This window comes from Hydra viridissima, unplaced genomic scaffold (assembly GCF_058129835.1).
Source record: "Hydra viridissima isolate aposymbiotic clone 2 unplaced genomic scaffold, HvirCarnegie_v1 scaffold_5, whole genome shotgun sequence".
NCBI lineage: Eukaryota > Metazoa > Cnidaria > Hydrozoa > Anthoathecata > Hydridae > Hydra > Hydra viridissima.
The window spans coordinates 980490-1052578 of record NW_028324304.1 but is presented as its reverse complement, the minus strand read 5'-3'; the positions used below and the strand labels follow the sequence as shown (position 1 = coordinate 1052578).

Genomic DNA, 72089 nt, shown 5'->3' with positions numbered 1-72089 from the left:
ATTCTTTTTCAAACTCGTTTTTAGCTTTTGCTCTTAATGCAGTGTTGAGGTCAATGTACTTTTTCATAAAAGGTTCTTCTTCAAAGGTAACACCTCGATGAATTTTAGTAGTGATCAATCCAAGTCGTTCATAGAGTTTTAGACTTTCATGGTGAATAGCATATTTTTCCTTGTTGTTTAAATTAGGAACTAACTTTTCCACTTTATTAATTTTTAGTCTTTCAGGAGCTAAAGGATAGTCGTTGTGTAAATCGTGTAGACTTTCAGGATAATTCAAGTCCACTTCGAGAATACAAGGCATGGATTTCCAATTTAAAAGTTCATCTTCAGTCATCCATCTGAATCCTCTAAAAGGAAGAGGCTTACACATAGCCCATCCATATAAATTATTAGCGTCTAAATACTGAATGAATTTCGAAGGTTGTGAAGGATCATAATCACTCATGTATTTGTTGTTAGCAGTTCCATGTCGTTTGCTGATCATGCAAATTCCACCGCGTATCCCTTTTTCTATCATATTAAGCATATCAATATCAGACAGAAGCTCTAACCGAATTCCAGTTAGTTTTAACATACCATCCCAACCCAAACCAGGTGAGGTGTAATACCAAGCAGGATCAAGCTTGTAATAGGTACGACACACGTCTCTGAAATTTTCAAAGATATCAGCAAGTATCAGCACGTCTGACTTGTTGTACAGTTCTTGGTAATCTTTAAACGTTTTACATCCAAATACATTCCAAACGTTTTGCGCATGCGCATAGTCTTCACAGCTTATTTCCTCATCATTCAGTTTGGAATAGAATGCTTCAATAGGAGGCAATTGCGTTTCTGTTAATTTTTCAATCGAGTCCATCCATTCGTAAGGGAAAATACCTTTTTTTCTTAATAAATCAAACTTTTCTCCAGAGTAATATTGAGCAACGTTTTTGCATTGGTCATCAGTCAGATTTTTAGCTAGATCTTCTAACTTGAAACCCATGAACCTGTAGCTGTCAATAAACCTCAATTTTTTCCATACTTCACGAAGTTTACCTTTCTTATCAGTAAATTCTCTTACTTTGATGCTTTTTGTGAAGCTGATATATTTTTCTTCATTGTTGGGTATACATTTTAATTTTCCACCTAATTTCCTGATGAACAAATGACTATCATAACCAGACAAGTTATGTAAAATGATGGGAATAAATTTTGGAATTTGATAATCCAAGTTGCATTTGTTATGAGCAGCACCACGGTACTTTCCGGTCAAATGACAGTGATCCCACACTTTGTCACCGTTAAGATCTTTTTCACAAATATGACATAGAGTTGCATCCTTAAAATTCATTTCATCCTTATCCGTTATGACTTTCTTTTTTACTATATCAATCTTGTCAAGAATCTTTATAAGGTCAGCTTCAAGCATGGATATAAACTTTTGAGCTACGTCATCCTCTTCGCTTTCAGCTGTGTACATGACTGGTTTTCCCTTGTAAAGGCTATCGTCAAAGCATTTGATGTAATAGCAGAAGGAGCTTGGAACGTGCTTTTGATATTGTTTGGTGTACGACTCTTTCGAATTCGGTGTGCAAGTGTTAAGAGGTTTGATGAAACTTTCAAAGTCTGCATATACAACGTATGGAACTCTCATAGACTTGTTATAGTTTTTAAACTGAACGGTCGTTCCTTCTTTAGGAAGTTCGATTCTTACTGCATCGTTGTCATAACAATAAGGTTGATGCTGTTGAAGCTTTTCTTCCTGGTCATAGCCTTGCAAGCAATTTCTGCAATAATACATTTTGTGCTGATGTTTTGATGTTTGTGAAGATAATAACCGACTCAAACTTTTAATAAGACAGTAATGGTCAGTGTCTTCGTTTGAAATAAGCAACAAATCAACACAGTGCTTTCGATCTGTAAAATCAGATATTTGCAAAGGATAAAGTTTTTCATTTTCATATCCAAAGACGTTAATGCTAATATCTGGATTGTTCTTTTCAAACTTTTCGATTTTATTAAGCTTGACAGGAAACTCTATTCCATCCCAATTCAGCTCTTCCGATTTTAAAATAAGATCATTGTCGATTCTTTCGTTGTCTCTATTTTTCAGATTCAACACTCGAGTGACTGACCATTTAAAGCATTGATTGTCGTCGTTTTTCATGTTGATGATTGCCTTTTTGTCTTTCAGCTCTTTAGACAGCTCCATGTAGGAACCACCGCTGATAGGCTCATAATCAGTAAAGTTAATGTCCATTCTTAAAATCTTAGATAGGATACTATTAGATCCTAAAGCATTGTATTTAACACTATTTTCCAATACTTTTTCTTCCATTTCAGCTATTAACTCTCTTACATCTGTAGCTGCTATAATAATCTCTGATCTTGATGAAAAGCTTGCTTCCCGAGTCACTTCTTCACCAGTCATCATGCTTACAGATTTCATTTCACACGCTAAAACAATTCTTACCTTTGTATTCCTTTCTCCTTCCATGGTTTGAATAGCAGACTCTCTCACCAAATTAAAAAAGGATGCAATGTCTTGGTATCGAGAAGAAGGTCTATAAGAAAATTGTCTCAAAGAGCTCTCCGCTGAATGTTCAGTCATTTTAAACTTTACTGTAAATGGTTTTGACACAGGCTGTTTATACTCTGTTTTTAATACAAGTGATTTGATAGACTTTATTTTTTCATCGATTTGTTCTGCCGTTTTGCTTACATTCTTCTTGACCACTTCAGGAACGTAGGGTTCTACCCATTCTTTGATATCATTAAACTTGGTTTTAACATAAGACGTCACACTTTTTGTAACTGTCGTTAGAGTTGAAAATAAACTAGGTCTTGGTGGAATGACTGGTCTAGGTGTCATGACAGGTGTTAAATCTGAAACAGGCTCATCAAGAATCTGTCTTTGCAAATGAATTGGTTTAGGAGTAATAGGAGGTTTTACTACAGCAGGACGAGGAGCTGGAACAGGTCTTTTAACCGCAGGACGAGGAGCTGGAACAGGTCTTTTAACCGCAGGACGAGGAGCTGGAACAGGTCTTTTAACCGCAGGACGAGGAGCTGGAACAGGTCTTTTAACCGCAGGACGAGGAGCTGGAACAGGTCTTTCAGGACTAACAACAAACCTTACTTTTGCAGGCTTTATTGAAACTTTTACAGCTGGCTTAACAAACCTCACCACGGTAGGTCTTTCAGACAACGGTCTTGCCTCAGTCGTACGTCTACGAAGAGAAGCAGGAGCAGAGACGGATCTAGGAGAATGCAAGATCGTTATAAGCTCTCTCTTTCTCATTTTAGAGTATCCTTTTATTTTTTGCTCTTTAGCAATTTCTTTTAATTCTCTCACCGTTTTGTTTTCCATTTTATTAATACAAGGTTTTTATTTATATCATGTAACGATTTTTTTTAAATTCAATATAAAGAATTTAAAAACTTCTTGTTCCAGAAATCTCATACTTGCATCCATCGACTACTTTTCCATTTCTACTTTCAAAGAAATTCCATCCATGTCCTGTCTTTTTCAGCGACTCGTAAGCAGACTTGTATTCTACCACCTCACCAGTATCAACATTAGTTATTTTTACATTTAAAGGATTATTTCTAATTAAACCAAGCCTCATATATTTAGGATCAAGAGGCTTCTTTTCTTTTTTCTCAAATTTTCTAGTTCTTCCAACAGGTCTCACCTCTTTTGAGTTTTCTAGAATCGCATCTTTACTAATCAAGTTGTTTTCAATCGCAAGCATCATGAGCGTAATTAAACTGTCTGACGTTTTCGAAACACCGTTTTCTTTTAGCAAATTTTTCAAAATCTTTCTTGTATATATCATCTTTTCTATATACAAGATTTTATTTAAATCAAATTCAATTTTTTTCATTTCGATATACAAAGTATTCTAAAGTTTTCATACACAACGTCATTGGAAGCGAGTGAATGATTTAGAATCGCGCTTTTTAGATTTCCAGAAATCTTTTTCTTCTCCTCGAAATCACAATCCAAACCAAGCACATACTTGTCAATCATTCTTAGCTTTTCTTTTTTAGGCAAGTCTTTCCAAGTACTGAGATGCTTTTTGATTTTCTTTTCCCTTCGTGAATATTCTGTCTCACCACTCCATACAAGTCGGTAAAGCTTGTCTCTCTCTTTATCACTGTACTCTTTTGGAATATTAAAATTTCCGTTTTCAGTAACGCAAACAGATTTGTCAAATACACCTGTTTTTCCAAAAGCAAGAAGCTCAAGATGTCTTTTTTTATTTACGTCAGTCTCTTTGATGCTGCATTCTAGAAAAAACGGAAAAAACTGTTTCATTTTATTCTTCTTTAAAATTCTTAAACTTTTTTCGGTCTACCCACAGGTCGATCTTCCTTCACGTCTTTAATCAATATGCTTTTATCAATCAAGTCGTTTTCAATCGCAAGCAGCAATAATGACATTTTATTGTTTGACGTTTTAGAAATTCCGTTTTCTTTCAGTAATTTTTTCAAATCCTTTTTCGTATATCTCATTTTTATTTTAAAAAATATTATTTTGAAAACATTTCAATAAACAATATTCATTCTGCTTCCATCTGATTTAAGCCTAAGCAATTTATCGGAAATGAGTACAGCAAAGGCTTGAGTGTTTGCAGGAACGTTTGCATTGAATGTAGCTTTTATTTGCACATCTATCACTGAAGTTTTTAACCTCTCAGCCTGCTTGCTTACATCAAAAACAAAAAGAGGACAAATGTATCTATAATTTAAGGCTAGTAAATTGGGTTGAGTTACAATGTCGCTTGTTCCATAAAGTCTATTGTCAAACTTAGAGGCATCTCTATAAGCTCTTGAGTATTTGTTGTTATTAAAGTCTAAATTGTAATCAACAGCAGGATACCTTTCACTGTTTAAAGTAACATACATGTTTTTTAAGTCGCAGTGATCAAAGACTGAAGGATTTAATTCTTGACTTCCAGATTTATTGGTTTGGAATCCAACAACGACATACCTTGGTCTTTCACTAGCAGATCTTGCGCTTAACCTCCAACTAAAGTTATTGGATACAGGAACGGCGATGGTATCACATTGTCTAGATCTGAACGAAAATGGAACATCTACTTTTGATTCAATGATTTTGTAAAGATTGTTACTACTCGCGACAGAGGGTGTGACATGAGGCATAAACAAAGACAACTTAGTCAGATCCACTTTTCCTGCAGCTGTTGCAGCTGTTCTAAAAATAGCATCACTATCACCCTTTCTCACAAGAGCAAGCGTATGCTTAAATCCATAGAGCACTTTATCGTAATCGTCGCAAAATCCAAAAATGTGTTTTAAAGGAATGCAGAACGAAAACGTTCCTTTTTCCTCAGGCTGTGCAATGATGTAACTTTGTCTTTGCTTAAATCCAGTGTTGTTAACAAGATCTGCTAAAGCTGTTACGTCTCTTTGCCACAGCTGGTTCATACCCTCTGAAAGTTGAAACTCCACTGGATATTTAAGGTATCCAATCATGGTGGTAGCTTGTCCAGGTTCGTAAATGGTTTCTACCTCTTGATTCGATAATTGATAGCTAATCTGACTGAACATGTGCATGATACCGTTGTTAACCAGAGTAACAACGTCTGCATCAGCGTAGGAAGTTCCATCCGCTTTTAAAAGTCTTCCTTCAACCAAAAGGTAAGCCTCAGATGGAAGCGTGAACAAATCTTGCTGCTCAATATTGATTCTTATTTCTCCATCCACGTTTAGATTCTTATTCACTGGTTCGTATTCATGAAACTCGAATCTCTCAATTTCTTCATCAACAATAATCTCTTCTGTAAAATTTAAAACATCGGAATTTGCCATTTTTATACATCAAAGAAAAAAATTTTAGATCCTCATACAATCAAAAGCCCATTTCCTTTTTTTACCAAGTCTTGTATTCTAATCGCATTGTTCTTCGACAATCCTGATCCAAACATAGAATATTCATCTATAACCGGTGCGCTTGAAGCTCTGTTAACGATGCTTGAAATAATTTCTTTGCTTTTAAGACTGAGATCATTCTTTGCAGCTTCATGTGGTTTTGGAGTTCCAGTCTTGGCATACAATTTCTCAATGGTCTTTTTACCTTTATCAATAGCCACATCTTTAGCAGTGGAAATGGCTGCAGAAGCTAGCTCTTTTCCTGCAGATTTAGTAGCCATGATTGCTTCTCTTCCTAGTTCAGTTTTTGCAATTTTATTAGCCAAAGTAGATGCCGCTCTTGAAGCGCTTGAAATTGCTGCTCTTCTCAAAAAATTCTTAAGCGTGTCAATTATCCCACTTCCACCCACAATATGCTTCTTAACATATCTATTTCTATAAACGATCATTTTTTATTTCCAAAGATTTTTTTTTATTTCATATCGATATACGCGATTATAGCCTTGTACTCGACTTTATTAATCCTATTTTGTCTCAACAGCTCATCGCAAATGGAAACAGCCACATTTCTTGACTCTTTATTTCCAGCATGCCATGCAGCGATGCTCAAGTTGAGCTTTTCCACAAGAGCATTTGGATCGCTCGGAAGTATAATCACACCATGACCTTTTTTGACTTTAGTTTCACTTTTAAATTTATCCCAAAAAGGCTTTATAATTTGTTTGTATTTTTCGCTTCTGGAGGATTTTGGCTTGTTTGAATTTGCATCAGAAAAAATAGTACCAGACTTGAAAATAATTTTTGAATAGTTTTCTAAATCTTCATTGTTAGCGTCGCTCCATTTGTCTGGAGAATCAGATTCTGTCATAAGCCTCCAAAGACCCTTTGTTCCTTTATACCTTTCTCCTCCAACAACGATATCATTTCCATCCACCTCCACCTCCATTTTTCCAAAGTACAATTTATCACTAATTTTACTAATTTCGAAATTTCTTCTAACGTCGTTTACGAATCGCTTATTATACCTATTTAAATAGACGGATGAAATGTCTCCTAAATGATTTGTCTCATCAAAACTGGGAGGTGCTTGTTCGATGCTTTTGATCATCTTTTCATTGCTCTCAATCAGAGGCTTGTAAAGCTTGCTTAAATCAGTCTGAAGATTAGCATCATAAATATTTTCATTTAAACTGTCTTGATAGATTCTTTTTCTTCTTTCAACAAATTCTCTCACCATTTCATCCCTCTTGTTCGGGTCTGTTATTTTAAAAAAGGACATTTTTTAAAACACAAGAAAAAAAAAACGTAAAACACAAACTTATCTATGTTTTTAAATTAATTTTTCTTAAACATATTATTGAACGCTTTTATTACGTCTTCTCTTCCTTTTTGGATCAACGACTCTTTGGTTATCTCGTCAATGTTGATTTTTGTTTTAGTTCTTATTTCTCTCATCAAACTCTTAAATTTTTGAAGCTCGTCTAAAATCAATTCATACTCTGAATCGCTCACAACGTTGTCTACTAAAGCTTTTGAAATGTGACTGTTGATGGTGTTCAATTTCGACTCTGCCAACACTTTAATCTTTTCATGCTTCTCCGCTTTTAATGCTAGTTTTTTGTTCACTTGTCCTCCTACAATGGATAAAAACCCCATTCCAATAGCCGCACCTTCACATGCAATCGCAATAGGAGCAGCAGCGATGGTGCTCAAAGTTCCAATTCCAACAACTCCAAGCGCAACACCACCTGCTTGCAACGTATTGTCTACAAAAGAAATGATCCTGAAAGCGCGATGATACTTTTTGCTTAGATGCACTCTCTTTTTCCTCTCGTTGTCCATCTCTTTTTGGATTTCGCTTATTTTCTGAAGACGGTAAACGTGTCCTTCATCATCTACAGGAGCTGATGGAAGAACTGGATAAAGTTTAGATTTAGCATCGTGATTGTATTCCATTTTTATTACAAAAAAATTATTTTTTTTCACTCATTTATGAAAATGGCAAAGCCTAAACTTTCCCCTTTTTTAACAATAACATCTGACTTGCTGTTATTGTAAATCTCCATGATCACATTATCCGTCGACTCTGATAGCATGATGCTGTGACTGTAATAATCTAGTTTTGATTTTAAGACTTCTCTTAAATTCACTAAAGCTAATCCGCTTTTAAGTTTTATTCCAAACATAAAAGTTAATTTCTGATGACTCAGTTTATTGAGTGTAATGTCTTTTTGAGCAAATATTTCATACTTAGTTCCCGTTTTACAGGAGGATGCTTCAAGTACTTGTCGAAAAAAAGATATGATTTATTGCAAGCCTTTCGGTCGTTATGAAAAAATTTTTTATTCACACTATTTTCTATTTTATTATAACAAAAAAAATTATTTTATTACACCATTTTATTCCTCACATGTAAAGAATAAAATGACTTTGTTCTCTTTAAAGGAATTTATTTTCTAATGTAACTTCAGCTACATATGGTTTTTTTATAATAACTTTAACTTTAATTTTATTACAATATTTAGTGGGTTCTGTTACTATTATTTCATAGGCAGGTCTTTCAATTCTTAGATGTTGTTCTTGATCTCTTTCTAGTCGTTTATTAAATAAATTTATTAGCTCGTCCATCTTCGATTCATCGTAATCTATATCTTCAGGATCTATATCTTCAGGATCTATATCTTCAGGATCTATATCTTTAGGACTTTTGTATTTAGGAACAATATCTTCAGGGTCTATATCTTTAGGGTTTTTATTTTTAGGACTTTTGTATTTAGGAACAATATCTTCAGGATCTGAATCTTCAAAGTTTTCATATTCTGATAAAATAAGATCATCTATAATACTCATTGTTGTTTTTTATATCGTAAGAAATTTATTTAACTCAAAATTCAAAATTTTTAATTCTTCAAAAAGAATTTAAAAAAATCTGTTTAAGCAGCAGAAGCACACACTCTATATTTATCCTTTTGAAAACCTTTAATCAACGCTTCAATCTTTAATCTATTTTTTTTCTCCTCATCTTCGATGTAAACGGTGTAGCTTTCATCACGCAGATCTTCTAACAATTCATTATATATATAATCATCATATTCATTTTGTTCTTCAATACTCATCGAATTGTAATCTAAATATACAGGATCATTCATCGCAGATTCATTGTAAGGCAAATCTTCAGGATCAACATCTTCAGAATCATCATCATCTTCAGATTCTTCTGAACTAGACCAACTAAATATATTAGCCTCGTCTAAAACATTAAAATCATCTTCGCTTTCATCTTCTTCACTTTCATCATCGCTTAGGCTTAGGGTAGAAGAATATCTTTCTTCAACTTTTCTATAAATTTCTTCTATTTCATTAGTAAATTCATCTCTTTCTATCAATTCTATCTCATATATTTCAAGACTACTCATTTCTTCCAACGTTGGAGGTTCTGTCCTTTCATACATTGCAGTTAATCGTTCTATCATCGCACGCTGATTTTCTGACATACTCATTGTTATTTTTTATATAATAAGAAATTTATTTAACTCAAAATCAAAAATTTTTTTCATCTGTAGAATTTCACAAGTGAAATTTTTAGATCCTTCAGATCCATGGAAATTCTTCGAATTTTTAGGCGTAGTAATACACTTGTCCTAGAAGAAGGTAAAAGCTTCCGGATTGACCGACTTGAGCATCACCAGAGTTGAGCGTGACAACGAGTCTTCTACCAGCTGCGACAGTAGGCATAGAATCTGCTTCTCCAAAATTTCTGTAAAAAGAGATGGTGGTCGCAGAGCCAATGGAGGATGTGGATTGATACAACAGCCCTGTCGATTTGTTGTTGAATGAAGTTAAATTTGAGCCGTTCCATGACGACAAGTAAAAATCTTCCAGTCCTGACGATGAAAAGAAGCATGTGCTGTCACCGTCATATCCAGGAAAGTAGGTGTAATTGTTGGTGTTGTATGGTGTCCAAGGAGTGAGAACGGTTCCGTTTCCAGGAGGCGAATTTCCATCGTACATTCTGACTCTAGATTCCCACCAGTTTCCAGAAGCGCCAATGATGTGCATTTTGATGTATTTCAACGACACGCCATTTCCTTTTCCGTTGGTGTTCATCAAAACGTATTCACTGCCATAAGTGGTGTTCATATATCGAAACGTTCTACAGTACAGCTTGTAAAGAGGGATGGTTGCAGGAATAGAAGCAAGTGTGGAAATGAACGGTTGAATCCAATACGTGATGGCAGTAGCATTTCTGTTCACCAGTTGAATGGAGACGTCGTTTCTGAAAGGCATGTCCAACGTGAAATATCCTCCCAAGGAAGTGGTGTTAAGCATGTTGCATCCCTGCAAAGAATTGGCGTAAAAAGCTCCTCCCAATGGTGAAAAAAGCAAATCAGTGGCGAGACCAGTAGCGTCCACTCCAATTCCTTCTGTTGTTTCTGCATAATTCCCTACATTGATTTCTCCGTCAGTAAAGATTCGAATAAAAACTTGGCCAGGAATATTCGTGCCAGAGGTGCTGTATAAAGCCAACCACAACCTTCTCAACACACCTGATTTTCCAGAAAACGCAAACACAGGAGAAGTGGTTAGCGCCGCTACCGTCTGAGACTTAAACCCTAAACTGGTGAAGCTAGATCCTGGAACGATACTGGTCAGACTTGATTTTTGCAACAACAAGTCTACATAATTTTTTGTCGCTCCATCTTGCGCGTTGGTTGGATCGATCACGTTGATTAATTTGTGTGAATTCAAATCCAAATCCGCAGTGCCCACAGTCGTACCACCTGACGCATGCGTGTCTACATAATTTTTCGTAGCTGAATCTGAAGCTGATGAAGGTTCTGCTAAATTAGTTAATTTGTGCGACGTCATGTTAATGTCGGTGTATGAAATAGCGTTGTATGATACTTTGGTGTCTACATACCCTTTTGTCGCTGCGTCTTTTAAAGCGGTGGGATCACTCACGTTGATCACTTTGTGTGAATTCATGTCGATGATTCCAGTGATCGTGCTGGATCCGTCCGTTTTAACACACTGACTTGAGCTGACGTCGACGTAGTTTTTTGTCGCGGCATCATGCAAATTAGTGGGTTCGTTCAAATTGATCGCCTTGTGAAAATTCAAATCCAAATCTGTAGTTCCTACTGTCGTACCACCTGAAGCATGCGTGTCTACATAATTTTTTGTAGCAGCATCGTGTGCGTTAGTCGGCTCAGCCAAATTGATGATTTTATGAGAGTTGTAATCCAAATCTGCAGTGATGGTGCTGTTTCCATCTGTTCTGATATAGAGATCGCCTGTTATGACTGTTGATGAGAAAGGATCATAAAAGTACCTCCCTAATTCTGTTCTACCAAATTTGTCAATCATTTTATATAGTCACGACTTTTTTTTTCACCAAAGTGTGTTAACAACGCTTTGAAAGTCATCCCCTTCCTGTAATTTTTTCAAGACGTAAAGACACAAGTGTCCACAATAAGACGTGTTACCAAACTGAACTCTTTCGCTGTTATAATAAACCGGGCTTTTCAAGTATTTAGTCAATTCAACAAGAGGAGGTTGAGCATAAGAGTCAAAGCTGTATTTTTTGTCTCCGTCTTTATACCAACAAACCCAATGAAATCCATCTGTGCTAGAATCTCCCGTGTTGACAATTCCACATTCTTTTATTCTTGTCTTTTCTGGCAATTCATCCCTCACAAAAACACCTCTAAAGTTTTTAATTTTGAGCTTTTTCACAGCATCTATTAATTGAAAGTTGGTCAGAGGTTTGTTCGGTAGTACAATTCCTTCAACATTGATCATTTTTTTAAAATTCAGAAAAATTTTAAAAAGTTAGATTTTTCCACAGATTTCACAAGTGATTTACATTTCATCATTTTGTTCTATTTCATCTTCTTTCAGCTCTAAATTCAAGTCTTCACACATCATGATGCTATTAGGTAAAGATGCATTTTTTACGATGACAGCTTCAACCAGTTTAACTTGAATAGACACAATCGAAGGACCAATATACACCCCATCAATTCTAAGTCCTCCAATAGCGTAACATCGTTGATTGATAAAATCATGTCCAGAGCATTTGACCAAATTTTTATTACAACGTTCTCCTTTGACTCCATTTTTTATATCAATATCTGTTTTCTTTCTATGAAATACAGAAGTAATAAGTATTCCGTCTTTCTCATTTTTAGTAAACGTCTTTGCATAAAAGACTGGCGCTGCTTCAGTATTCTCAGCTTTATATTTTAAAATAGTCAATTCGCTTGAATTAATTTGCTTTTTTCTTCCTCCCTTTTTAAGTTTAGCTGACAATTTATCCACTTCACCTCTAATGAACAAAGTAATCTTTTCCATTATGCTAATAAACTTTTCTTCTTCTTGCGTCTTTCCCTTTTTAGCATCAAAGCAAACAAAGGACATGGAATATCCAGTTAATTTTTGTGTTGCAGGTTCTTTATTCTCGCATACACCATACGAAAATAATATAGGTGATCGTAATACAAGAGAACCATCTCCATTTGAATAAGAATATTTTACTGGTACTTTTTGATAGGCTACTGGTTTGGTTGCTGTGTAAATTTCTCCAACTGATAATTTACTCTCATCAAAACTTTCAATTGTAATAAAACTCATTTCTTTTATATAGAAAAGAAAATTATTTAACTCAAAATTTTATTTTTTTTTCACTGTATTATTTTTTTTAACACCTAATCCAAATTTAGCTTTGGCTTTGATGATAGGTTCGATGATTTTTCGCTCGCTTATTTCTCTCTGAGTTGGGTTTTGTATGGAGTTCATTTCTTCAAGCATCATTTGATCTGCTAAATTTCTGCTTTTAACATCGTTTAAATATTTATAAGCTAAATCGTGGTGATATGCTGCATTGTCCACTCTATCCACCGGTTTGCTCCACTCTTGATACATATCCGTGGAAGTGAGTCTTTTGTCTAAATTGGTTCCAGGTCCTGCAAAGTTCATACCTGGTATGTGCATTTCTCCTGGAAACTTTGCCCATGGAAGCTTTATTTTTTTTGAAAAATTGTTGATCGATTCCACCAAGTCTCCTCCGCTAAGCGCATTCGCAGAAACAAACTTGCATTTAGTCGTTCCGCAGATGATGCAAGTTCCTTTAAGCATATTTCTATTGCTTTTGCTTATTGCATGGTGCAAGTTGTTCGTTTCTGTTATTCTTTTACATTTGACGCAATACATTTTTTATATTCAACATAATAAAAAATGGAAGTGATTGATTTGTCATGGAACGTAAATAAAAGCAAAAGAAAAAACAACAAACTTTTGCCTAAAAGTATACGCGGAATCATTATTGGAAAATCAGGTTGTGGTAAAACAACACTGCTACTCAATATACTTTTAAGACCTGGATGGCTAGACTATAATCATTTGCAAGTCTTTGGAAAATCTCTTTTTCAACCAGAGTATAAAATATTAAAAAACTCGTTCGAGAAGAAATTACCGAAAGAGGTTATTCTTGATTTGTTTAACATTCAAAGCAAAATTGAGCAATTAAACGTAAGCCCTGAATGTGTTATTAATGAAATTTCAAAAAAATGGGATAACACAGAAGATATGGAGTGTCAATTTTTCGAAACGGCTGACGATGTGCCTAATCCTGAAGATCTTGATTCATCCAAAAACAATTTAATGATCTTTGACGATTTGCAATTGACTAAACAAAACAAGTGCGAAAAATATTATATCCGAGGAAGACATTCTAACGTCGACTGCTTTTATCTCGCTCAAAATTATTTTATGTTGCCTAGACAAACCATCCGAGAAAACGCTAATTTCATTTGCCTGTTTCCACAAGAATTAAAAAGAAAAAGTTTTATGAACGCCCAGTACATTTTGTTTCAACTGCTCCAAAATAGAAGTCATCCATGTCGGCTGGAATTTTACCCCGACCTTTTAATTATAAAAACTCTCAGACATTACGATAGGCATTCAACCTTGTTTTAATTTTATGGACTATGATCAACTCTTTAACATTATGGAATAAATTACGAAAAAAGATACAGTTTTAAGATCTTTGCAGGTTCCGACATGATATTAACAATGAGATGGAAATCTTATAACATTTTAAAAAAAAACATAACAACATCTTGAATTCATTAACTATGGAGAAAACTGTCAATGTGCCAGAACATGATTACACATTTAAAAAACGACGCCATCTCAAAGACATTATATTTGGTGCTCCTGTTAGACCTGTTCCTGCTCCTCATCCTGTTAAAATAAAGTTTAAATTGACTGAGCATGCGTTGAATCACATCACTGAGCAATTTTCTTACGAACCTTCTGTTCTATATCAAGATCCTAATGCCTTTTTAAACATGGTTAAAGAGGCCGCGATCAAAGTTATTAAAAAAAACACAAGAACGAACATTTTTTTAATCTGTGATATGATACAAGTAAACGAAGTTACTGGATTGGTAAAATTTCGCGATGCTGTGCCCTTCCCGGCCAAATACGATGTTGTTCTCGAATCAACAGATAAAAGAGAAAGCTTTGAAACGTGGAAAGAAAGAGTTCTTGAAAACAATGTCAATTATAACCAAGAGGGTTCTTCTTGGAAAGTGCATAAAATTGTAAAAACAGAAGTTAACATGATTGACTACGAACCTCTCACTGGCTCGTCCTACATCGATCTCCCTCCTGAACTGAAAAACAAAAAAGCCGTCATCAATATGGAAAAAGATGACAATCAATGCTTTAAATGGAGCGTCACCAGAGCGTTGAATCTAAAAAATATGCATAATGGAAGAATTGAGGAAGACTTGATTCTGAAATCAGAAGAGTTGAAATGGGAAGGAATGAAATTCCCTGTCGAGTACAATCAAATTGACAAATTTGAAAAGATCAATCCAGACATTAGCATCAACGTCTTTGGGTATGATGAAAAAAAAATTCACCCTTTACGAATATCCAAAGTTTTGGATCGAAATCATACTGTTGATTTGCTGCTCATTTCAAACGAAGACACTAATATTGCGTGATTAAAAGTTTCAGTCGATTGGCCGGTTCTTCAGTAACAAAAGGCAAAAGAAAAAAATATTTTTGTAGATTTTGTCTCCAAGCTTACAACCAGGAAGAAAAGCTCCAAAAACATCGAGTTGACTGCTATAATCACATCTCGGTACGAATCGAACTTCCTGAAGAAGGAACTAAAATTCAGCTTAAAAACTACAAAATGTCAATGAGAGTTCCGTTTGTGGTATATGCCGACTTTGAAAGTTTCATCAAACCTGTCAACACTTGCGTACCCGACTCAAAACAGTCTTACACCAAACAATACCAAAAGCACGTTCCAAGCTCCTTCTGCTATTATATCAAATGCTTCGACGAAACCATTTATAAGGGAAACCTGTCACGTACACAGCAAAAAGCGATAATGACGATGTTGCGCAAAAGTTCATAAACATGGTTGAAAGAGAACTCACAAAAATTTTCAACAAGATTGATTTATTAGATCATTGCTGGAAAAAAAAGAAAGTGATGACTGATGAGGATGAAAAGAATTTTAAAGATGCAACACAATGTCACATTTGCAAAAAAAATCTTGATGGCGATAAAGTGTGCGACCACTGCCATTTGACTGAAAAGTATCGAGAAGCTGCGCACAACGCTTGCAACTTGGATTGTCAAATTCCAAAGTTCATACCCATCATTTTACACAATTTGTCCGGTTACAATAGCCATTTGTTCATCAAGAAATTGGCTGGAAAATTAAAATGCATACCCAACAACGAAGAAAAATACATCAGCTTCTCAAAAAGCATCAAAGTGAGAGAATTTATTAATAAGTAAGGCAAACTTCAGGAAGTATGGAAAGAATTAAGGTTTATTGACAGCTTCAAATTCATGTCTTCCAGTTTAGACAGTTTGGCTAAAGATCTAATTAACGACCAATGCAAAAACGTTGCTGAATATTATTCTGGAAAGCAGTTTGATTTAATAAGAAAAAAAGGGGTTTACCCTTACGAATGGGTGGACTCGATTGAAAAGTTCTCAGAAACATAATTGCCTCCTATCGAAGCCTTCCATTCCAAACTAAACGACGCTGAAATAAAAGATGAAGACTATGCACACGCTCAAATGGTTTGGAACGAACTCAGATGCGTAACTTTTAAAGACTATCACGAGCTATACAACTTTTCAGACGTGCTGATACTCGCAGATGTCTTTGAAAATTTCAGAGGCGTGTGCCGTGAATATTACGGTCTTGACCCCGCCTGGTATTACACCTTCCCTGGTTTGGCTTGGGATGCGATGTTAAAAATGATTGGAGTTGAATTAGACGCCATCATCGATCCTGACATGCTTCCAATAATCCAAAAGGGAATATGCGGTAGAATCAGCATGATTTCAAACCGACATGGAACCTCAAACAATAAATACATGGGCGACTCGTACGATCCTACAAAACCATCTAAATTCATCCAATACTTGGACGCCAACAACTTGTACGGATAGGCGATGAGCAAAAATCTTCCTGTTGGAAAATTTAGATGGATGACTGAAGACGAACTCTCCCATTGGAAATCCATGCCGTGCATTCTTGAAGTCGATTTGGATTACCCTGATCATCTTCACGACGATCACAACGATTACCCTTTGGCTCCTGAAAGAATGCTCATTGGAAAAGTTTAAAAACTCGTTCCGAATTTAAACTCTAAAAAGGAATATGTTGTATATCATGAAAACCTAAAACTATATGAACGAATGGGATTGATCATCACAAAAATTCATCGAGGTTTGACATTTCAAGAAAAACCTTGGTTCTAAACCAATTTAAGAGCAAAAGCTGAAAACCCTTTTGAAAAAGAATTTTTTAAGCTCATGAACAACTCCGTCTTTGGAAAAACCATGGAAAACATCAAAAATCATATAGACGTCAGATTTGTCACTACAGAAAAAGAAGCTCTAAAATTATCCAAAAGACCCCAATTCGAAAGTCGCACCATTTTTGATGAAAACTTGATCGCCGTTCACATGAAAAGAACAAGGTTGGTTTACAACAAACCCATTTATTTTGGAATGTGCATCGTGGACATTAGCAAAACTCTCATGTTTGAATTCTATTACGACTACATCAAACAAAAATATAGCAACCGAGCAAATTTGTTAATGACTGACACAGACTCGCTCATTTTCGAAATCAAAACAGAAGATTTTTACAAAGATATTGCTGGTGACGTTGAAAGCAGATACGACACGAGCGAATTTGACAAAGAACATCCTGCCTTTAAAAACGTCGGGTTCAAAGTGGGTGCTAACAAAAAAGTCATCGGAATGTTCAAAGACGAATGCAAAGGAAAACAGATTAAAGAATTTGTCGGGGTTCGACCGAAACTCTACTCCTACAAGATCTAAAAAGAAAAAGACGAAAAAAAAAAAAATGCAAAGGTGTCAAGAAAATCGTCGTTGATAAAAAAATAGAGCACAAAGATTATAAAAACTGCTTAATGGATAAAAAAGAAAAGCTTGCAACCATGAACGTCAGACGATCTCATCTTCACAACATTTACACGGAAGAGATAAACAAAGTCGCACTCAGCGCCAACGATGATAAAAGAATCATTTTGGAAGATGGCATTCACAATATGGCTATTAGGCATTACAGAGCACCACAGCAGCAATAAGATTGCGGTAAGAAATTTTTATTATCACGGCAACAAGTATGATGAATTTTATAACTTCAACACAAGAAGAATATAAATATTATTTCAGCGCACATTTTTTGAAAAAAGGGTAAGTCAACAAAAAATAACCATTAAACTTATCAACCTGTACTATGCAAAAATGCAAATGGCTCAGAACCCGCATTTTATATCTACTTACAAAGTTTTAACAGAATAATAAAATAACTTCTTTTTGAAAAAATAAAAATTTAGAACGAAGTTTAAATAGGAATCGCAAGAGTAGTTTAACGGAAGATCTCTTTTATATATTTAGAAAAACAAACAAAAATTATTTCAAAAGCATAGATAAAATAGAGTTTTAACTACATAAAAGGTCTAACTATATTTTCGAATGCAACAAACTTATTTCAACTGCCATCTTTTCTAATAATTTTTAATATTGATGAGCAAGTTGATATCTTATTTTAATAAGGTAATTTGTTATTTTAATGTAAGTTCTTTAAGTTTTGGTGCAAAACTGATTTTGGAAAAAAAATTCAACCATGTTATTTCTAGTTCATAATAACCATTGACAGTTTTTAAGCGTTAGAAATGATAACAAACTGTGCAGCAACTGTAATATTGAAGTTAGCAACTATGGCAAGATAGAACTTTATAAGAGTGCACCTAGCAATGGTGGCTAGTTTTTATTTACAGTTAATCTGAGCTACCAACAGGTTCAACAGTATAATATAAGAGTTGCTTTGCAAGTACCAACTTAATGGACTGAAACGAACAGTACCAACTTAATGGACTGAAATAGCTGAAAAAAACAAGCTGCGTTTTGCCATCCTTTGCTGATGAGCATGCAATGGCCAAACCAAGTTTGTTACTTTAAGCTGATCCATTTTAGCAACAATATTAGGAGTTAGAGGAACAGAAGAGACTTCTTTTGAAGGATTACAACTTTCTCAGAAGGAGTAACATAAACTGATTTGGCAACCGCTTGCTGACGAGGTTCAAGAAGAGCAGGTTTAGGACAAGCATAGCAAACATGTGTGACAGGTATGGTATTATCTTTTTATGCTGCAACATTAGACACTGTTTCCAGTGGAACAGATAAGATCTTTTTTGAAGGACTAAAAGCTACTTGCTCAGAAGGAGCAACAGAATTAGGTTTGGCAACCACTTGCTCAATAAGGTTAACTGGTAAGAGAGGTGCCTCATGTTCAATAAAAACTGGTTCATCAGGAGAAATTGTATCTGTTGGAAGAGAAGAAGCTGTGCCAACAGGCAGCTGAAGCAGCTGAAGTCCATTCTACATAAATGCAAACACCATGTTCAGTAGGAGCTTGTTCTGCAAGAGCAGGGGATAACATAAAAACTGGGCCAGTGATTGTTTGTTCAGATTGAACAGACAAAACAGGAGTTGAGGTAGGTTCACACAAGAAATCAATGGCATGTTAGTTGCTGTCCTCTAACGGAAAGTTGTTTTCTAAAGCTGAAGGAAACGGAAACCACGTTGTTTCAATATAAATAAGGAGCGCATTCTTTAGACTTAGAGTGAGAATCTGAATCTCCCTAAAAGATATCTTTAACCTCATGAAAGCCAGTCCTTCACGTTCTTTTTCTTCTTTGGTGGTCTTTCAAACTTTTCAATTATTAAAGAATCTATCACTCTAACAAAAAACCCCATGTCTGGAACACATAAAAGTTATAAATTGTGTTCCTGCTATGCGTTATGTAGATTGGAACAAACCGTTCGCGGTCTTCCTTACTGTTAGTGGGGAAGTAAGTGACTATTGAACCGCAAATGTTAGTAAGCCATTTCGTAGGAATGTTTACTTTGCGTTATCTGCAACAGGATGTCAGACAAGAGGTGATAGCAGAGGAACCCATCAAGTAAATAGGCACGTCAGTTCTACAAAATCTAACACATTCGTCTTTGTTGGCTATCATTAAATGAAAAAGGTACCTGCGGCAGTTGCTCAGTTCCAAAACAGTCTTGGAGTCTTCAGTCATAAAATCAAAGTTGTTAACAAGAAGGTCTCTGTATCTGAGCTAATAATTATTAACCAATACTTTCCAGTCGTTTGTCACTAGAATGCGTTTTGCTCCGTATTTGCACCCCTCAATGCATTATCAACATTCATTTAAAAGTGTGACAAGACATCACTTTTGTTTGGTAAAATTCATTTAGCTTGGAATTGGGTTGAAAGTTTATAAAGTGCAAGGAAAAGTAACTACTCTCTAAAACATTGGAATTAGCAAGGATCTTTGGGTGCAGCGTCAATGTGCTGTCACAACAAGTCAATATTTCAACAACTGAGCTTTTGCAGCTCTTTGCTTGAGGTAAATTGTTGGTGTTGGGTACACAAGCCACATTTCAAAATCTTGGAAGACTTCGTGTGCTGACTGGTAATAAAAGTGAAAAGCATCTCTGTCCTGATACAATATGCATTTCTTACTTTTACTGAAGACAGAGTAGTTGGAAATCAAGTGCTTTAAGTAATTTTCAGACTCTTTGACGAATTCAATTTTCGATTCGCTGTTTTCTACAGAGGTGCATTTTATTGAAAAAGGAACCTTTGACGAACCAGCAACTGGTAACTCTTCTGTTGGAAAACGGAAGACTTTAAAAGAGATTTAGAGGAAAGAAGTTGAGGGGAAAAAGAAAAGGAAGGCAAAAAAGTATAGGTTGACTCTGATAAAGGTTGCTTGAGGCTTATAGAGTTTTTCTTTTACATAATGTTTTGCCACTGCAATCTTTTGTTGCATTAGTTAAGATTTGTAATGCTAAGTCTCTTTCAAAAATCCGTCAAGTCAGTCATAATATTTGCAACTTTCCAAATAGGGGTAAGCTGCTGAACAGGTGGTTTTGAGTTCAAGAATAGCATGCTGAAACTTCGTTAACATTTTAGAAGCAAAAAAGGAAGCTTCATCCAAAGTCCAAGAATGATCTTTTATTAGTTAAGTGTCTTTTAACACTTTTGGATAAATAGTTGCACCGAGGCTTCGGATAACTTACAGCGTACCTCTCATTGATGCTATAGAAAGGCGCAACCTTGTTGACAGATCCCTAACTCTGACGCAGCCCTAACTCTGTGTTTGACTTTTAAGTCACTTTGTTTTTCGTGACTGTTTTTTTAAAAGTTTTCCTTTAGAGTTTGGAGAAGGGGCAACAGTGTTTTCTTCTGATAAAGACATGTTTAGGATTTTTTTTGCAATGGTTGAAGCTAAAAAAAAAAAATCTACTCAGTTAGAGCTCTTTCTGTTGGTTATATTCAATCCTGGCATGTTCTACTTATTGATAAAAAATGCAATGAAGAAGAGATGTTTACATTTAAGACCTACGTTTTAAAATCTACCTAAAAGAAGAGAAGACAATAACAAAAACAATGCGAGCAGTAATCGCTTAAGCAACATAATGACAAAAGAAAAAAGAAAAAAAACAAAAAAAGAGAGATAGAGTTTACGAGAATCTTGCATCCATAGGAATCTGTGAAAGAGACTGTGTTGTTGGAAGTATTATAATAACAACAAGAGTGACTTATGGTAATACCAACGACAATACGAAAGAAATAGAGATATAAGCGCATACTACAAAAGGCACAGGAAGGTTTCTGTGAGAGTTGTCGGTTTGAATGCTGCATTCGGACACGATCGATTGCAAAAAGGGCTTCTTTTAAACAAAGAAGCAACTGCTTTAGAATGATTTATGGGAAAAAAAATGTTGGGAAAAGAAAAAGAAATAAGTAAAAAAAATGAAGAGGAGGTTTAAAACTGTTCTTAAACTCCATGCCAGAAAAAAAAAAAGTTGTTGCAACAATAAAATAAAAAGCCAAATTGATTTTAAAATTTTTCATAAAAACTAAAAATAAAAAAAATTTTATAACAACTGTTAATAATATAAACTGTAATATTTGTTAATAAAAGTTTTTTAAAAGAGAATAACACATAATTAAGAAATCTTTTCGTTATTCCGTTAATCTTTCCGTTATTCCGTTAAAACATGCCGTTATATCTTTTTTTTCTTCTTCGGATATTAGCGTAACGCTAATATCCGAAGAAAAAAATATATATATATAACGACAAGTTAAAGTATTTATTTGTATCTTAATTGTACATTTAAAGTTATTTTTGTGACAGAGTTGCTTCTTGAGAAAACTATTACATTTAACTAACACCCTGTCATAACAGTTCTTAGTTTTGTTAAAAAAATTCCAATAGGACAAATGATCAAAAGAGCATTATAAAGCATTTCCAAATTATAAGATCTATTGTAAGTAATTTCAAACAAATTAAATTCCTTTTAAGAGGTTGAATTATCGCAAACAGCAGCAGTGTTTCTCTTCTTTTTTCTTTCAAGTTTTTCTAAATGTTCAACAATAAATTCACTTGTTCTCAAAACAAATTACAAGTTTAATCAGATTTTGCTGTTTTTCTAGCTAAATATCCATTAACAGCTGCAAAACAATCCAACTGTTTATCTAATGATACTTTTTATTTACACAGTCCTAATTTGATTGAATACAAACTTTCTTATTTAGTGAGTGCCTCGTCTTCACATTCTTTTTGAAAAATAATATTATAAACATTTTCTGTCTTTTCAATCCTACTGTTAAACCGCCTTTCAAAGTAATTCGGGAGAGAAAAGACGAAGCAAAATGTAAAGATTTAGGACAATCTCTACATTTTGCTTCGTCTTTTATCTGGAAATCAAAGTTGTTCTAAACCATGACCATGCCCAAAAGTAATAGTGCATTTAAATAACTTTAAATGAAATAATGCAAAAATTAGGAATGTTTAAGCCCAATTTATCATTAGAAAATTAATTAACTACAAAATTATATAAAAATAAAATATAAAAGCTTTTCTTCTTACCATTTTTTAAAATTGTATAAAATTTAAAATATTAGAGTCATACTAATTGTACGAATATCAAATATCTTTTTGTTAATTTCAGATTAAAACTGTTTTTAAAATACCTTTAAACTGCTGCCCTCCAAGGATTGTACTTTCGAGAAATGCAATTAATTCAACTAAAATCAGTTTCAATAGGATATAGAAAGACATGCTAAAAAAATAACTGGTGACAAATATTTTGAATATAAGGCAAATAAGACTAAGCTTCTCCTCTTTTAGTGTCACAAAGCTTATTGCTACACTGTTTTACTAAGTTGGTCACAACTAATCAAATTTAAAGTAAAATCAAGCATATTAATAAACACAAAACTAAAATTACTAAATACTTCAACCAGTAGTACTGAAACGGCTGCCCACAAGCCACAATTGAACTGCCAAAGTTATTGTGTGACACTGGAGATACTGGTTACTAGGATTATACTTTTTAGTAGATTAGGCAGTTTTTGGTAAAACGTGATAGTCCTTAAAATATAATGATTTAATTTAATGAAAATCCTTAAAATATAGTCCTCAAAATATAATAACTTATTTTAATTTAATGAAAAATTTTTCTTTTTACCGGTTTGAAGTTTCAAACCACTGGTCCAACTCAAAGAACTACCTTAAGACCTTTAAGTGGCATTAGAAATACATTAAATGATAAGTTAATTAAAATCTTGGTTTTGAAACATTTTATAGTTTCTCTAGTTTAACAATATATTGAATGACAACTTTTGACATCTGATCTAAGTTTGATAACATACATCAGTTTTTAAGTTCCTTGAAAATGGACAATAAAAAAGATGTAATTATACAACATATTTCAGTAATGGGATCAAAAATTATTGGCAATAAAATTTATTCATCAGACATAGTTATATGCTCTTTTTGTATTTTTTTTTATCATCAAGAGGATTATCTAGTCTTTTGAGAAACGATAAAGTGATATGGCACGTAAAACGGCAGGTCTACAAGATAAATGTATTAAACAGCTTTCTAAAGATACCGCAATTATGTAAATCAAACTTGTTATGGCTTGTTAGATTTATGTATACATTTACTTAACACTACTCATAATTATGCTGATACTGGTAAATTTACCTCATATCACCCAGAGAAAGATTATAGAATATTCCGTCAAGGTTCTAGAAGTAAATTTTTTTCTAAGTGTTCAGCTGTTTATTGAAAATTACATATCAAACATGCATCTTTACTTTATAAATTAAACGTATACATTGACAATTTTAATGTGGAATCTAGTCATCAATGTGCAATATACCAATATAAATTGTTTGAAGACAGTTGTGAAATTCTGATAACTTGCAAGGTCTATTGCTGAAGATGTTAAAATGTCACTTTTTCACATTGATGATAATATTACATGAAATGATAAGGAAAGAAATGAATGTGAACTTTTAGATCAAACATTCTATTAAGAGAAATATGATCAGTTTTCTAAACTTTTGGATTGTGGAGGGTTAGAAATTTCAACTGATAATTCTAGCCAATGAATACTTTTTTGTTTTAGGATTTTTCATATAAATAAATATCATATTTGCAAAAAGTCTTTGAGCAATTTTTTTATGATAATATTAGACTATTATTTATTGGATATTGAAGAGCGCATATGTATAATACTGATAAATATTTTTTTGAAAAGTTTGTGTACTTCTGTAACTCCAAGATCTGGTAAAGAACTGGCATTAAATAATCTGTTTGTAAAAATTATATTTCAGTTTATGAAATTTTCATTTAGATGTGTTGTTGTTTTCTGAATTTTTCCTACTTTTAAAAAAAATTCATCTTTTATTTTTTGTTTGGTTTTGTGCAATACTCTAATAAGCTAAGTGCTGCAGTATTTCCATCCCTGTTGGAAGCTGACAGCCTTATTTAAAAAAAATAAGAAATAAAAAGTTCAGCTAAATTTTTTAGAGATTCATTCTAAAACTAATTATTACCTTTAATGACTGGCTTTGCTTTTTCGATAATGAATAGTTTCTTTTTAGACCTTAGTGTCCTTTTACTTCCTATTTTCTGACCACACTCTTCTTCTTTATACATATTTAGATTAATCTATTTAATTTTTACTGACCTAAAAAATCAAACTTAAAATAATTATTGTAAAATAATTTACAACTACAACAAATGGAACCGTTCAATTGTTCTTTTAGCTACTAAAGCTGGGTCTCGTCAAATCTCCACCTTATAGAAATTACTAAATTTTATTGTAGATTTACATTATTAACTAAAAAAGTAAAAAATATTTATTTTGGATATATAATTATTATCCTTTGTCAGTAACAATACGGTAAGTATGTTATCAAATATTGTAATTTTTTCAAATCTAAATACAAAAAAAAAAATTTTTTTTTAAAAAACTACGATACCATGTACTTTTGCAAAAATATATAGGTAAAAATAAACATCCCAGAAAAAAAAAAATTTCAGATTTTTTTCATTTAACTTTCCCCCTGGACCTGCAAAATCGGCTGTTTTTGATGGTTTTTGAGAATTTTTTTTCCAAAAAAATGCTTAGGGGGTAAGGATGGAGTGGACCTGTTGAGCTGAAATTTTTTGGGAGTTGTTTTTTTAACATTTGCCCCAAATCTAGAGTGAATGGTATTTTAGATTTGAAAATTTCCTCATATTGACTATCCCTAATATATGTATATATATGTTTTATTTGTATGATGTATGCTTTATCCGAAAGAGTTGCTATCTTGGACAATAACGAAGTAAATTGGATCAATAATAATTTGTTTTTTCCCACTATTGATCGTTTACACTCGCTTGTATGCAATGTGAAGGTTAATATTACTGCTTGTAAAATGCACGAATATCTTACTATAACGTTTTGAGATCCCTGCCTGACGGTTTCATCCATGTTTATCTGTATTCTTATGTCATGTTTCACACAACATATACAGGTTGTTTCGGAAAACTTAGGTGATCAAGTCAGAAAAAAGTTTTTTTTTTTGAATTTTTTGTTCATTTTAGAACACCGTTTATAGTTGTTAAAAGCTTATAAGTTGTCTCATTTAGATGCAGTTACCCAATGTTTTAAGATAAAAAAAAACACGATGCACGACGGTATATTGCAGACTGTTTGAAGTTTGCACCATATTGATTGCATGTGGAAAACGAGCATCAAATCAAAAAGAGAGTGTGATGGCAGAAGGTGATACAGAAGATGTTGATATTGATGGTATAGAATGATCTTATCAAGATTGTTTTCCAGATAATTTTGTATAATTTTTTTTTTTTTTTAATGTTTAAACTATCTTCGTGGCTTTTATTTGCTTTCATTTACAATTTTAGTTATCTGCATTTACAAAACGACGAATGGGCAGATCATTTGTGAACCTATAATAAGATATATAAAATCAACTACTGCAGTCTTTATATTGTATTGAAATATGATAGGATTTGCTAATGGTCACAATTTAGCTTGAATTAGTAAAGACTTGGATAAACTTTGAAAAAATAGCACATACAATGGTTCTTATCACTTGCACAATATTTCTTATCTATGCAATATTGTTATTGTGGGTAGAATATTCTACTCACAATAACATTATTGTATATATAGGAAATGTTCGTTGAACCAACGCTAAATCAACGTTAATATAACTTTGATTTGTAGTTTATCTAACGTTTAGTTTCAACGCAGATTTGCTTTTCCATTTTAACCAAAAATTGACCGTTTTTCAACCTTAAACTTCAACGTTTTTTCAACGTTGATGAGCTTGCTGGGTAGGCCTTAGTTAAAACTTAATCTTTATTTGAATGCAAAGGTTTATACTTAATTTTTACAAAAATGTAAAAATTAAGTATTAAATCGTTGCATTCGAGTGCAAAGGGTTAATACTTAATTTTTACATTTTTGGATATACTTTTTTTATTTCTGAGTTTAAATTCTGAAAATAAAAAAAATAGCATGCGGTGTTTAAAAAACCTCCAAGTTCATTAAACATCCTATGCTTGCATTTTAAGTATAAGATATTTTATGACGTTTATTTTCATTATTTTTCCCTATTCAACGTTATTTTTACACAGCACAGTAAAAGTTAAAGTGTAAATGATTGCATAAAAAAGTGGTATAAAATTCTAAAGAGGGTTTATATAAAGAAGGTAAATTAACCCAGCGTTTTTTATATAACTTTATACCACTACCAAATCAAACCATCTTCAAGAGACTGTCTCTCTGAAATTTTTTTACCAAGCTTGACAGAAAAGAGGATGAGATCTCTAGCTCTGGCAGGAAATCTGGATTTGCTGAGTGTAATAACTGCAAAAAGGTGATTAAGATGTCTCAAGGTAGCACCTGTGGAGTTAAAACTAGTGTTGTTACGACTTTGAATTTATTCGACTGTCGACTGAGTCGATTAATGTATCTTTCAAAGTCGACTAAAATCGATTAATACATTTTTAAAATCGACGAAGTCGACTAAAAATCGACTCTGTCGAAATATTTGAACAAAAAACTTTATTGTAGCCATATACTTTAATGTTGCTTGACTGTATAAATATTTGAATAAACAAGCAAAATTAAACGCAAATTAAAATCACGAAGGAAAGAAGAGAAAAAACACGGATGGGCATTTTATATCATTTTTCATACCAATTAAAGCAAAAAATTTAATTAATAAAAAGCAGCCGCGTAGATTAGTGGGGAGAGATGGGCGGCTAAATAATTTTTGTGGTGGCATATTTACAAAACTTTTTCCCATCCATAACTGAGTACCATAACACATTACTTAACAATTTGTTTTAAAAAGCATCAATTGGTTACTATAATGAGGAAAAGGAAACATATTAATGAAGTGGTGGTACATACAGTAAACTAAGAGTTAAATTGATGTGAAACAGCAAATTATGTTCAATATTCAGATATTTTGGTTGAATTAAAAAAACCGCTTTGAATGAAACTCCTACGTATGACTCAATCTTTACAAATGATTTATCTTTTCAAGATAAACTACTTATTAAATATTTTTACTAATACCAATTAGTAGCATCATAACAATATTAATGATTGATAAAATTAAATCAAGTGAAAAAATAGAAATAAGGATATTAGGATGATTTCCCGACGTGAATCAAACTTTTAGCCGATTAGTAGGAAATCTAAAGTCAGTTAAATTAACTTTCGATTTTTCAAAGTCGGCTAATTTCGACTTTCGACTAGTCGACTTTTAGTCGATTTCTACAACACTCGTTAAAACTCACTTAAAGTAAGTGTTTTACTCTTTTACTTTAATTTACAATATATTTAATCCCAGTAATTTTGGGTAAATGCAATAAAAAACCGGAATTTCTGAGTAAAATGCGACTTATTTTGATGAAAAAAAAAAATTTAATTACTCAAAAACACATAAATGTGTATTGTGGTTTTTATATTTAAGATTTATGAACTATCTACTATCGAAAAATTTTGAAAAATTGTTCATGTTAAAAATGCGCTATTTTGCCCATTTTTAACATGAACAATTCCACTATTTTATTTTAGATCCTACCACCAGCTATCTTTTTACCAGATGCAAAAAGCTGATAATCAAAAGAAAGTGAAGAAACTTCTAGAAAAGAGGGATGCTAAAGCAGAGGCTGATAAGTCCAGCACCACAAGAGTTTGGGCCTGTTAATAAAAACAAAAGGGTTGATAGACTCCCCCAAGGTGCATCATCAGCTCGCGAAACAAAAATTGAAAACTTTACTGAAACCAAAAAGTGGCTTCCGCAAAGTGCACAACAGTTGGAGCTTAATACTATCCTAACTCTAACACTAGTCCTCTCTAACCTCCCGTTTCACGCTATTGAAACTGCTGGTTTCAAAATGAAGATGTATTAACTTTGTTCACAAGTCCAACCACCTTATCCAAATACAAGCTGCCAAATATTTATCACAATTTAAGACGTGATGTAAAAAAGCAACTTGAGAGAGACATTCCGCATTACGAAATGACAGCCTTCACAACAGATAGATGGATATCAAGAAACGGTGATCTCTTCGTTTCCCTTACAATGCATTATGTTACTTATGAGTTAGAGTTCAACAGTAATTACAACATTTTACCGTTTCTAGCCGAATCTAAACTATACTCTGATTCCTGGTCTTCAGAAAAACAGGTGACCATGCACAAAGTTCAAAAAGAATTATTAAATCTCGGCTTACTTTGAAAAAGATTCGTAAATGACATTGAAGAGCGTGACTCTCAAGTTGCAGAGTGCTTGCACTACTTCAACGAAGAATTTGAGAAAAGTCTACCCAATAATGACATTGCAGTCAAATCTATAATGTGGGTTCACCTCTGCACCCATATTATAGAGGATATACACTCAAAAATGTAGCAAACAGTGAGGAAAGGAAAGAAGCTACCATCAAGGTTTTGGTTGACGATCACCCTACCACAATCTAGTTCTACGAGTCGTTGGATGATGATCAGTTTTTGCTTGAAACATCAGACCTTGATGAAGCTATGGATCTAATGGACCTTGAGTTTTTGAAAGGCAGGAGGCAGATTTCAGCGCAGCGCCCTGAGGCATCACAGTCAAGTCATTCAAAGATCAAGCCACCCTTGATGTTTGAATGTGAAACATTTCAGACAATGGCCTTATCTAAAAGGGATGTGGATGCATTGGAATAGCGGAAGCAAAATGAAAATGAGCTACCTTTGCTAACTGGTCTGACTAGAAGTTACTTGTCAATACCTGCGACTTCTGCTTCCTCAGAAAAAATGTTTTCAGTAGGAGAAAGACAGAATTTAGACTATGTAAAACAAAAAATCACTAGCATGCTCGTTTTTGTTAGTAAAATTTACACAAGAGTTCCATCTAACCTTAAAGATTGGATGAAAAATTGTAAAGAGCAACAACAGCCACAGCTAGACACTCAAGAATTTCAAGGGACAATAACAAGGGTATGAAATAACTCAAAGTGAAGACCTTTCTCAAATTCCATCGATGTTGATTTCAATAACACTTCAACAAAGACAGAGTAGTATTAGTGCTAACAAAAAAGAAAAATTAATTCAAATGAGGAAGCCAAGCAGGATGAAGAATGAAAAAAAAAAAAGAACAGCATCTGAGCTTGGTAGACTTTTATTAGAGACAGAAGAATTATATGATGATTAATTTTTTATCAATAACTTGTTTATTTAAAACTATAAATGAAAAATTTGTTATAGAAATACAAATGACAATTTAAAACAACCTTTTCTAACATTTCGGTAATAAGCAAGAAAACCGGTAAGAAAATATCAACTTTGTGTTTCAGAGAGTACAGCCTAATATAGGTGAAATCAAAATGTTGTATACGTGTGAAGCCTTTAATTAAAAAATAGTTTAAAACATTATATTTACGTTGTTCTTTACTCTAGGCTATTCGCTTTTTTTTTACTTACTACAAAAAAACAAATTATTGGGTTATACATTAAAAATACTTTTTAGTTTTTCAAAATTTAGTCTTATTAAAGTATTTATTGCGCAACCGAATTTTCTTGCAACCCCCCCCCCTTTCCCATCCTCCCCCCGAAAGTTTCTAGTCTAAACTATATTTATGACGATAGTTCTTATGGTGCTCCCTGAAACTTGAAATGAAAACTAAAATTGATAAGTCCTGATAGTCTTACCATCAGTGAACACCCCCATGGATATAGGCAATCAGTCTAATAAAAATATCCAAATACCTACGAAAAGGAAAAGTGAAACGATACCAACCAAAGTTGGCAAACAGAGAACAGAAAACCTTAACAAAACAAAAAGGAAAACACACAGGATCTAAAGACGAAATACAAAAAACACCACTACAAGAAACAAAAACAAACAAAAGACACACAGAGACCAAACCCAATACCATGACCAATGTCTTCCAAAAAGAAACCAAAAATCAACTAAAAAAATGACAATAAAAAAACATGTCCATGAACATTGTGGGAATGAGAAGCAGAAAAAGACAATGAGAAATCATAAAACGTTAGACTAAGACAACTTCATTATATTATTGGAGAAAAAAGCCCGGACCTATACGAGCACTGGCTTCGAAAAACCTATATACCGCACAGAGCGCTTTCGGTTAAGAGTGCCGACTAATGATACAAAAAAACATTTACAAAGTCGTGTATCAGAGCCTAAGGCCTTTAACATTGATAAATGAGACCATTGATTAATCAATTGCACTGCAATTTAATGCCCTTTACGTCAATTATTTAGTTGAAAAACTTTCTCAATAACCAAAGATCGGAGCACCCATTCAAAGATATATTGAAAAAAAGTTTTCTCTTACATATACAGACAAAAATCTCGTCCTGATACCCAAATCCAAAACACTACTAGAACAGCCAGCAACTAGTGCCAAGGAATGATTCAAAAGTTCTTAATGTCGCGAGTAGCGTACCCAGAAAACACCAAAATTTCGGCGAATAGATTCTACAAAAGAAAAGCCAAATAGATTTTCCTAAAAGTTATTATGCAAAGGTATTGGCGAACTTCTCGACTGTCGCGTTTTAGTCTTTTCGGGGTTTAGAGACGGGGTCATTTAAAAAACAAAATGCAAAAGAACTAGAGCGTCGTAACTTTGTTATCTGTTGAGTTTTATGCTCTTCGCAAGTTTGACGTGTTTTAGAGGAATGTTTAGTTCTAGCTTTACGTTTTTTTCCTTTAATGTAAAATAACGGGTTGTCTGCGCATGCTGTGATTTTTGTTTCGATTTTGTCAAGTGTTATGGCTTTGATCATTTGCTTTATTTCGAAGTGTCTCAAGAGTGTGTCAGCTTGGAGTATGTATGAGTTATCGACAGCGGACGTCTTTGTCTTTACCCCTCTTGTTTGTTAGACATGACGTGCAATGACCCGTTCACTTCTTTTCGTTGACGTTTTTTTTCGCATTTCAAAAAACTACTGACCAAGAGAACGTGCGCAGAAGAAAAATGACAAGGTAAAACCAACAACAAAAAACCATGCAATTAAGGATTACACACAGACAAACACGCAAGTGTAAAAACGGATTTTTTTTTTTTTTTTTTTTCATGCAGCCGTTTTTTTTTTTTTTTTTATTGTTTGTTTTGTTGCTGCTGCTGATGCTATTGCCGCCACTGCTGCCTAACCTTGCTCTTTAATTTTTTTCTCCGTTAAATATATTTTTTTGCTGAAATCCTAAGGGAGCTAAATTCTTTCGGAGGCGCTCAAATCTTCTTTGTTATTTTCCTACAGCCTATAGATGGTCGCCAATCTGGGCACGTGCGTGTTCACTTTTTATTCAAGCTACGCTGGATCCTTTCAAAACTTGGAACTATGAACATGCACGTGACCTGTGAAATAACCGAACTGTTTATTCTCCCTCAGGTTATAACTTAAAACGTTTCAAAGATGGCGTGTAAACCCCACCATGTACTTTTTTGTAACGGGATACGTAAGCTCATTTTATCCCCTAGTAACTTTAAAAAGAGATTTTGAACCCCCTCCCCTCCCCTCAAAGTTGAACCCCCTCCCCAACAAATCATTTTTCCCAGGTACATCAAAAAAAGCCACTATTCTTGCTTATCCTCCTCAGAAAAACTTTGAAAGATGTGCAATAAAAAGTAAATGTGATTGTATTATGGCCAAGGTAAAAGCGCCATGAATTAAAGCTGGATTTTTTATACTAAACGATCAAAGTCTAGTGAAAAATCTTTCAAATCTGGACAATGAATATTCAAAACTTAAGAAGCATGAAAAAAGGGGATCCGCTGCAGATTTGGCGAAGCAACAAGATTTTAAAGTTTACCTGAACAAATATTCTGGGCTGGCATTCCTGATCTATGGAGTACAATAAAAAATGACAAAAAAAGATCTGATTTAGACAAGCTTGTGGATTTGGAGTTTCTGGAGAACCAAGAAGGGTAAAGAAGACTTATGCTTGGATCAGAAGATAAGAAGTACAGAAAAATAGTATGTATTCCTTTTAAACCAAAAAACAAAAGATTGCTAGGCTTTCTAACCAACTTACTTACAATTTACATGCCACTTAAGACGGTTTAAAATAAAAATAGCTGAACCAAAAAAAAAGATGTTCACTCACTATTTCAGTCTCTCGTATAATTTAATTAAATTAATAAGAAGTGAGTTATTTGTTACATTTTTAGGCAATGGAGAGTAGCAGAAAGAGAAAGCAGCAAGTGAAACAACTGTATAAAGAATTAGAGGGTACAACTAATGTTGAGAATAATAAAGATACTAGTGAGGACTCCTTGAATGATACTGATTTTGATACTGGAGAGTGGTTTAAAAGAAAACCTTCACAACAAAAAGTCACTGCTGAATTCCCGTAGATGTTTTTGCTGGTAATGTAGCTCTTATGGCTACAATCAGTGATATTTCTCCAAGTGTTTTACATAAAGTTACAGGTGCAATTCTAACACAATCAGGATCTGATCTGACAGATTTCAAATGTAGCCAGTCTACAGCAGCTAGAAAAATGAAACATGCAAATCATAATATATGCATGATATCAAAAGAAGATGTTCAAAAAGCAATTAATGAATCCCCATGCCCATGCATAGTGCATTTTGATGGCAAAAAATTAATTGAACTAAACAAAGGAAAAAGAATTAAAACTGATAGACTGGCTGTACTCGTAAATATTGAAGGTGAGGCACACTTGCTTGGTGTACTTCCTTTACCATCATCCTCTGGTGAAGATAAGTGCAATGGTGCAATGGACCTTCTTAAGGAGTACAACCTTGAATCCAAAGTAGGAGGTATATGTTTTGATACAACTGCAAGTAACACTGGGTTAAAGAAAGGTTCTTTAATTAGAATATCCAACAATATAGACAAATATCTTTTACTTGTTGCATGCAGACATCATGTATGTGAATTAAGAATGGTTCATTTTTGTAATTCTGTTTCAGATGAACATTCCACAGGATCAGATAATCCCATTTTTAAAAAATTAAAAACAAATTTTGAAAATCCTGATTTTAATTACAATCAAACAGAACTGATAAAGTTTGATTGGAAAGTAGTAAGGGGAACCATTTTTGAGAAAGCTGCGCAAGAGTCTTTGAACTTTTGCCAAGAATATATTACAAAGGGAAAAGAAAATAAAGGTTTTATCATATAGAAAGGAGCTTGCAGAACTCGTCGTAATTTACCTTTCTTCCTCTTCATTAACACTAAGAAAACCTGGAGCAGTTCATCATGCTAGGTTCTTATCCAAACACTTTACTACCTAAAGCTACAACTTCTTTCCAGCCATCTTGAGTTTGTAAACCAAAACAATAAACTCAAGACAGAAATCAGACTAATAAAAGAATTTACAGTTTGCTTTTATGCCAAATGGTATAATGACGCTTTTAGAGCTCCCTTTCTTGATATAAAAGCAATACACCAAATGCAACAGTACCGAAAACTTTGTACCAAACCAGATGCTGTCGATGCAGTTTTAAACTCTCTTTACAAACATAGTTGGTATTTAGATTCAAAAATGATTCCTCTTGCTCTGTTGGATGATAATATGTCATTTGAGGAGAAAACAAATCTTGCAAAACCAATTTTAACTTTTAAAATGCCGATTTCATCATGGCACAATACTAAAAACAAATCAAAAATAGATATAAAAAATGGGAAACGAACTTAGTGAACATCCTTTTTTACTTGCTCTGTTGGTTGATGAATTTTCATATCTTATGTTTGATAGAATTGGATTAGAGAAACAAAGGATAAAAGATTGGCTTTTGCTTCCCTCTGAGTTTTGGTTTACTCAATCTGCTTTTAAAAGCTTTCAGAATTATGCCAAATCTTTTATTGTAGTAAATGATCATTCAGAAAGATCTGTTGGAATGATGCAGCAGTTTATTCACCGATACAATAATGAGGAAGATAAACAGAACACATTACTAACTGTTGAAAAAGTTCGTTGTGCTTTTAGAACACCTGGAAGACATTCAAACAAACTTTCTAAAAGTAAATTTGCAGAAAGCTTATTTTCACTTGAGAGGAAGAAAAGTGGTGAAAATGAACATAAACACGGAATTTATTTGCTTTTGAAACTTAATCCAATAACATGAAACTATTATCAAATATTGTAATGTTTTCAAATCTAACTACAAAAAAAAAATTTTTTTGTTTAAAAAACTACGATACCATGTACTTTTGCTAAAAAATATAGGTAAAAATAAACATCCCAGAAAAAAAAATTTTTTTCATTTAACTTTCCCCTTGGACCTGGAAAATTGGCTGTTTTTGATGGTTTTTGAGAATTTTTTTTCAAAAAAAGTGCTTAGGGGGTAAGGATAGAGTGGACCTGTTGAGCTGAAATTTTTTGGGAATTGTTTTTTTAACATTTGCCCCAAATCTAGAGTGTATGGTATTTTAGATTTGAAAATTTCCTCAAATTGACTATCCCTAATATGTTAATATATATATATATATATATATATATATATATATCCCCAATTTTTTAAATGATGTTAATATCAAATGGCCATATTATGAACATGCCACTCATTCAGATGAATCACTGGAAGTTTTATGTAATGTTGCACACTCTGTATGTAATCTTAATCTTGACTTTATTAACATTACTAAATTTAGTGATTATAGGTGCTTACTTCGAGTAACATCATGGATTCTGCGATTTCTCAATAATGTAAAAGGTAAAAGAAAGAACAGTATGACGATCGGTCCAATTACAGCTGAAGAAATAGATAACTCAAAGCGACTGTGGATTAAATTTTCACAATTAAATCTAACTGATGAAAATAGTTTCAAACAATTACGAAAAGATCTTCGTTTATTCACTGAAGATGGAATAATTCGATGTCGTGGCAGAATCGAGAATGCTGACCTAGAATATGACACTATGTTTCCTATTTTTATTTTTAAAAGCTGTTATTTTGCTAAATTATTAATTTTACATTTTCATAAACTTGTCAAGCACAATGGGGTAAAAGAAACAGTTAATGCATTGAGATCCCAGTATTGGATACCTTGTTGTAGACAACTAGCAAAAAGTGTGATACGAGAATGTACAACTTGTCGACGTCTAGAGAGTAAACCTTATTGTTACCCACCTGCTCCTCCTCTACCTGAAAGTCGTTTAAACTTTGATTTCGCTTTCAAGTCTGTTGCTTTAGATTATGCAGGCCCACTTTATGTTAAAGATGTTTACAATGGTAGTACATCAAATAAGGCATGGATTTTTTTGTTTACATTTTGCAGTAGTCGTTCAATTTTGTTAGACTTAGTAGCTGACTGCTCATCAAATGCGTGCATTATGGGTATTCGTAGATTTATAGGGAGACGGGGGGTTCTTGATATAATTTATTCAGACAATGGTTCTCAGTTTGTGTCATCTGAAACTCAATCGTTTGCTGCTAACCATTCTATAAAATGGAAATTTAATGCGCCTTCTGCACCTTGGTGGGGAGGGATGTTTGAGCGACTGGTTCGAATGACAAAAAGATGTTTAAAAAAGGCGTTAAAGTCCTCGAAATCTTCATATGAAGAAGTACGAACATTGCTTTCGGAAATTGAAATGGTATTAAACAACCGACCATTAACTTATTTGTATAACGACCAGGGCAATGAAGCACTCACTCCCAATCACTTAGTTTTTGGTCATAAGCTCCGTTTTGAATCAAGTTTAAGTTCAAGTGATAAGATAGAACAAGATGTGTATATAAGAAATAGAATTTTAACTAATACGTTGAATCATTTTAGAAGCAGATTCAAAAGTGAATACTTGACAGAGTTGCGTGAATACCATAAATCAAATCAAAATAATGATAGTAATGGTATTAGTGTTAACGACATTGTATTAATTGAAAACGATAATTGCAAAGACAGTTGTGGAAGTTAGCACGAGTTAAAGAATTAATATATTCCAACGATGGGGTCGTTCGAGTTGCTAAAGTTAATTACATACAAGAAAGCGGAAAATCGTGTTTAGTTAGTCGACCTATTAATAAGCTATATCCTATCGAATGTTCTAACAAAGCGAAGATAATAACTATCACCTGCGTTAATGAGAAAACTATTCCTTTACTGGTCAAAGGCGGCGGGAGTGTTGAAGCCTGTTCGGCTTCCCGATAATAAACTAGCGGGTTTATAGTATCCCCGCAATGCATTGTGTGCTAGCCATGCTTTCTTAAGTTTTTTTGTTAATTTTATACTTGACTATGTTAGAGTACTTTATTAAGACTTTGTACTAAACTTATTGTATTATAAATATATATTATGTGGTTGCAACTACTCAAGTTGTTTATCTAATGCGAACCATTGAGTAAGCTAAAATACTCAATATTTGGGATATATATATATATATATATATATATATATATATATATATATATATATATATATATATATATATATATACACACATACCAATAACTCCTCTGTAAATATTTAAATTTTGAAATCCTATCTTTTTTATTTGCTTTGCGTTAGATCCAGTCAAATTAAACTTTGCTTGCAGTTTATTTGCTATTAACCTGTAAAGACAAAATAAATTTAATTTAAAACATACAGTAAAAACTATATTAACTAAATCATGATAAAATTATGCAATAAAACAACAATGGATATCTCAATTAAAATTTGAAAAAGCACACATCAATACAACTAAGTAGTTAGTAGACAGACATGTCTAGACATGTCTATTCATATTTGATTTGAACCGGTGTATTGAAATATACCTGTTTAACAAATTTGCCACACATTTTTTAGCGCTGCTCCCACCAAGTCTAGAAAGTTCTTTCACCTGTAATGGAAAAGTAATTTTACGGTTATAATATATATTGAAACCTGTGCATATATATGGGTGTGTGTATGTATATATGGGTGTGTGTATGTATATATGGGTGTATGTATATAAACTAGGGCTTGCATGCGATTAAAATTTTTAATCGCAATTAATCGCACGATTAAATTTTTTGATCATAATTAATCGCGCGATTAATCGAACATTATAATTTAAATAAATGAAGGAAACAAACAGGAAAAGTTTTTTAAATCATTTGATCTATTTGCATGCAAATGATAAAACATCATAAAAAAGTTCTAATTATAGTTTATATTGTTTCTAATACAACCAATAAAAATAAAATATTTTAAAAACTTGAAACAAAAAATTTCTTAAAGCCAGTCTTTTAAACATAATAACATGTTCAATGAATCTGGCAGCAGAGATGATCTGTGCTTGTCTGCAATGAATCCAGCGGTTGAAAACAGTCTTTCGCATGGAACTGTAGCCGCTGGAACTGACAAATATTTCTTTGCGATTGTTGCTAATCGAGGATATGAACCTTGATGTAGCTTCCACCACTGAAGAGGATCTGAATCCATTTTGGCGCAGGGTTCTTTTCGATATCGACTCACTTCATCTTCACTTGGGGAATCAACTTCATCCAGATCTGGTAGATTGAATGCCATTTTAAAATTTTTTGCTGATGGCTGTTGCAAAATAATTATTCAAATATTACCATAAATAAAGCATATAGATATTATCTAACTATTTCAATTAATATTATAGTACTCATAGAGTTTTATCTATCATTAAAACGATTATTTTAATAAATGCAATTTTGAATCTATTATTATGTCATTAGAATAATTCAATAAAAAAACAATATCAAATTTATTACTACAAAATGCTCACCTCTTTTGGTTCTTGTTCTATTGATACTGGTCTGAGGTCTGGAACAGATTCAAGAAGCTTCGATAATCTCTGCCAGACATTTGATCTTTCATTTGAAGCTATAAACGATAAATTTTTAAATCTTGAATCCAATGCTGACGAGATTTGCAACCAACTATCATTCGAAAAATCATTAAATCTGCGCTCCATTTCATTTACAAATTTTTCTTTAAATAGCGCGATGTAACGAGGATCATCATCTTGAATAACCATTTCACGTGATAAGTGGCATATAATTGGTAAAACCACCGAACTAGATACGTATTTATTACCACCTAACAATTCTGAAGCCACTTTGCATGGTTGCAAAACATCAGCAATTTTCTCCATTTTTTCCCACTCTCTTTCTGTCAAATTCTGTAAGTAATGGTTTTGCTCATCAAGTGTTACTGTGATGGCTTTTTTATGTTTCAACATACGTCTCAGCATATCATACATGCTATTCCACCTTGTAACAACATGCTGAATTAGATTTTCTTGTGGCAGGTCGAGGTCAATCTGATTTTCATGTAATTCCATATTATTTGCTGGACTATGTTTAAAATGTCCAACAATTCTGTGACATTTAGCTAGTGTTATGTCAAATGCAGTCTCTTCAATGGCAGATTTTATAATTAGCTGAACGGTATGTGCGAAACATGGAAGATGTTTGAAGGGAAAACTTGATACAGCCTTTACAATGTTTCTACCGTTATCAGTACCAATAGAAAATATTTTTTCAAATAATCCCCATTCATCTGCAATATTTCTGATGTGGGTTGAAACATTGTCACTGGTGTGTCGGTCCAATGTTTGATGAACACCTAAGGCAAATGAGTTCAACATCCAGTTGTTGTCTATCAAATGACATGTTAAACCAAGGTAACTGACATTACCCATTGAAGACCAATGATCACAGGTAATTGCTATACTAGTAGCCATGTTTACGAGGTCTATTTTTTTTTTCTTCTCATCTTCATAGAGTGTTTGCATTTTAATTTTAATTGTGTTTTGACAGGGAAGATTGTAACTGTAGTCGGACGTTGCTGTTCGAATGACATTCGTCAAACCTGGATCTGTAACAATGTTGAGTGGTCGACAGCTACTGGCAACCCAGCAAACAATGGCTTCCGTAATTTCCTTTGATTTATCTGCAGAAATTTGTTTATTTACGCCATTTTGTGATTTAATACTGTCCTCAATTGTAAGTTGTTTTGAGGAACTCACGATCTTGTTTTGATTTTTACTAGTAGTTGCGAAGAACACGTGTTTACTGTTCAAATGATACTGAAGCGTTGTAAGACTTCGGTGATATGCAAATTCTTTGGAACAATATTTACAGATAATCAATTTTTTTGATTCGTCTTTAAAAATAAAGGCTCCGTTGAGGATAGATTGATTGCCGTTTGAACCCATAATTTAAATTATTAACAAATAAAGTTCATCAGGATAAGATATTAAAATTTTGGAAATTTAATAAATTTATTAACAAAACAACAACGCGATCAAAACAATTTCGAAAACAAAAATTATAAGGTAAGAGAGACATAATTGAGACAAATAAAACAAAATGGCATCATCAATGAGTAAACATTGATTAGAAATAAGAAAGTGGTATAAAAATTTCTTTATTGCTCAAAAATTATTTTTTGATGCTAACTAAAATTAGCATCGCCAAAATAATTTATGATCTAATCTAATCGTCAGGGTTAGGGTTAGGGTTTTATGAAAATTTATGAGTTAAAAAATTTCATCTGCGTTAATTTTTTTAACTTGCGTTAAATTATTAGCGCTTTAACGCGTTTTCAACGCGTTAACTTTGCAAGCCCTAATATAAACTCTTCTAATAACTTGAAAACACGCAAATTATTCAAACTTTATAAAAATGGCAGACCTCTAGTAAAAAAAAATTCAAAACATGAAAATGTTTTGAATGTTTCTTATATAAAATTTAGAATAGCTCACGCCGTCTTATTTTTCATACCCAGTTCATATAAATAGTTTAAAACAATTAAAACCTTAAAAATGATTTAAACTCTTTCGGGTTTGTTAACCCTGCATCAAAGTTAATGAAATCTGCAAGCTTAGCAAATGGTTTGGGAAGATGATAAACATCACCTTTATTTTCTTTAAAAGTATGAACTAATCTAAACAGATTGTCAAGCCTTGTATTGATCTGTTCCAACTTTTGAATTTCCATCAATTGAAATGCTAAATATGAAAAGAATAAATTGTGTCAAAAATCTTTATCAAACAAAAATTCCAGCCTGCATATTAAAGCATCAGACTCTTTCAAGTTATCAGCAATCTAGAATGACACAACAGTGTCATTTTAGATTGCTGATAACAAATAGCAATACAATGAAACAATTACAAAAAAACTGGCAAAAAAAGTAAGCTCAGAAACTATATTACCTTTATCATCATTGTTGTTTAAAAAGACTTCATCACGCACACTTGCAGAGTCTTTCCTTAGTGGCAAAATCAATGGGATCACTGAAGATATTATACAATCATTTTCTAGCTCAACCACAGAATCACTTCTTTGGCATGCTAACATATGAACTCCCTGACAATGATTTAAGTGGTAAACAACCTAATATAATTTTAGCAAAAATAGATACTATTACAAAAAATAAACTCACAAGGACAAACCTTAAAATTTTTATAAATATTTTTTTAACATTACATTTTCTTTATACTGATGTTGATTTTAAATATAGAGTATATATTTATCTTTCTTTTTCTTTTTAAGAGACATCTCTCCTGCACTACTTTAACTTTCATCTTTGTCATTTAAGAACTGTTCAATATCTAAACAATAAAAAATCAACCAAATCATGACCTAACAATCAATTTTACCAAAAGGACAACTGACTTGTTTACGATGTATCTTTAAATATTTAGTGAACATTAAAAAAAAAATTAATATGTTTTTTTAAAATTCATAAGAAGCTTCAATAAAAAAAATAATGGTGCAAGCACAAACTTATGCAAGTGCTTACCTAAATTAGATTTCTTTGTTCGCTCTGTTTTCTTAGTCGGAGGAACAAGAAGTGGCAATGTGATTTGTTTCTTATCAGGAGAAGTTCATTTGCGCAGATATAAAACTTTAAAAAACAAACATTACAGTTTTTTACAAGTCTTCAAAAACAAAGGAGAATTTATCTTGTCATTTTTCACCTAGTTGTTTTAATTTTCAATTTTAAAATATAGCTTTGTATAGCTTTAAAAAATAGGAAAACTTAACCAACAATTCAAAAGTTATGAAAAATCAAAGTTTGTGGCTAGTTTGTAAGAAATTTTTTTTGTTTGTCTTTACAATTAAAAACAATCAAAAAATACTAACAATCAACAGGCCTCATGTCTAGTTATGCAATCTAAATCCTCCTTGTATTTGTAACTTTAGGAACCCTTTAAAAAGATATTTACTGAAATGTAAAAAGGTTTATCTGATATAGGAGGCTTATTACATTTTTTACTTATTACATCCATTACTCCACTGGTCTCTCCAGCAGTAACATTGTCACCATACTCATCACATTCACTTTTATCATTATCTAAAGATTTCAATAAGGCAAATGAAAATATTAAAACTTAAAAAAAAAGGGGACAAATGGTGTTCATAGTAAATTTAAAAAGTTAACAAATAAAGTGTTATTGTAATCATTCTTCCTTATGTTAACACAATATTTTAAAATACCTGTAATTTTGAAATATTTTAGTTAAAACTTAAGCCAATCATCCGTTGGGTCATATCTTTTTGTAATTGCTGATTCCACCTTTCAATTTGGCCAATAAACAAAGCCATTCTTTATCCAATTTAACGAAATTGTATTTTCATACTCACAAATAACACCTTATTTTGAATACTCAAGCTAAACTGCTCTGGCCCACACCATAGTTCAAAGATTTTGACCATAAGTTGGATGTTATTAGCTGATAATAAATTGAAAAAACCTGTAAAATTTTTAGCAAGAAATTTTGAGGAGAGAATTTATTCAAAGTGTTTAATTCTCTTAATGGTGCTTATTTTTTAAATAGTTATATTTTATTAGTAATGAATTTTTTATTTTAGGAAATGTTTTGCAAAGTATAACTAAAAGAAATATGAATATTTTCAACCATCAAACATACTTATAAATTGTTTAATGTCAGAAAATATAAATTTTTTGACTAATTTTCAATACAATAAAACAAAACATAATTTGCACATGATTATACTTCATATTTTATTGTAAACTGTATCAGGTTTATTCTTCAAACAAACAAAAAACAAAAAACAAATACTGCACCTCAAACTTTATGAGTGAATATTTCATGGAAAATTAAACTCTTTTGAAATACTGTTCTAAATTACAGCAACAGTAATAATATAAACACAAATGAAACAACTATGAACTATTGAATTTTTAATAAAAGTTATCTATAATTCAACATTGTGATGCAGTGGTAGAATAACAATCCCAGTTTTATATGGAATAGCACATGCTTTATTTTTTATTTCAATCTTTTTAATGACTTTTCTCTGAAACCTGCTGTTTGCATGCAGAAAATAAATATCCAAGAGTTTTAAGCAACATGGATTGCTAAAAAACCCATCTAGTCTGCACAACTTGTAAACATTACATTCAATATCATTTTCGTTCAAAGTTTTTGTAATGCAGATCACTTTGATGAAGGAAAAACCAGCTGTCTTTGTTATTAGAGGCAATTTTTGTTTTCATAATCTTCTCATTTTTATAAGAATTAGTATTTTTGATTTCAATGATTCTTTTAGCAATCTGTGACTATGGATTTTGACGTTTACAAATATACTTTTTAAGAGTTCTAAGGTAATTCTTAAAAGTGAAACCAGAGATTTCTTGCAAGCTAGAGGAATGATTACTAATGTCATCACCAATGTGAGTTAAATTATGAATGTTATAACTCATAAAATCTTGTCCATACAAAACAGGAGCAGTGCTTACAAACCAATTTAAAAGCTGTTGTAAGTGTAACACTAATTCACCATTTTTAAAAAACTTGTCATCAACCATTATGGTCACTGCTACAGATAATGCCAAGAAATGATGATAAGTTTGGTGTGAAACAATATCTTTTAGTACAACCATGGCAGTATACAAAAGAAAGTTCTTAAACTCTGTGGCTTTCCTTCATTTAAACTCAGCCAGACTTCGTGATTGTTAGACAAACTCAGATGGCATATTGCCAGTAAATTGTAGAAGATACGCTAATATGGCTGCCTTTCGAGCAGGTGCAAGTTTAGATATATTTGGACCTTCAGACAAACATGTCAAGATTCTTTTAACTACACCAAGATATACTAAATCCATTATGTCTAAAACAAATCCTGAACAACAAGGAAAATTTATCTTTGATAAACTGCATAAACTATTTTGATGCTCTTTGTAATTACATAAATTAAACCCAATATCAGTTATTAAAGGATAATCTAGTCCTTCAAATATAAAATGCCCATTGATATATTGCCCACGGATTTCACAACGTTCACATGCATTATAACCATTATGACTGATAATAGATTTTAAAAAATTGTCTTGCTGGAGCACCACAACAGAAATATTTCACAGAAAGAGGATAATGCTTTCCTGCATGCTTCACGCCACTCAAACATAAAGATGTTAGTTCTTCTAAAAAATCTTCTAATAACTCTTCCTCAGATGAGTTGTTTAGCATTTCCACAAAATATTGCAACAATAAATGGTGGCAATTTTTTAAACCAATATAATTTTAGCCATACTTGAACAGAAGAACTTTTAAATAACAGAAGACCGTCAATATTAACAAATAATTCAATTTTATCAATGTTGGATATCTTAATTAAATTTCTAAGTATGCATTTCTGCAATCCAAAATAAATATACTCCCCACCACACTTAACCTTTACTTCAATACTTTAAGGTGTATTTAACAACGTTCTTACATCGTTTGGTAAATTATTATGGCTGAATGACCGAATCAACTTAAGTAATTTGTTAGTTGCTATGTTGAAAATTTGATTTTGTACAACCCATTTAGCCGACATAGATTGAAACATATCTTCTGCACCATTGTCAGAAATTCTGGCTTCTCCCTCAATATAATTTTCATCACTGCTCTCAGATGAATTAACAATACTGTGATTAGGACTTTCAACCAAAACATAATCTTGATTCACATCAACATCATCTAGTGGCGGACTGAGAAATCTGGGGCCCCTAGGCTAATGACATATTATGGGCCCCTTGTGCAAAAAATACCAATCTGAGAGAAAATATAGTAATATGTTGATGAGGCTTCACGCAGACAGGAGTCAGGGAGATCAACTAAATTGAGTAGGAAGGAGAACTTATCTCGAACACCTGAATACGCAATAAGACGCTTCTGCATAGCAGCCAAGATGCTGTCTATGATTTTTAGGAAAAAGCCTATTCTAAAATCTTCCCTTGGTAACAAGCCTTGGTAATCTTTGTAACCCTTGGTAACCCTTGGTAACAAGCTAACTTCCTCTTTGTTGCCTTCATGAAAAGTGGTTTGAGTACTTCTAACACGCTTATGTGTACTTAGCCACTGATCTCAATAATAACTGGATAGCGCATCTCTAATATCGAAATCGACGCCAAAATCGCCAAATTGGAAAGCCCCAGAACAAAGAAATCTGATACGTGCGATAAAGCGATAAAGCGATAAGCCGAAAAACAGAACTTAAAGCTTACGGGATTAAAATTTTTGGGGCTTTCCAATATGGCGATTTTGGCGTCAAAAAATAAGAAGTTTAGCTCAGAGTTGCGCTATCCAGTTATTATAGAGATCAGTGGTACTTAGCTCGTTGTATGCACTATTGCCTGTAAGCTCCTGACTAGGACTACAAAAACCGGTAAATTGGTTAAAAATTATGTTTAAATTTACCGGTAATTTTCAAATAATTTACCGGTATTTCGGTAAAATACCACAACTTCCGTTACGAATGATACAAATTCTAGATCAAAAGCTTCTGATTATTTCAACATTACTAAAACGATTGATAATTCATTTCCTGCTGTTTTAACACGACTGACAGCACGAGATTGTTTATCATTTAAAATGATTTGCACACCATACGATCTTCAGCAATTATTTAAATCCAAAGGATATGATTGCCCAAAGTCTCCAAAAACAATTAAGAAAATGGTGTTGCAGTGCGGTGACAAAATCCGAAAACAAATTGTTACAGAATTATCAGAAAGAATAGCCCGTGGTGAATTATTCAGCTTGACTTTCGATGAATGGACATCTCTCAAAAATTGAAGGTTTATGAATGTGAATGTCCACTCGTATGATAATGTATTTTGGAATCTCGGATTGGTTAGGATTAAAGGATCGATGCCGGCTGAAAAATGTATAACGTATCTTCAAAATACACTTAAAGAATTTAGTATTGCGATAGAAAATGTAATTTCCATTACTACGGATGGGGCCGCCGTAATGAAAAAGGTAGGCAGATTACTGGGCGTAAATCATCAACTTTGTTTAGCCCACGGCATCCAGTTATAAGTAATTAAGGTGCTGTATAAAAGGCCTGTTTCGGATAATATTTCCGTAGAAAATCAAGAAGTGGCTATTACTGAATTTGAATATGGTGAAGATGAAGAGGATGAGTAATGGAAGATATTGCGGTTTTTGACGTTATTGAGGATACATCAACTACTGATTCATCAATTCAACATGAAAGTATAGGTCCAATAGTAACAAAAATTCGAAAAATTGTTGCCATGTTCCGTAGATCACCAACAAAAAATGACATCCTCCAAAAACATGTTAAGGATGAATTTAAAAAAGAACTTAAGCTAATCCTTGACACAAAAACACGGTGGAGCAGTATGTTGATAATGTTGGAAAGAATTTATGAGATTAAAAATTGTGTTCGTAAGAGTCTAATCGATATCAAATCCGATACAGATTTATCAGAAAATGATCTCAATGTTGTATCAAATATAATAATGGCTTTGCAACCTGTTAAAGTAGCTGTGGAAGCTCTCTGTTCAAGGGACACGAATCTATATGCTGCAGATTTGACAACTAGGTTCATGTTGGATGAACTAAGTAACCAAGATAATTTTTAAGTAATGAATTGAAACAAGATTTAATATTTCGAATAAGTGAGAGAAGAACCGTATATTCTGATATATATTTATATCTTCATGAACCATGTCCATGCACAGCTTTAAATAATAAAAATAATTATGGCGTGTTTAATACAACAAGTAAATTGCTTATGGAAAAAAATATTGTAGAAATCATTCAACAATTTTTAAAAAACGATTCCGAAACTACTGAAGCTGAAGTTGTGCTAGTGTATGAAGCTGAATCAACTAGTGAATCTACGGTTTTATCAGCAGTGGCGACATCAAGTCAAGCAATCTCAATGAAGGAAAAACTTGATTTAGTAATTTAAAAAAAAAGATAACTATTGCTCACGAAGAGATTAGTGATCCGAAGACAACATCCGGTCTTTTAAATATAGTCAGGAAAGAAATGGCGTATTTCAAGGAACAAAATATTAAAGGAAAATATTTAAACAAACTCCAAAAGTATATTTTAGCAGTTCGCCCAACCAGTGTAGAGTCGGAAAGAGCTTTCTCTGCAGCAGGTTTAATTGGCACAAGGTACAGAACAAGTTTAAACGACGAAACATTAAATTTAATGTGTTTTTAAAGAGCTTACTTCAATAAGCAATTTATGCTCCTTGAAAAGAATTGACTATAGTCAATTCGTTGAACATGTTTTTTTAAACTATCAGCACTTTTGAAAGTTTGCTTGCATGCACTTGAAACACATCTAACGTAAAAAAGAGGCTGATTTTCATGAAACAAGATCAGATGTCGCAAATACTTTCCTAATGAAAAATAGTTGTTGCCACATTCACAAAGAAATTGGGGCATGTTTGGCTATTGTATATTATAAGGAATCTGCAATTTAAACAGTACAATTAAAATGTTTACTATAAAATGCATAATAATAAAAAAATTACTTTCAAATTCGGCTGCAGTTTGTTCAGTAAATCCATTATCTATCAGCCATTTGGCTACTTCTGCAGGTGACCAGTTTTCAGTATTTGCAGACATAATTCCTTAACTTTATTATTATTTCTACATTAAATTTTAATTATTAACTCTTTAAAAATTCAAAAGAATTACATTGATCTATAGAAAATATACTCTTTTGCGTATTCTACTTTAAAAATTTTAACTAAAGACAATTTTAAATGTAATGCAATAAAATAAATATAATTTATTTTATTTAAAATATCATATTGCTAAGCGATTTTAAATCTATTTTAAACCCTTTCTATTTTTATCCTTCTTTAATTACGCCTCGATATCAATAAACGACACTCGGTATTTATTGGCTTCTTACGTTTTACCACGAAAAACCCTTTGCTAAAGGGTTTTCTAATAGAACCCTTTCAAAAAACCTTTTTTTACACACCAAAAGGATTTCTAGTGGTAGAAAACCTTATGCGAGTGTAAAAAAACCTTTTGCGAAACCTTTTTTTTTTACAGTGTATATTAATTATTTTTATTTTAAAAATGAAGTTTTCTTTATGTTTATGCTTGTTTATGTTTACGCTAAGGTACAAAAATGTTAATGTGTAATAAATGAATTAATTATATTTTATTATATAAAAAAAATCTTTTTGATTGTTTAATTTATTTATTTTTAACTAGGATGGACCTGTAAACTGATGCTGTTTTACTAATATATTCATTTGTTATGCTTTTTGTTGTTTTCAGTGTTTAGATTATTACTATTTAAGCCTTTAGAAAAAAAACCGGTAAATTACCAGTAACCCGGTAATAATTTTTTTTTTTACCGAATTACCGGTTTTTTAAAATATCGGTAAATTTACTAGCACTACTCCTGACCTTTACGTTAACGTAAAGGTGACTTTATGAGCAGTTTAAGAAAAGAGTTTGAGTTGTTTGAATTCAAACAACTCAAACTCTTTTCTTAAACTGCTCATGTAGTCAGTTAGTGATTGCATCATACTGACAGCTGTGTTAAGGTCCAAATCTGTGGCTTGTAGACGTATCCTTGAAGCAATCCATTTTGGTCGACCAGAGTTCAGCCAAAATTTTAAAATCAAGCTGATTCAGCTTCTAAACTAAACCGTCTGCTTCGCGTCTTGTGTCTGCTCTTTCACAGACATCGTCTCTAATATTCTCCAAAGCATTTTTTATTTCATGGTAAAAATAAAAAGAACAAAATCGTTAAAAAGCCTTTGCTGCCTCTGCTCTAGCTGACCATCTGGTTTCACTAAGACTCTTCAAAACGGGTGTTGGGTCCAGATTTTTCTTAAGCGATGTGTTAAAGCACTTATAAACGAGTAAAGTTTCTCAAAAATGTCAAAGAACGATGATGCTTGTGATTTGCAGTTTGCTGCTTCATTTCCTGCTAAGTTCAATGACTGTGCAAAGCACGGGATGTATTCAGCTCATGAATTCTATGCCTTTATGATTGCTTGAACACCATGGTAAATTCCAGACATGTTACTAGTATTATCACATGATTGACCACGACTGTTTGTAGTGTCAATACCCACCTTTTCTAAAAACACCAAAAGGCTTGTTGAGATCTCACTCGCAGTATGTCCACTCATGTCAAGAAACTTGAGAAAACGCTCAACGAGTACGCACCTGTCTTCAGGTTGATATCTAACATGGCAAGTTAATCGATCAACCTTGCATGCATCTGGTGTGCTAGCACGCTTGATTCGGTTAAACATAAGTGTCCATTAGTTGTTGGCCCAAAAACTTGATTACTTCAGCAACACGTTCGAGCACCGATCTGAAGTATTGGCATTCTGCATTAAATTGTTTGACAATGTTTTCATCGATACGAGCTGCGGCCACTTAAAGGCTTCTGGTGCTCTAAACGGCAGCTATGTGGGTTAATGACTTTTCATGCGCACAGATAACGGCTAAGCCATTCTTCCAGTCATTGAACTCAACACCACAAAAAACATTTTTCTGCGTTGAAAGTAATTGCGTTGAAAGTAGCAAATTTTGGCCCATTATCGTCATTGCCAAACTTACTTCCTGTTTCGTTGTCATTATCATTTTCTACATTTCAAACATCTTGAGAATGAGATGTTGCCTCAGGCATAGCACATTTAGCAGAAGGATCATCAAGAGGCATTTGTTCTGTAACTGTTACTGATTGTTGCTTCCCAAACATCTCCGTGAGCTTAACAGTTTTTGACATTACTTCTGTGTGTGCTTCTATTGCACGTTTTCTTTCAAGACGTCTTAGAGCTATTGATTTATGATGATATGACATTTTAGCGACTTCACAAAAGATCGTTATAATACTGTATATCAAACTTTATTTACTTAGGAACAAGATAATGTTTCCACGATTATCGCATATGATCAAAGCCTGAATCTGACTGACAGATTATAGATGATAGATGCACGGATTTGACATGGGGCCAAAGAGCCCGTGCACAGGCGCCCTAAAATCACAGGCCCTTAGGCTGTAGCCTAGTTAGCCTAATGAACAGTCCGCTACTGAGATCATCATCAACAGCAATATTTCTCATAGGTGCAACGTTGGTTTGAGAAGCTAACTTTACAATACTTTTATTAACTTTTCTCCATTGAGGAGTCCTTGAAGTCATAATTTAAAACTTTGAATTTATTAAGTACCTGAAACAAAAATAAATGCCAATTAGCCAATTTTAAAATAAGCTAATTGGCATTTATTTATATATGAATATATATACATATATATTTATATATGTCATTAATTGCTGATGACTGCCGCAAGGCACGAAACTTTAAGTTCTATTATAATGTTGTTTTTCTCTATTTAAATAACAGATTTTGATAGAGAATTTTATGCTGATTAAGGTGGCAACCCACTATTTAAAAAAAAATATTGTTAGAATCGCTTTTTTACCTCACACTTAAACATTTTAGTAGCATTGGAATCAAAACAGATAAAAAAATACAAATTTTTCATTTTTTCAACATTACGTCATTAATTATGTGCATAATTAACTTAAAAACAGCATATTTTTCAACAAGGATAACTAACTGCCAAATTTTTCAAATTAAGTCAAACTTTTCAAAAACATTGTTTATTGTATGAACTATGTGCTGAGTTAAAAAAAAAATTATATATTTTTTTTAATGCTCTGGAATTTGCAATTTAGTGTAATGCTTAAATTAAATACCAAAATAGCCCAAGTTACCCAAATTTTTATTTGAATAGGATACCATAGTGTAAATATCTTTAACTCAGCAAAATTTTTTAAAATTTTAGAGGTTTGCCCCTTTTTAAAAAACAAAATTCGGGTAAGTTATAAAACTTTTATACCATTGTTGTACGTTATTTATTGATTATTAAGGTTAAACCTTCCACAAATAAGAAAAAAAAAAATTTCACCTTTTTTTTATTTTTTCAGATTTTAATAGTGGGTAGCCACCTTAAGAATCGTATAAAAACATAGGTCTCAAAATTAACGGAAAGTGCTCTAATCTGAAGTTGAAAGTACAAAAATATACCACAAATATTCGCCATCTTGAATTCACTAACTTTACGGTTGATATTTCAGATATCAATTATATATTACGGATGATTTTTCAACTTATCTGACAAAATTTTCGAAAGGGTACTCAAGCTAACAAACTATCAATCCAGTTGAAGCAAATTGACACGATAAGAGTAAACGCAATTGGATTCCATTACCTGCTAGTAGAGAAAAAAAAAGGGGTCAAATGGCGGTAAAAATGCGTAAAACACTTTTTTACTTTTACGCAAATTTACACAGGGCTGCAGTAATATACCAAAAAAGAACGGTAAAATTGCACCAATCCTTATAAAAATAAGGATTTTAAATATACACCTGATTATGAACTTAACGCACTGCGGTCACACCGGTTTTTTTTTTCTATTATTCGAAATCTTTAATATATAAAATAAAAACCAGGTTGTTAATACTTTTAAATGATAACTTTTAAACAAAAAAAAAAATCACTTTTCAAGATGGCGAATATTAGCGATTTGTCGTACATTTTTGTACTTTCAACTTCCACGGCAGTTCACTGATCTCTATAGTAACTGGATAGCGCATCTCTAATATCAAAAATCACGCCAAAATCGCCATATTGGAAAGCCCCAGAACAATGAAATCTGATATGTGCGATAAAGCGATAAAGCGATAAGCCGAAAAACAGAACTTAAAGCTTACGGGATTAAAATTTTTGGGGCTTTCCAATATGGCGATTTTGGCGTCAAAAAATAAGAAGTTTTGCTCGGAGTTGAGCTATCCAGTTATTATAGAGATCAGTGCGGCAGTTCCGAAATGGAACTTTATTGTGGGCATACGCATTAACAAATATTTTTCCGGCTTGATTTTTAATAAAGCGTGCAACACGCAAAAAAACTTTGAAAAGCCTTGCCCTAATAACTTAACTTAATATATCTTTTTATAACAATGGGATGTTAAAATTTCTTTTTTTTAATAAGTGTTTATTATTATTTGCTTTCAAGAGAGAGAAATATTACACAAAAGTATTTGTCAAACTTTTACAAGATCTAGAACTTTACCTATTTTTTTGGTATGAAGTGTAGGGAAGTCAGTAATTCTACATAAATAAGTACTTTAATAAATTTTTTGAGAAAGTCTGGAGTGTTTAAGAGAACGAGTTAAGTTATTTAAAGAGTTTGTCAAATTTTGAAGAACCGTTTTTTTTTTTTTTTTTCTATATATTTTTAGAATTTTTTTCGTTAAAAAAAAATACGTTTTTTCCCTAAAATTTCCATTTTGTTATAGGTACTGAACAAGATGTTAAGTAAAACGTAAAGAATAAAAACTGAAATATAATGAATTAGAAAAATAAAATATTCGTTGCTGTTTTAATACCAACCATTGAAATTCAAATATGAACTATTTTTATTTATCTTATTTGGAAATATACAATATATAATATATTATAAAAAATTCTTACAAAAATAATTGAAATTAAGTTGTAATGTTATACTCTGTTTACACAATTCATCTGAAAAACTTCACAAAGCTTTTCTTTTTTTAATGGTTGGTCTGATTTTCAATGCTTCTGGGGAGTTTTTGATGTAATGTTCAGATAGAATACTTTTTATTCGCTGCGCTCCTTTCATATGGCAAAAGGTGCTGTTCATACTATTAAACTCAGCATGCATGTTTTCTATACCTTGCTCTCCGTAAAAATCGAGACCCAAACCCCAATTTCTTATAAAATCAACACAATGACTCTCCAACAAATGCATTTTTGGCGTAATGGACTCGTTAGGCCATTTTTTACGAAAGTAACTCATTAATTCTTCAATGGCTCTTTCTAATTCCAAAAAAGTAGATAAATAAAAGAACGTAGAAAATAAAGAAAACAAAGAAAAGAATAATTACGATAACCCTTAGAAGTGTAATTTAAATGAGAGTAAATTTTAATAAGAGGACTGTAATGCAAGACAATAAATTTTTTAAAAATGTAATTTCACCTAATTCTGATAATGGATCATTATTAATGATTTCACTTGAATTCATAAAGTTGTAGCATGTTGCATATTTGCAGAACAAAATGACAAATTTTTCACTCAAAACCATTGCCTCATTATGAACATCTGTATCAATAAATCCAAGATCGCTTACTATCATAGGTATTGAATTGCAAAGATCTAGGACACTGTTTATCTAATGAACAAAGATCATTTTAGGGCACATTTACAAAATTAATGTTTAAAAACCTTTATGTATTTATGAACTTATGTATTTGAGAAGATATTTATAAAATTGTATGCAGAAATATAGATGAAAAAACCTGCAACTTTTTATGAACATGGTTCCCAATAAAACATTTTCCATGATAAGCTTGTCTTTGAACATTAAGACCACATAGAACTTGGTCAAGTTTATTCACAAGTGGTCCATGAGATTTTTCAAATGTTTTGGATCTTAGTTCTTCTAATTCAATCAGCTATATAAAAAAATATACACAGTCACAATAAATATATATATATATATATATATATATATATATATATATATATATATATATATATATATATATATATATATATGTATATATATATATATATATATATATATATATATATATATATATATATATATACATATATATCAAAGGGCCAATTGCTCTTAAATTGATTAATGCTACATACACATAAAAGCATGAAATATTTTATTAAATTATTTAAAATATTAACTCATTATACCTAAGCATTTTTCTTCTCCATAAAATGAATTACTCTGCCCGACAAGAAAGGTATATGTGGGCCACATGTGGCCATAGTGCTTATAAGTGGATTTAAAGCGTGAAACTATATTCTAGATGTTTATCGATATATAAACTGATGTTGAGTGTGGCCCACGTGTGAAACACATAATGCGGTCCACATAATTATCCCACTTAATGCGGTATACTCTTTAAATAAACACATGCTAAAATAGATGTGGTTATGATATGGGCCATTCATTATCTTGCCACATCATACCACGCTTTAAACTTTAAAATAAATTACTTCATTCCATTGTGAAAAGCGCAATATTATTTTATTACGTCAGACGCTTATCAATTTAATATATATATTTTTTTGTTAACATGTTTAAGTGGTTTTGTAATGCAAATTTGTGTTTTTTTAGTTTATACGGTATCAACAACTTAAATAAATGTATATATATATATATATATATATATATATATATATATATATATATATCAGAGCCGTCCTTAGAAAACGCGAGGCCTTGAGAATAATATTTTTGCGAGGCCTTCTTGAAAGTCGTTATTTAAGGCGCTCTTACTGACTAAAAAGGTAGTGTGTAGATGCAAAACACAAAATTGTTATTTTCTTGTAGGTTTATAAAGGAACTGAGTGTTTTATAAAATAATCTATAATAATAACAATAAAGTTTATTCTTCAATTTATTATAGGCAGGGCCGCCAAGAGCCGACACGCCGCCTGGGACAGCAACTCTGATTGGCCCCCTTATTTAACGAATTATGGCTTCTGTCGGTTAAAACTGAAATTTGGCTTCTAAAAAAAAAAAAAAAAAAGATCTTGTCGGTAAATTTCGCTTTTTCCATTTCCCCCCCCCCCCCCACGTCTTTGTCGTTCGGTACGGCCGTGCTTAGGAGACCTTGCTAAGCGCGAGGCCTGGAGCGGCTGCTCAGGACGGTTCTAATATATATATATATATATATATATATATATATATATATTAATATACATATATATATATATATATATATATATATATATATATATATATTTATTTATGTTCAGGTGGTTTTGTAATGCAAATTTGATTTGTTAAATAGATTTTCTACACTCTAATTTGCATTACAAAACCGCTAAAATTTATATTGGGTATATTAATAATATATTATTGTTAAAAGGGTATTATATTATTGTTAAGGGGGTAAAAGGGTATTATATTATTGTTAAAGGGTAATATATTATTGTTATTGGGTATATTAATAATATATTATTGTTAAAAGTTATATTGGGTATATATACCTAATATAACTTTTAGCGGTATTTTAATGACAATTTTTGTGGCTTGTTATCCAATATAAATTATTAAAAATATCCTAGTTTATTTCAAGAAATAAAAAAATCAGCCTTATGCACATTGCATAAAAGAAGTGAGGAAAATATTACTAAGTAAAATAATTTTTCCAAATATCTCAGTTTAATTTCTAGAAAAAAAAAATCATCTTACACAATCGCATAAAAGAAGCGGGAATAGTAATAAAAGAATTAAATAAAATTGCTAACAATGTAAGCGTACTTTGTATCTATTGATATTATTTCTACATATCTATATATATATATATATATATATATATATATATATATATATATATATATATATATATATATATATATATATATATATATATATATATTATATATAGATACTTTTTATATAAATATATATTTAAATTATTATTTATATTTAATAGGTATCAACTATTAATTTAATATATAAATATAGACTTTTAAACATATATATATTTATATATATATATAAACATATATATATATATATTTATTATATATATATATATATATATATATATATATATATATATATATATATATATATATATATATATATATATGTATATATATATATATATATATATATACATTGCATATATATATACATTGTATATATACATTTATATGTATATTATGTATATATATATACTCATATTTATTTACATTTTTTTAGTATAAAATACATTTAAAATACAATTTATTTTTAATTACTTCTGTATCATATTATTTCTTAAAGGATAAAAAATGGAGTGGGCTGTCAAAAGAGAAAAAAAGGCTTGTTATTAATGAAGAAGTTGATACTTTTTACAAAAAAGCTCAGGAAGATGCTGCAATTCATGAGGTTGTTGTTAGTTACGATCAAGAAGAGCCCAAGAGTTCTTCGTTAGAAGCAAGTAGCAATAATAGCATTAACCTTGGTAGTTATCGTTCTTTTGAAAGTATCATAGATACAAGCTCAGAAGAAATTAAAAATAAGTCACTTTTAGAGGAAATTCGTGTTTGGGCAATTCAATACAATGTTGAAAATAAAGCATTGGATGATTTGTTAAAAATTCTTATAACAAAACATCCGGAGTTACCTAAATCATGTAAAACACTTTTAAAATGTTCTTCGACCCATTTGAATATCTCAAAGATGGGTAGTGGAGAATTTGTTCACTTTGGCCTAGAAACTGAACTTATTAGGTATATAGAATCTGGTTTGCAAAGCTTTAGGATAAGTTCAGATCGATATAATTTACTTTGCGCTGAAGCTACTCATTTTCATTCTACACTTATCACGTTAACATTTAATATCGATGGGATGCCTTTATTCAAATCCTGCTCTAAATCATTTTGGCCTATTTTAGCAAAAGTTAATGAAAGTACTTGCCTTGAGCCTTTCATTGTATCTCTTTATTTTGGCACAAATAAACCGAATGACCTGAATAAATATTTTTCAGGGATTGTAGAAAACTTGAACAATTTAAAATACCCAATTGTAGTTTCAGGACAGAGGTATCTTATTAGAGCTTTTTGTATTGTAAGTGATGCTCCGGCAAGAGTATTTATAAAGGGTATAAAGTATTTTAATGGTTACAATGGGTGTGAGTATTGCAGACAAACTGGTAGCTATATTAATGGAAAGGTTGTTTTTGATAATCATGATGCTCCTGCTCGAACTGATCAACAGTTTTTGAATTTTCAAGAAAAAGATCACCAAAAGGAAATGACGGCAATTGGTAGTATTGTACCTCCTGTTACTTGTGTGCCAGCTGAGTACATGCATCTGTTATGTGAAGGTGTGTTCAGAAAACTTTTGTTTTTATGGGTTTCTTCAACATGTGTGTACAAAGGTTCATTTCGCATACCACCGTATAATCGAGTTGCTTTATCAAATAAGATCGTTGAAAATGGGAAACACATGCCTAAAGAATTTAAACACAGAAAAGTGAGACCATTGGTTGAGATGGACCGATGGAAAGCAACTGAATTTAGAACTTTTTTTATTTATTTGGCACCATTAGTCATGAGATCTTTTCTGCATCCCAGTGTTTATGCTCATACTATGCTTCTCCATTTTGCAGCATTCAATATGCTTGGATCAGATTTTTTACCAATTATGGATAACATTTCCTGGTGTTTGAAGAAATTTGTTACTACGTTTGCAGATCATTATGGTAAAGGTAATTTAGTGTATAACATTCATTGTCTTTTACATTTAGATGAGTTTGTAAAAAACCTTGGTCCACTTGACTTTTGGTCATCATTTCCTTTTGAGAATAAATTAAGGCATATTAAAAAGACCATTAATTCCAACACCAATTGCCTCAAACAGTGCATCAATAATGTAATTAGAAGTTCAATTTTCAAAACATTATCGCCATCTTGCAATAACTTATTTTACTTATCTACACATTCACCAGACAATATATATCTCACCTCTTCTGGAATAGTATGTGTTACTTCGTTTGTTACCGATGTTGTGTGTAATGGAAATGTAATGACTTTATATGAAGACGTGTATTCCCATCCATATCCTTCTTCATTTATGCATATAGGTTTGTATAAACACTCAAATAGTAATGTATGCAATGTTTCAATAATTAACAAATGTGTGTGTATTCCTTGTGAGAATAGTATATTTTACATTATTCCATTTGCTTCTAATAAATTGTTTAGTTATTGATCAAAATACCAGAATTATTTATATAAACTATTAGTTTTTGAACAGCATCAAATTTTGAACTGTTTAACAATTGAAGACATTTGTACTTTTAGCACTTATAGTCTTCAATTTAAATCTTGAAAAATGACTTTTATCTAGTTTTTAAATTTTGTATTTAATTTTAAAAAACAGTTTGTTACATAATTAGTTGTATAACCAATTTATATCAGTTGCGTAAAAGATGTTTAATTTTTTTATGAGTTTTTTAGTGTTATTTTTTTATAGGCATTCTTATGAATTTTATATCTATGTAATAAAGATATTTTTTATGAAATAATTATATATAGAAAAGTATGAGTTGTTTTACCTATTTTTTATTTACTTGATATTGTTAATTTATATTGCTATAGTCCTAGCAAGTATTGGGAATTTATATAGTTATTTTACTACTATTACTTATGCAAAAATTTTTTTATTGAATTATGGTAATTCTATTGTAAACATAGTGTCATCAGGGTGGCAAATACCCTGTAAATATTGTGCCAGCCCAAAACGATATTTACTGAAATTATCTTTCCTAATTCCTAGAGTTTTTTATAATATGCACAAATAGTTTATATTATTTATATTTTTTACAGTGTAAAGATATGTTTTATATTGTTCATTTCCTTAACGACAATACTGTGGAGTATGTTCCAAAGGAATGGCTTAATGGAAACAGCGAGTGTATGTGGCCAAAATGTAGCATGACTTCATTAAAAGGAATGCGCCGGAAGAGACAGATTCCCAATAAAGATTGGGAAAGATACAAAATACGAATTTTATCTACTGCAGGTAAAAACACACATATGTGTGTTTGTGTGTGTGTGTGCGTTTAAGTTATACCTGGTTTATTAATATTACTTTAATGCACAATCAACTCACATTTTTGTTACTTTGTACTACTTTGACTACTTTGTTACAGACTGTGAGGAAAGAGCATTAGAAAAGTTAAAAATATCTGAAGAAACAAGTGATCTTGCTTCAGAAAATGAAGGTAATTCATGTCGTAGGAAGACAACATCAAAACGATTATCCCCTTTATTATTTGCTTCTCAAATTCACGGCAATATGTCTAGTGAAGATGATTCTGATTTCAACATGCCTACATCTCTTCAGCAGGCTGTCATTTCTGTAAGCTTATAAAGTGACTTTATTAAAAACAAGTTTTTTTCATTAACTTGCTTACGTTAATGAAAAAAATGTTAAATAATTATTTTAAATGTGGAAACGAAAATATTTATTTAAACATGGCTTACTCTTGTTGATTACAATCAACAAATTTTTATTTTCTTAAATTAGATAAAGTTTAACTAGATTTTAATAATTAGCATAAAATATTTTAGACATCAACACCAGGTAGCCAACCATTACTGCAAATACCACATCATGCTGTAAGTATTAAACATGTTGCTTGATAGCAATACTATAAGTTAAAATTTGTTAATGTTATTATTAGACATTTAATTTTGATATATGATTAGAATGTTTTTCGAGAGATGCAACACCAAGGAAAATCTAGTCAAAGCTTTGTGTCATTACTAAATGATCCTGATGAAATAAATTTACCTTCAGTAAGATTTTTGTAAATTTTATTTTAGTAATTATAAGTTTGCTGTTAAGTAGAATAATTATAATTGAAGATCATTAAATTTAAATATGCATAAATATAATTAAAGTAGAATTTTTTTTTTAAATTATATCAGGAGTTCTTGCCAATGCCATACACCAAAAATTCCACTGACACCCTTACACCAATCACACAGTCAATTGAATACCGATTGTCCTCCATTGAAAATTTACTTAAAGGTGAAAAATCTTTTAAAGTACATATATTAATTTGTCTATCTTTTAAATACTTATAACAGTTCGATTTGATTAGATTTAGTAAAATCTGTAACGTCTGCGACAAAAGAGATTAAACATTTGATAGAGCGTATGCCAATTGGTCATACTGAAGAAAGTTTATTTACGAAATCAAGCAGCATAGAAGAGTTAGATGCTGTTTTGTTGCAATGCCAGGATGAAGAAATGGCCTCACTTTTTGCAAGTTGTACTTAAATATTATTGAAAAACTTTTTAATAAAAACTCCGGTTGCATCCATTGAAAAATTAAAAATTCGAATATTTAACCTTTTTTTAGATAATACAATTTTTTATATAATTTGAATTCATATATAAATTTTATTTTTTAGTAATCACTTATATATATTTATGTATGTGTTTATACACCTTTGTGTACTTTTAAATTGTTTACTTTCTTTTTCTGAATGTAGATTAACTGGCTAGCAACAGCAGGTGGAAAGTATATATCTGATACGGTACGAAACATTTTGAATGTTTTCATGACTGATGAGTTACAGATGAGTTGTTGTCGTACTGGGAAACGCTCAAACAAATATTCAATTGAGGCTTTTGTAAAGTTTATTGCAAGTAAGCAAAGTAGCTATTCCGTTAGAGTTAACCGTTTGTCAAGTACAAGTACTTATTGATAAAGTTGACATTAACCCTTAATAAATTAATTAATTTTTTGTATAATCGAAATAATAAATAATAATAAACTGATTTTAGTTGCTGTTCGAAGGCATTGCAAAAATGCTACAGACAAAGATGTCAATGAAGCCATCACCGCTTCACTGCATAACTCAGCAGATCGTGGTGGTAGACGTATGCATCGAGAGAAGAATGAATAAATAAATTTAATGAAAAGTTATTGTAAATAAATAAAATGTTTGTAAATAAATTTATAACAAAAAGCAAGAAGCATATTATTTTTCATATATATATATATATATATATATATATATATATATATATATATATATATATATATATATATATATATATATATATATATCAGATTTCATGTAAAAAGTTAGTGTACTTTCGTTCTGAAAGTGGTTTTGAGCGATATAAGTACTATTGCCACACGTGAGCCACTCCAACGCCATCCCATAATGAGTAGTGGTAAATATATGGCTAATATATACTTCCCACACGTGGGCCAGATGAACCTTTGCGCACAGATGAAGTGTGGCTTTCGTTCTTATTTAGTGTGGTTTTAGTGCTATAAGCATTAAACCCACATATGGCCCGCACTAAAGCCATCCCATTAAGAAGTGTGGTAATGATATGGCTAGCAAATGCTTCCCACGCGTGGGCCATTTGAACTTTTGCGCACAAATTAAGAGTGGCATTTGTTCTTATTTAGTGTGGTTTTATTGCTATAAACATTAAAGCTACATATGGGACGTATCAGCGCCATCCCATAAAGGAGAGTGGGAAATATATGGTTAAAATGCAATTGCCATATATGGCCCACGTTAAATTTTCTTGTCGGGTGGGCTGAAAAATTTCATAGAGCTTTTCTTTATTTTCAGGAGAACACAGAACTTGAATTGCCATGGCTTCATGAATTAGTGTTATTTTTTCACAATATTCAGCAATAACCTTTTCTCCTTCATATATTTTTAACTGAAGTGCAATATATTCATTAAAATTTCTGTTGTTTGCAGTTTGATTTTTTTCACACATTTTTGCTGCAATTTTAACATCTATGAGATGACAGGCATCTTCCAGCATATTAAAAAATTTAAGATAAATTCCCAATGAGATATGCAGGGATGGAATGCACACCTAAATTCAATAAATTAGTAAAAATATATCAATAAATGATATAAATAAATAAAAATGTAATATAGTAGAAAAATGTAATACTTGTGTCAAAGGAATATCGAAAAGTGGCGAGTCAATGACATTGTTACAATACTTTGCTAATTTTGGTATTTGACCTTTTTGAATAAATTTTTGAAAATCTGCATAAAGTGTTTCCAGTGCATAATTGGAAGTAAAGTGCAAAGGCTAGAAAGTAAGAATTGAAATGAAATTCTATTTTAACAATTACAACAAAACAATATACTTTTTTTTTCTGCCATAATACTTAAAATGCACCTATCCTTGGTCCTCCGGAAAGAAAGGCAAAGAGTTTGATTCAGAGTTAACTAGCTTTTGCTTTATAACATGCAATGCAGCATCTTTTACAATCCGTGGTATATCATCATTTTCTTTTAATAAAAAAAACATCAGCAAGAGTTGTATCAAGCCCATTTGTAGTTTTTTTTGCAAATCTGAGCCTGCAATAACATATAACCAGTACAATTTTCTTCGTGTAATTTTTTAAGCTCATTTTCTTTAACTGTATATTTTAATTTGCATCCCTTATTGCAACCTAAAAGAATGCGCTCTATCATTTGTATTACATTAACAGAATTAAAAATTGTATTTAACAGAATATGTTGTTCACAAATAAAGAATTTTGCTTCTGTTTCCAAATTTCCTTGAATCTCCTTAAACAAACACACTGAGCAAAACGATTGTTGACAGTCTTTTAGTATTAGTGGCTTGTACATGATGTTGTTGCATAACTTACATATACATAATTTTAAATGTGGATTTGATACAGGATCAATATCAATTACATTTAAACGAATTGTTGGTATTGGTATATTACCAATTAAGCTATTTATGATTGGTCTGGTCCATCTCTTTTGATTTTGTTCCATGATGCATGGTCAACCAGGTTTTAATTTTTTAACTTTCCTCCCAGAAATTTTGGGGAAACAAAAACATTTGTCTGTGCATGGTAATGGCCAGTTGATTGCTTTAACACTGGTGCTTGAACCTTTTTCAACGTTCCTCAAAATGGTATAGCATCTCCTACACATTTTTTGTGGTTGAACTTTTTTATTGTCAATGCTAGTGTTTGTATAATATGAATTCTCAATTCTTTCAGAATATTTATTCACATCAACTGAGTCTTTCATTATAGCTTCTCCACATATTCGACAAATAATATTTAACTTGGTTGAATGGTCCATGTTTACAAAATACCTAAATATAGCAGTTATGTAAGATGAATAAAAAAAGTGAAAAAAAAAATAACCGGTCTTCAGAATTGACTTTAAAAGAAGGAGAATAAAATGAAGAAAAAAAATAATCTTACTTTCAGCTACAGAAAATTCGTTTCATTATAATATAGCTGATTAAAAAACTGATTATTTCAAGAAAAATATTTTACCGTTTGATTTAAAAGCTTTTGTTGAAAATCTTAATTGCAACAATAAAACTTATAATAGGAGGTTGTATCGGTCAACTCTGAAAAAATTCGCTACGGTTTAGAAGAAATTTGAAATATCAAACATAAAAAAAAACAAGTTAGAATAGTTGAGCTTCAGAAAAAAATTATTGAAAAAACAAGATAATTTTTCATGTTTTGAAGTTGTTGACTGCGCATGCTCAGAATAAAGCTCCAAAAAGTATCAATTTGAAACTGCCGTGCCGTATCTGAAGATAAGAGCACTTTCCATTGATTTTGAAACCTATGTTTTTATAAAATTCTTAATCAACATAAAATTCTCTATCAAAATCAATCATAAATTAAGGGTGGGGGGGGAGAAAGTATAGTAGCGCCATATATACATATATATATATATATATATATATATATATATATATATATATATATATATATATATATATATATATATATATATATATATATATATATATAGGTTGAATCGTATTTTATGTACAAAAACTAAAAAAGTAAAAAGCGCAACTTTACGTATTTAATAAAAAAATACGACTTAAGTTATATATATATATATATAACTTAAATTTCCGCTTCCAAAAAAAGAAAACATCTTGAAATAAACAAAAAAAAATTTAAAATGGCTCCTTTAAGAAATGTTAGAAATAGTTTATTACTTGCATTAGAATATAATATCATAGACGACGAGGAAGTTTTACTACTGTACAAATTACATTTGTCTAAGAATCCAGATTTACTGTTTTGAAGTTATAAGCAATTTTGTTTAGAAATTATGTCTGATGATAAATGCAAAAGTGAATTTAGATTTCTACGTAGTGATATATATCGCTTACTCGACGTATTTCAACTACTTCAAGAGTTTGTATGTTATAACGGGTTTAAAGTTACTCCGGTAGAAGCACTGTGTATTTTATTAAAATGGTTTTCCTGCCCATGTAGACTACTCGATATGATACTCGATAGATATATATATTTATGTATTTATACTTATTTATATATCCTAAATTTGTATCAGAAATTAAATAATTACTTTGTTACACTTTTGGAGCAAGTGCTACTTCGATCCATTTATAAGCCGTTTTCAGAAAACACGAATTTCAACGTTTTGACGTTGCGTAAAAAGTTTTAAAACGGCATTTCAGGGAATCCCATTCATTGCGCATGATTACTATTAAATATTGTGAAATATGACCACCCATTGGTTTTCCAGAACCAAAATGGCTACTTTTATTGGCCATAAGATTTTCTTGAAGCCATTGATATTCTTTTTCTATAAAAGAATCATAATTTCTACCACATTGTTATAGTTTTTTTCTTCGCTTTTGAAATAAATCAATCAAAAGTAGCGTTAATTTATGATCTATTTGCTAATTTTTTCAGTTTTATTTGATTTTGTTAAGTAAATCCTTCCAAAATCGTAATTTATTCACTCCTAATTCACGTATATTCGGGATAAGATCCAATCTTGTTGCTGTTGTTGTTTTTAAAATCATTAATATATATCAGAAACATTTTTGAGTACTTTATATCATTTTTCACTTTACACTGTTTAATATTTTATGTTATTACTTCTTTGACAATTATCACATTACGTTTCCTATAATGTTTAAGTAAATAATGTTACTTGCATATTAAAGGAAATACTGAAGTTGTTAAGTAATGCTATTTCAAATACTTAATGTTATTTTCCGTGAAAATTCACGGAAATTAAGAAGCAATTTTGACTATTTTCCGTGAAAATTCACGGAACTTAATATGAGGAGTTTTTGCTATTTTCCGTGAAAATTCACGGAAATTCAGAAGCGATTTTGGCTACTTTCAACGTATTCTATAAATAACGAATTTTTGAAATTTTCCTTAGTAACAAAATTTATTATAATAAATATTGGCAGTTTGCAACAAATTTCATATGATTTTGGCTATATTTTTTGAAAACTTACCGATTTTTTAAAAGCATTTGGCTGTGTTTACAAAAAAAAAGCCAAATGTCGAATATAGATTAAAGATAAATGTATCTTGTCGCAATGTAAACCATATTGCACACGCTTTTTAATTTATTTAGGACACTTTTTTAGTCATCTCTAAGGATAGACGGTATGTAGTAATTTCGACAATTTAAGTGGTAAGCAAATATTGCAAAAGTGTGTTCACGGAGAAATAAGTAAATTGTAAAGAACGTGGTAGTAATATTGTTTGGTTTGAATGCACTAAATTTTTTAGACACATTTGTGGTGCAAAAATGTGTATGCGGAGAAGGATCCCCATGAAATTGGAGGAAGTTTAACTACTTAGGTTGAGCAAATGAGCATAAATGTACGTATCTATATATAAAACACGGTCGACAGTCCCTGGCTTTTTAATATGGAAAAAATAAGAAAAAAAACTTCCTTAATAAAAGGGAAAGTTTTACTTATAGGTACTTGGAAATAATTTTAATAGGTAAAAGGCTTGCTTGATGAAGCGCTAAGTTAAAGTCGCACAATAAGATAATATAATTTATAGTTTATTACATTTTGTTGATAGAGATATAAGATAATATAGTTTATAGTCTAATAATTATTAGATAATATAGTTTATAGTTTATTAGTTTATAGAGTTTATTTTAATTGCTTTTGGAGCAGTTTCAATATCCTAACAACATGATTGACAATCACATGTTGTGATAATTAAATTAGTAATAAAGTTAAATTAATAATAAAGTTCGCTCATATTACGAGAATTTCGATTATTAAAGAATTATTCTATTCACTTTACACTTAAATACATAATTTAGTATAATAGCATTTTTATAAAACTTATATATTATATATATATTTAGTATACATTATAAAGCGTACATTGTAACCATTCCAATAACAAAATAGAAATAAAACATTTCTAGAAGGAACCTCTAAGTTGCGCTTATGTCACAGAGCTTAGCTAATAGTCAAGACAGCTTTATACAGTCTTTCATATAATGAATGAAAGTTTTAAAGTTGTTTACCATGCAGTTATGTTATCATACCTTCCAGCACTACTGCAGAGAGTAACTAATGACTAACAGGTACATAAAATGTTAGTAAAGTTACAGCCTTGCATAAATGAATTTTATTAAAAAAAACATAAATTCTGTTTAACCGTTGTTCTTTTGGTGTGCCGATATTAACAGGATCCATCAATTAACGCTTAAAAGTCTAAAAAATGTTAAAGTTAAATTTGAATAAGTTTTAAATAAAAGACAAATTATAATTAGTATCTACTTATCGTTAAGTTATATTCACGCTAATATATTAAATTAGCATTTTACCATTAATGCATATATTAGTTGATAATTTAATATATATATATATATATATATTAGGGCTGTCCAGAAATTATTACACAACCCAGAATATAGCCTAGTGAAGTTTTTCCCATTATACTATCAATGCTTTATTGAAAAACATTTTTTACAGATTTATTTAAAGTCTTCTAGGGGTTGCTCAAAGCTCTTGAACATTTTAAGTAAATTTTAACAGAAAATGTACAAAAACGCTATGTTATTTTTAGTATAACTGTCGAAAAATGTTGAAATTGATCAATTTAAGTTATTGATTAATTAAGTTATGGATGCCAATTGATAAGTTGATGATTATTTAAGTTATTGTGAGTATTTTTTTTTAAATTTTACACAATTTTGACCCAAATTTGACCCAAATCAAACAAATTGTATGTCATTTTCTAAAACACATAGGAAATAATGTTTTTGTTATAATAGTTATTTATTTTACCTGCATGCTATGATTGGGTACATACAATTTTGCATTTTTGTTTAGAAAAAATAGAAAATGTTGACTAGGAGTGGAAAAGAATTAAAAGTGACAAACCCAATTATACCGTCTTCGCCATTACCATCGAGTGTTCCCGCAACTCCGTCATCTTTAAAACCTACCACTAGAACTAGTACAAATTTTTGGTTGATTGGTCAGCCATGTTCATCAATTACAGGAGCAAAGTTACCTACACGCAGACAGGTGATGAAGTATGTTTTATATCTGAGACATGATCCTGATAGCGTTGGTAACAGTGTTAAGAATGAAGAAATTTCTTACATCGTTGCAGACAGTGTTGCAGATTTTTGGCACATGGCTCGCATCAAAACCAAAGTAAGACAAAACTGTATGTTTGATGTTCTTGGATTATGGAATGAATGGACCAGTTTAAAAAAAAATAGAAGTTGTGCCGCCGACCCTGGTAACAAACGAGAAAACTTCATCTCAGAGCTTGATATGCTTTTCGACATTGGTGCTCCAGATGCAATTGATGACATAAGAAAATCTAGACTTCTATCTCAGAAACACAAAGATGATGACATTGCGTTTTATCTTGATCAGAAACATGAAAGAAAGTCTAGTATGAATGGCCAGGATAAAATTTTTGAAGAAAAGGCTTTACAGTTTCTGACCAGAATTGAACAGTAGCAACAACGACAAGAAAAAGAAACAGAAAGACTAGAGAAAAGAGCAGCTGCAGAGCTAGAAGGAAATGAATTTTTTGAAGAGTCCGAGGATGATGCACAAGTTGGTTGTACGGAAATTGATCCGGATTTTGAGCCAGATCACACCAGTTCCCAGAAAAATTAGGGAATGTGACGAGTTAACGACAGCAGCCGATCGATTAAAGTTGTCCGACAATCAAACTACAATGATAGTTTCAGCTATAATAAAAGCAGCGGGTGGCAATCTAGACGACTTCGATGTATCCCGTTCAACTACGCGTCGAAAGCGAATGTCAAACAGACAGCACATTGCAGAAAACATAATGGAGAAAATAAAGGAAAAACCACCTCAATTTGGTGCCATGCACTGGGATGGAAAGTTACTGTAGGACTCTCTTGGTGATAAGTTTGAACGTCTAGCAATTCTTCTGTCAGGTTCACCAGAATTTTCATCGGGAAAATTGCTGGGTTTGCCACAACTAGGAGATTCTAAAGGACAAACTCAAGCTGATGCCTCATATGATCTCTTAGAAGCATGGGGATTAAAAGAATCAGTTGTCGCTTTGGTATTTGATACTACAGCAAGCAACAGTGGGGTCCATAAGGGTGCAGCTAAACTTATCGAAGAACTTGTTGATAAAAAGCTATTTTATCTTGCTTGTCGTCACCATATCCTTGAACTTGTAGTTAGCGCTGTTTGGAAATCACTGTTTGGTGAAATCAGAGGACCAGAAAACAAAATGTTTGCTACCTTCAAAGAGGCATGGTCAGGTCTCGATAAGCAATCACCTATCTAGTTGCTGAAAATTGAAAATCCATGGTTGTTGGAAGTTAAAGAACGAGTCATTGAAAATTTAAAAATGCTGCTCAATAGCAAGGAATCATCTGTGTTTCCTCGGGATGACTACCGTGAGTGCGCAGAAAATAATCTTATTGTTCTGGGTGAAACACCACCTCGTGGTACCTATTTCCTCAAACCTGGAGCCATACATCAGGTTCGTTGGATGGCTTGCAACATATATGCTGGGAAGATGTTCATGTTTTCAAAAGCAATGAAATATGACAAGGAAACTGTGATTAAACTGGAACGTATAAACAGTGTTGTGATTCTTAGTGTTTATATTGTTTTTGAACTTTTTATGTTATGAACTTTTTGTGTTATATTTAAAACTCTTGTATCTTTAGATAAGTATATTATTGTTGAATAAAGCCTTTATCAAGAGGTTTATGTTTATTGGGTTCATCACAATTTATTCACTATATATATATATATAAAATGTCAAAGATCTTAAAACCAACAAGGCTTGATCTTGACCATAATGCACCAACTGCTTCAAAAGAATGGAAGCTTTGGAAACGAACATTTGAGAATTTAATTGAGGATTGTGGAGAGGATGCTCCAGATAAATTTCGCTCCATCATTAATTTTGTATCATCCAATGTTTATGATTACATTGAAGAGTGTGATTCCTATGAGAGCATCATTGAAACACTGGAAAACTTATATATAAAAACCCCTAATGAAATTTTTGCAAGGCATCAATTACTAATAAGGCATCAAACATCAGGTGAATCTCTTGAAGACTTTCTTCAGGAACTACGCAAACTTAGCAAAAACTGTAATTATAAAGATGTCTCAGCTGAACAATATCGAGAGGAACAAATAAGAGACGCTTTTATTTCTGGAATAACCTCAAATTACATTCGTCAACGCCTTCTTGAAAATTCAACATTGAATTTACAATCAGCATTTAACCAAGCTCGCTCTCTTGACATTGCTCAGAGGAACTCTGAGTCTTATATACAGAAACCCCCCTCATCATCAACCAGTCCAAATATTGTTGCTACTATAGAGTTACCAGAAGAATCTACAGCAGGACTTAATGCAATGCCTGTTCATCCGCAAACAAATTGTATTTATTGTGGTAATCAATCTCACAACCAACTCAATTGAACCTCTGCTCGGAAAAATTGTCCAGCTCAAAATGTTACATGTTTTAAATGTGGAAAAAAAGGACATTTCTCCAAAGTTTGTCTTGGCCGGTCAATCAATAAGACCCACAGTGTTACTGCTGCAGTGCATAAACCAAGTTTGTGTACTCTTTCAAGTGGCTGTCCTGAGAGCCTTTCTCATGCATCTGTTGTTGTCAAAATTAATGATGAATCATTAACAGCACTAATTGATTCTTGTAGTTCAGATAATTTTATAAGCAAAAAAATTATTGATAATTTGAAAATAAAAACGATACCTAGTAAAAGAAAAATTTCTATGGCCCTCACAACAATGGAGTCTGGTTTGGTGGGTTGTTGCTTAGTTAACCTCGAACTAAATGGTTTACTGTATAATAATGTTCGGTTTGGTGTCTTGGAAAATCTTTGTAGTGATATCATACTTGGATATGACTTCCAAAAGCAACACAAAAATCTTATTTTTCCGTTTGGTGGAGAAAAAGAAGACTTAATAGTCACGAAGGAAAATAACCTATGTGCCCTGCAAATGGCTCAAATAAAAATACCTTCCTTGTTTATGGGTATTTCAAACAAAACGCAGCCAATAGCTACTAAATCAAGAAGGTTTAATAAAGATGACCAAAATTTTATTAAAAGTGAAATATCACAGCTATTATCAGATGGTATAATTGAGCCATGCTTCTCACCATGGAGAGCCCAGGTAGTGGTTGTAAAGGATCTTACTAAATCAAACAAAAAAAGACTTTGCATTGACTACTCTCAAACAGTTAACCTTTACACTGAATTAGATGCATATCCTCTCCCCAGAATAGATGATATGATAAATGAACTTGCAAAATACAAGGTATTCTCTACCTTTGGCTTAAAAAGTGCTTACCACCAAATTCCTATAAAAAATTCAGATAAAAAGTATACAGCATTTGAAGCAAATGGTAAATTGTTCCAATTTTGCAGGATTCCATTTGGAGTTACTAATGGTGTGTCTATGTTCCAAAGATCTATGGACAAATTTGTTGAAGAAGAAAAGTTGCATGACACTTTTCCATACCTTGACAATATAACCATAGGTGGCTATGATCAGGCACATCATGATGAAAATTGTCTACAGTTTCAAAGCGCCTCACAACGTTGGGGCTTAACATTAAATGAATCAAAATCTGTCATTTCAGTTCCTTCGATAAATATTCTTGGTTATTGCATTAGTCATAACAACATAAAACCAGATACTGAACGATTACGTCCTTTAGATTTACTACCTCCTCCATCTGATGTTTTATCACTTCGTCGAACTTTGGGTATGTTTTCTTATTACTCAAAGTGGATCCCTTCTTTTGCTAATAAAGTTCAACCTTTAATTAATGTTAAATCATTCCCAATCGATAGTGAAGCATTTGAAGCATTTCAATTACTTAAAAGAGAACTTCACTCTGCCACTTTGAGTTCTATTGATGAGAGTTTACCTTTTGTTGTTGAATGTGATGCATCAGATGTAGCTGAATCAGCTACCTTGAATCAAAATGGTCGCCCAGTTGCCTTCATGTCTCGGACATTAAACAAAAGTGAAATTAATTACCCTGCAGTAGAAAAAGAAGCAGTGGCTATTATTGAAGCTGTTCGAAAATGGCGGCATTTATTGTTACGAAATCAATTCCAGTTAATCACTGATCAGCGTTCTGTAGCTTTTATGTTTGATAACCGAAAGAAAACAAAGATTAAAAATAGTAAGATTCAGTGCTGGAGGATGGAGTTAGCAGAGTTTAGCTATACTATATCGTATCGTCCTGGAAGTGATAATGTAGTCCCTGATGCACTTACGCGTGCTTTTTGTGCCACAACTCAACCTCAAACAAACCTAAGCGATATACATAACTGTTCATGTCATCCAGGAGTCACTCGCATGCTTCACTTTGTTAAATCTAAGAACTTACCTTTTTCCACCGAAAAGGTCAAGAAAATTTGCTCTAACTGCCATATTTGTTCAGAATTAAAACCAAAGTTTTATCGATCTGCAAATGTCAGTGAGTTAATCAAATCGATACGTCCAATGGATCGTCTAAGTATAGATTTTAAAGGACCATTGCCATCGAATTCTAGAAATAAGTATTTATTTACAGCTATTGATGAATATTCTCGGTATCCATTTGCAATCCCGTGTCCAGATATCAGTTCAACAACCGTTGTGAAATGTTTAGACCAAATATTCTCTTTTTGTGGTTTTCCAACTTACATTCATTCTGACAGAAGCTCGTCATTCATATCTAATGAACTAAAATCTTACCTGACTCAGAAAGGAATTGCAACAAGTAATTCCACTCCATATCATCCTATCAGTAATGGATAAGTTGAGAGGTACAATGGGTTGATTTGGAGAAATATTTGTTTGGCACTAAAAACCCACAACCCAGATGTTAGAAATTGGGAGATTGTTCTATCCGATGCCCTTCACTCACTACGTTCGTTATTATCAACTGCAACTAATTGTACACCCCATGAGAGATTATTCAGTTTCCCTCGGCGTTCATCATGTGGAACTTCATTACCCTCATGGTTAACTCCTGGTCCCATTTTTCTTAGACGTTTTGTGCGAACAAACAAAAACGATAATCTTGTTGATAAAGTCGAATTAGTGGATGTAAACCCAACATATGCTAATATTCGTTACCCGGAAGGAAGAGAATCAACTGTTTCACTTCAAGATCTTGCACCATACTCTGCCCCACAAGAAAAAACTTGTAATATCAACGAGAATAGAATTATTGAATCTCATGATAATGCAACTGCGGAAGTGTTTAATGTAAATAAAAGCCCATCACCGAAAATTGCATCGGAAATAAGTGTCGAAGTCAATAAACCAATAAATGAGTCATCTACTGACGTTTTGCGACGTTCTACAAGAACTTGCAAAGTTCCTGCAAAATTTGATGACTTTATACTAAACTGACGAAGCTAGTGTCTTTTCTATATAGATGGGAAAATTGTTGTGATTCTTAGTGTTTATATTGTTTTTGAACTTTTTGTGTTATGAACTTTTTGTGTTATATTTAAAACTCTTGTATCTTTAGATAAGTATATTATTGTTGAATAAAGCCTTTATCAAGAGGTTTATGTTTATTAAGTTCATCACAAACAGATTCTTGGCTCTTTTTTACACCTCAGCATGGATGCAAGCCAGTATTGGAGC

At 32.0% G+C, this 72089-nt stretch overlaps 4 protein-coding genes and 4 pseudogenes across 6 annotated transcripts; 4 read left to right on the top strand and 4 right to left on the bottom strand.

The window, feature by feature from the left end:
- The first annotated feature begins 23613 nt into the window (after positions 1-23613).
- Positions 23614-25637, top strand: LOC149887727 (uncharacterized; annotated as a pseudogene).
- An 11008-nt stretch (positions 25638-36645) lies between these two features.
- Positions 36646-41976, bottom strand: LOC149887725 (uncharacterized; annotated as a pseudogene).
- Positions 37468-39720, bottom strand: LOC149887726 (E3 SUMO-protein ligase ZBED1-like). The gene is made up of 2 exons (XM_090088751.1): positions 38057-39720; positions 37468-37851 (listed from the first exon to the last, which is right to left on the bottom strand). The coding sequence occupies exons 1-2, from the start codon at positions 39488-39490 to the stop codon at positions 37534-37536; spliced, it is 1752 nt and encodes a 583-aa protein (XP_089944877.1). The 5' UTR covers positions 39491-39720; the 3' UTR covers positions 37468-37533.
- Positions 41977-42463: 487 nt separating the features above from the next.
- On the bottom strand, positions 42464-49736 carry LOC149887724 (uncharacterized; annotated as a pseudogene).
- A 2790-nt stretch (positions 49737-52526) lies between these two features.
- Positions 52527-62667, bottom strand: LOC145194811 (uncharacterized; annotated as a pseudogene). Its single transcript, XR_016452934.1, has 7 exons — positions 62449-62667; positions 61321-62261; positions 61089-61232; positions 60715-61007; positions 53333-53369; positions 52918-53073; positions 52527-52790 (listed from the first exon to the last, which is right to left on the bottom strand). The product of XR_016452934.1 is annotated as an uncharacterized LOC145194811 (transcript).
- LOC149887723 (uncharacterized) lies at positions 54121-57416 on the top strand. The gene is made up of 3 exons (XM_090087513.1): positions 54121-54133; positions 54517-54539; positions 55422-57416. The coding sequence occupies exons 1-3, from the start codon at positions 54121-54123 to the stop codon at positions 57351-57353; spliced, it is 1968 nt and encodes a 655-aa protein (XP_089943639.1). The 3' UTR covers positions 57354-57416.
- LOC145182552 (uncharacterized) lies at positions 57835-60134 on the top strand. 2 transcript variants are annotated; one of them, XM_080057717.2, is made up of 8 exons: positions 57835-58166; positions 58297-58505; positions 58718-58765; positions 58856-58945; positions 59078-59180; positions 59254-59417; positions 59648-59804; positions 59943-60134. In XM_080057717.2, the coding sequence occupies exons 1-8, from the start codon at positions 57980-57982 to the stop codon at positions 60062-60064; spliced, it is 1080 nt and encodes a 359-aa protein (XP_079913843.2). In that variant the 5' UTR covers positions 57835-57979; the 3' UTR covers positions 60065-60134. The 2 variants fall into 2 exon arrangements, with proteins under 2 accessions (XP_079913843.2, XP_079913844.2); XM_080057718.2 differs by lacking the exon at positions 59943-60134 and having other exon boundaries at positions 57907-58166; positions 59254-59421; positions 59648-59787.
- Positions 62668-68213: 5546 nt separating the features above from the next.
- On the top strand, positions 68214-68891 carry LOC149887722 (uncharacterized). The gene has a single exon (XM_090088843.1). The coding sequence runs from the start codon at positions 68214-68216 to the stop codon at positions 68889-68891; it is 678 nt and encodes a 225-aa protein (XP_089944969.1).
- The last annotated feature ends 3198 nt before the right edge of the window (positions 68892-72089 follow it).

Bases quoted from the DNA above. Each gene is read 5' to 3' on its own strand.
- LOC149887726 (XM_090088751.1), bottom strand. From the start codon at position 39,490: ATGGGTTCAAACGGCAATCAATCTATCCTCAACGGAGCCTTTATTTTT. The intron at 37,852-38,056 runs GTGAGCATTTTG...ATTTTGCAACAG, and splicing joins TAGAACAAGAACCAAAAGAG to CCATCAGCAAAAAATTTTAA.
- LOC149887723 (XM_090087513.1), top strand. The intron at 54,540-55,421 runs GTAAAAGGGTAT...TATTTCTTAAAG, and splicing joins ATTATATTATTGTTAAGGGG to GATAAAAAATGGAGTGGGCT.
- LOC145182552 (XM_080057717.2), top strand. From the start codon at position 57,980: ATGTTTTATATTGTTCATTTCCTTAACGACAATACTGTGGAGTATGTT. The intron at 58,167-58,296 runs GTAAAAACACAC...ACTTTGTTACAG, and splicing joins ACGAATTTTATCTACTGCAG to ACTGTGAGGAAAGAGCATTA. The intron at 58,946-59,077 runs GTAAGATTTTTG...AAATTATATCAG, and splicing joins ATGAAATAAATTTACCTTCA to GAGTTCTTGCCAATGCCATA.
- LOC149887722 (XM_090088843.1), top strand. From the start codon at position 68,214: ATGTCAAAGATCTTAAAACCAACAAGGCTTGATCTTGACCATAATGCA.